This window comes from Solanum stenotomum, chromosome 6 (assembly GCF_019186545.1).
Source record: "Solanum stenotomum isolate F172 chromosome 6, ASM1918654v1, whole genome shotgun sequence".
In the NCBI taxonomy this organism is placed as follows: domain Eukaryota; kingdom Viridiplantae; phylum Streptophyta; class Magnoliopsida; order Solanales; family Solanaceae; genus Solanum; species Solanum stenotomum.
In genome coordinates, this window is record NC_064287.1 from 56,863,892 (window position 1) to 56,934,760 (window position 70,869).

At 32.8% G+C, this 70,869-nt stretch overlaps 7 protein-coding genes and 1 long non-coding RNA gene across 11 annotated transcripts; 3 read left to right on the forward strand and 5 right to left on the reverse strand.

The window, feature by feature from the left end:
* Positions 1-847: 847 nt before the first annotated feature.
* On the reverse strand, positions 848-2,115 carry LOC125868041 (interactor of constitutive active ROPs 1-like). The gene has a single exon (XM_049548635.1). It carries the CDS (start codon positions 2,094-2,096, stop codon positions 1,101-1,103), a length of 996 nt encoding a protein of 331 aa, XP_049404592.1. The 5' UTR covers positions 2,097-2,115; the 3' UTR covers positions 848-1,100.
* A 23,215-nt stretch (positions 2,116-25,330) lies between these two features.
* Positions 25,331-26,954, forward strand: LOC125867630 (uncharacterized). Of its 2 annotated transcripts, none has more exons than XR_007446659.1 (2): positions 25,331-25,636; positions 25,945-26,954. It is a non-coding gene; the product is annotated as an uncharacterized LOC125867630 (long non-coding RNA). The 2 variants fall into 2 exon arrangements; XR_007446658.1 differs by having other exon boundaries at positions 25,957-26,954.
* Positions 26,955-29,177: 2,223 nt separating this feature from the next.
* On the reverse strand, positions 29,178-36,931 carry LOC125867671 (polyadenylate-binding protein-interacting protein 8-like). Its single transcript, XM_049548231.1, has 10 exons — positions 36,232-36,931; positions 34,412-34,522; positions 34,281-34,325; positions 32,137-32,209; positions 31,946-32,058; positions 31,709-31,768; positions 31,468-31,515; positions 31,329-31,397; positions 30,394-30,455; positions 29,178-29,499 (listed from the first exon to the last, which is right to left on the reverse strand). Exons 1-10 carry the CDS (start codon positions 36,562-36,564, stop codon positions 29,442-29,444), a joined length of 972 nt encoding a protein of 323 aa, XP_049404188.1. The 5' UTR covers positions 36,565-36,931; the 3' UTR covers positions 29,178-29,441.
* An 8,642-nt stretch (positions 36,932-45,573) lies between these two features.
* LOC125867223 (ethylene receptor 1) lies at positions 45,574-55,176 on the reverse strand. Of its 2 annotated transcripts, none has more exons than XM_049547648.1 (7): positions 54,990-55,176; positions 49,978-50,895; positions 48,200-48,568; positions 47,791-48,057; positions 47,531-47,658; positions 47,191-47,388; positions 45,574-46,208 (listed from the first exon to the last, which is right to left on the reverse strand). In XM_049547648.1, the coding sequence occupies exons 1-7, from the start codon at positions 55,017-55,019 to the stop codon at positions 45,863-45,865; spliced, it is 2,256 nt and encodes a 751-aa protein (XP_049403605.1). In that variant the 5' UTR covers positions 55,020-55,176; the 3' UTR covers positions 45,574-45,862. The 2 variants fall into 2 exon arrangements, with proteins under 2 accessions (XP_049403605.1, XP_049403604.1); XM_049547647.1 differs by having other exon boundaries at positions 45,574-46,217; positions 54,990-55,173.
* Positions 55,177-56,955: 1,779 nt separating this feature from the next.
* On the forward strand, positions 56,956-58,278 carry LOC125867387 (glutathione S-transferase U25-like). The gene is made up of 2 exons (XM_049547868.1): positions 56,956-57,381; positions 57,738-58,278. Exons 1-2 carry the CDS (start codon positions 57,061-57,063, stop codon positions 58,074-58,076), a joined length of 660 nt encoding a protein of 219 aa, XP_049403825.1. The 5' UTR covers positions 56,956-57,060; the 3' UTR covers positions 58,077-58,278.
* Positions 58,279-59,230: 952 nt separating this feature from the next.
* Positions 59,231-60,339, forward strand: LOC125867686 (probable glutathione S-transferase). Its single transcript, XM_049548249.1, has 2 exons — positions 59,231-59,545; positions 59,899-60,339. Exons 1-2 carry the CDS (start codon positions 59,231-59,233, stop codon positions 60,241-60,243), a joined length of 660 nt encoding a protein of 219 aa, XP_049404206.1. The 3' UTR covers positions 60,244-60,339.
* A 552-nt stretch (positions 60,340-60,891) lies between these two features.
* On the reverse strand, positions 60,892-62,352 carry LOC125867702 (probable glutathione S-transferase). Its single transcript, XM_049548269.1, has 2 exons — positions 62,024-62,352; positions 60,892-61,418 (listed from the first exon to the last, which is right to left on the reverse strand). The coding sequence occupies exons 1-2, from the start codon at positions 62,339-62,341 to the stop codon at positions 61,074-61,076; spliced, it is 663 nt and encodes a 220-aa protein (XP_049404226.1). The 5' UTR covers positions 62,342-62,352; the 3' UTR covers positions 60,892-61,073.
* A 1,796-nt stretch (positions 62,353-64,148) lies between these two features.
* Positions 64,149-70,164, reverse strand: LOC125868310 (kinesin-like protein KIN-14Q). 2 transcript variants are annotated; one of them, XM_049548958.1, is made up of 18 exons: positions 69,850-70,164; positions 69,694-69,771; positions 69,541-69,591; positions 68,884-69,452; positions 68,621-68,789; positions 68,441-68,502; positions 68,144-68,345; positions 67,991-68,067; positions 67,807-67,909; positions 67,615-67,713; positions 67,355-67,531; positions 66,541-66,820; positions 66,135-66,296; positions 65,838-66,053; positions 65,716-65,753; positions 65,470-65,633; positions 65,247-65,372; positions 64,149-65,157 (listed from the first exon to the last, which is right to left on the reverse strand). In XM_049548958.1, exons 1-18 carry the CDS (start codon positions 69,935-69,937, stop codon positions 64,336-64,338), a joined length of 3,483 nt encoding a protein of 1,160 aa, XP_049404915.1. In that variant the 5' UTR covers positions 69,938-70,164; the 3' UTR covers positions 64,149-64,335. The 2 variants fall into 2 exon arrangements, with proteins under 2 accessions (XP_049404915.1, XP_049404914.1); XM_049548957.1 differs by having other exon boundaries at positions 69,541-69,594; positions 69,850-70,163.
* Positions 70,165-70,869: the final 705 nt, after the last annotated feature.

A 70,869-nucleotide genomic window follows, 5' to 3' on the forward strand; every position in this document is an offset into this window, starting at 1 on the left:
TTTATCATTTGTGCAGCACCATATGCATTACAAGATTCTCCATTTTCATTGTCGTTGTCATAGAATTCTATTTGCTGCTAACCTTTGATACAAAATTTGACCATGGCTCATGAAACTTTTTGGCTGATTCGAAGTTACAGTAAAGCAAATGAAAATGCTATAGGAAAAAGAAGGTACTAGAATAGCTTGTCTCTTTATCTATTAAAAATTTATCTGGTTTAGTATATTCCATTAAAACAGTTGCAGCACAGTTCCTCTCCTATTTGATGACTGGTAGTATACTCATTTATGAGTACTAAGAAACAAGATAAGCACATGTAATTCTAGGTGATTCCTCCCAATTTGCCTCAGTCCTGATGGGGCAAGGTTATCATGAGACCGGTACTTGTAGTAGTGCAGGTAACAGATACTCATTTGAGTAGTTAAGGCGGGCACTAGCAGGTCCAACTTATTCGAAAAGAAAAAGGAAACAAGATAAGCAATACATGAAGCTCTAATGTGGCTCAAAACAGATACTTTTGCTCATTCATTTTGGTGGAGTAAATTCACGATTGGAACTTCAAGATATCTTTGTTAGAAACTTTCAGGAGTATGGCTATCTTCCTTTGTAGTATGTGTTATGCCTCCTCTTCGGTTGAAAGGTTTGAAACTCCCATATGACGTTCCATATTCCATTTTAACTGTTACTTGATTGTTTTGTGAGGATATTTTCTACTAGACAATAACTGTTCATCCATGATTTTGTTGTAGAATCGTAGGTTATCAATTCATCTACTACATTTGTAACAATGATGAATGAGTAAGCGAGATCTAACACAAATTTGTCAATAGGAATGACTGCTGAACCTCAAGAATAGTTTCCAACAGAAGCTACTAAGCATCAACATATCAGATTTTGGATCCAATTACTCCTAAATGACAGGTCTTTACTCTCTTGCATCAAGCTAGACTAGGATACAAGAAAAACTAACCTAGAAATCTAAATGCAGCATATTATATTTGGTTAGATGTCATGAAGAAGATTCAAAAAGTTAGCCAAGAAAATTGAAATGGTGAGCCACCATTACTGACATAAGTCTTTGTAAGTGTTAAGAAATCGCTTATTTCTGTCCCTTCTTTCTCCACAGGTCTCCAAGCTTCTTAATACCAGAACCCTTTCTCTTCACACGACCAAAACCATCATCAGAGTCATCGATAAGTCCTGGTGAACCCATATAACAACCATATCCTCCAACTGTTGGTTCAAATACATTACCATAGCGCTTATAATCCATTGATCCACTCCTCTCAGAGAGCCTTCTCTCATTCAACTCCACTTCCCCAGCTAGCACAGCTGCAGCAGCATCTGCAGCTTTCTTCCATTGTTCTGTTTGGACTCTGAATTTCTTCATCTCACTTTCTAATTCCTCCTTTGCCTTTTCGGTGGCTTCAAGTTTCTCATTTAGTGTAGAAGCATCGTTCTTAGTTGTTTCCAGTTCTTGAGTAATTTGGTTAAACTTGAGATTCATTTCCTCTGTTTTCGCCTTAGTGGATAAAATTTCCTGAGTCGTTTCATTCAGTTCCTTCTTCAGGTTTTCATTTTCTTGGGAAAATGCTTGGAATTCTTGATCTTTCACTGCTAACTTGTCTTTCAGCAAGCTTATTTCTTCATTCTTCAAAGCCAGCTCCTCAGGTGATGGTTTATCAGGTTCAGCAACTGATAAAGTTGTGATTTTTTCATTTGTTGGCTGGCTATTTTCAACATATGGGACTTCAAAAACATCAATTTCTTGAATTTTTAATTTGCTCTTAGATTCTTGGATTTCCTCAGGCTCTAGGACAGTTGATTTCTTGGTTTTCTCAAGCTGTTCTTGAACTGCTTTCTTTGCTGCTTCAACTGAAGCTAAATGATCCTTAAGATCTTTCAGCTCTTCTTGTGCTTGCCCAAGTTGAGTATCCAAATCTGCAATTCTTGTACCAAGTTTCTTTTGTTTTACTGGATCAGATTGAGCGCCTCGTGGGGATTTACGATCTCCTAACTTAGGACTTCTCTGATCAGAATCAGAATTTGATGTTCTGAGTTGCGACGGGACTCGAGGTGATTGCCTTTGAAGCATATCTGATCCCCTATTTGACATGAAATGGATAAACTTTGTTGTCAAAACAATGAGTTGGAATTGGAAAAGAGACTATTACTCAGGGAGATTTAAATGATGCCAAGAACTCACCTTAATCTTGGCATTTCAACTTCTTAATAAAAGTGTTTGACCAAAGGTTCCAAAAGCTTTAGTCTTGATCTCTGTAAACAAGTTGTTTGATAGCTGATTAGAATTATTTAGGTATTAGTTATGCCGACTTCTACCTCACATAAGATAATAGACTAATTCCCTCATAACTTATATGATTTCTAAAGTGCAAACCAAATATCGTATTAATTTTATACATGAATAACCTATTTCCTAACTAGCTACCGAACGTTGTATAACTTATAAATAGACTAATACATGTATAAGTTGATTCTTTACTAGCTACCTAAAAAGTTGGAAATGTTTTGTTTGTTAATGATAAAGGAAAGAGTTTTCTGCTTAAAGAAGACGCATAAACAATCCATAGATACTGGTGAAGCATGCTTATAGAGCAGAGCAAAAGTAGATTTTCTTGTCCACTTTTCCCTCATGCATATGTCAATATCATTAAAATATACCTCCAATATTATAGTAAGTGATTTTTTTTTCATCTGTTTAAGTCTTGGTGAACAAATACCTAGTGAAATAATTGATGTGCAAGATAGCCTGACACTATAATTAGCAATTTATTTGTGAAAGTTAAAGAAGAAAATGCAAACATTAGGAGATATTATTGAATCAAGAAAATGAAAACATATATAGTGAACTTACTTGTTTGTTTACTTAGATGCTCCTCTCCAAAGCCCTTAAAATTTAAATACTATAGTACATATAATTAAAAGAAACATCTACCTTAAAAGAAAAAAAGAACCAACAAAAGTGGATTTTTGAGAATTGAATGTTATAGGACACATTTTTAAGATTTGAAATTGAATATTTGAAGTTTTGAATTAATGATGGTGGCCTTGCAATATTTTGAAGTTGCAAGTGTATGTGTGTAGGACAAGGACTTTTTGAACGTTGAAGGCAGGGAACACTATAAAATATGTTCTTGGGGAAACAAAGGTAATAATGTCTTCCTTACGCGTTTCGTCTCAGATTATTTGTCGTGATTCCTGTGATTTAAAAGGGTTTTAACTAGTATTTGAACAGTCATATCAACGTATCCATAATTGAGGTGTTTCTAGTTTTTACAATTGATACGCTTTCCGTCTTATATTATGTGTTCACTATTCTCCTGTTTACAAGTTTTTTAATCATAAATAAGAAGATAATTTTACTCTTTCGGATCATTTTGTATTTCTCTGTTCCTGTGTCTCAGAGCTTATGGATTGTAGTGCAGGCATTTAACCTTCGAACTTCTCCCAAGTAATATAAAGTAAGAAACACCTTGAACTTTGAATCAGTGACCAAATGTGTCATATTCTATGCTTTTTAATTTGACGAGACATCAAATTTTTTTATTTTTTTTAAAAAAGATTTTTAAAAAAAAATCATGATATTAAATTAAAAATATGTACTCTAATTTATCAAAATGTTTCTTGAATTTTGCGGTATTAAATTGTCAAGTGGAGTGTGTGGATTATTAAAGTTACTAAATCTAAAAAATAACATTCTTTTTTTTAAAATCATATTAAGAAGGAAAGTAAGACATGGAGTTAGTTGGTCCCGAGGAGCAAATAGCCGCATTTTCAAGTTCAAAAGAGCCCCAATGTGGGAAAGATCGAATTTACTTTTTTTTTCGTATGCTATAATCCATGAATTTTTGGTGATACGTGATCCCGACTTGTTTTTTATCGAAATTTTTTATAAACATTCATTACGACCTTATTAATGGAGTTAGTTGGTCCCGGGTGGCAAACAGACGCATTTTAAAGTTCAAAAGAGCCCCAATGCGGGAAAGACTGAATTTACCATTTTTTGTGTGTTATAGTACATAGATTTTTGGTAATACTTGATCCCAACTTTTTTTTTGCCGAATTTTTTTGTTGACGTCGTTACGACCTTATTAATGGAGTCAATTGGTCCCGAGGGGCGAATAGACGCATTTTATAGTTCAAAAGATCCCAAATGCAGGAAAAATTGAATTTACTGTTTTTCGTGTGCTATAGTCCATTGATTTTTGGTGATACGTGATCTTGACTTGTCTTTGCCGAAACTTTTTCTGGACAGTCGTTACGACCTTATTAATGGATTCAATTGGTCCCTAGGGACAAACATATGCATTTTCAAGTTCACCATTTTTTTGCTGAAATTTTCCATGGACGTCCACTAAGACATTAGCAATGGAGTCAGTTGGTCATGACGGGCAAACAGATCCATTTTCAAGTACAAATGAACCCAGAGCAAGTAAACCCAGATTTTATCGATTTTCATGTGCTATAGTCCATGAATTTTTTGTGATCTGGGATTCTGGCTATTTTTTGCCAAGATTTTTCATGGACGTCCGTTAAGACCTTAGTAATGGATCTAGTTGGTCCCGACGGGCAAACGGTCTCATTTTCAAGTTCAAACGAGCCCCAAAGTAGGTAAACCCAGTTTTTATCCATTTTCGTGTGTTTTAGTCCATGGATTTTTGGTGATCCGGGATTTCGACCACTTTTTACCGAAATTTTTCATGGACGTCCATTAAGACCTTAATAATGGATCCAGTTAGTCCCGACGGGTAAACGGAACCATTTGTAAGTTCAAACGATCCCCAGAGCAGGTAAATCCAGATTTTATCGATTTTCGTGTGTTATAGTCCATGGATTTTTGCTGATTCAAGAATCCGGCCATTTTTTTGCCAAAATTTCTCATGGACGTCTGTTAAGACCTTAGTAATGGAGCCAGTTGGTCTCGACGGGCAACCATGCCCTTTTTCAAGTTCAAACGAGCCCCAAAGCAGGTAAACCCAGATTTTACCAATTTTCGTGTGGTATAGTCTATGCATTTTTGGTTATCCAAATTTTCGGCCATTTTTTACCGAAATATTTCATGGACGTCTTTTAAGACCTTAGTAATGGAGCCAGTTGGTCCCGACGGGCAAACGAGTCCATTTTCAAGTTCAAACGAGCTCCTGAGCAGGTAAACCCATATTTTACTGATTTTCGCGTGCTATAGACCATGAATTTTTGGTGATTCAGGATTCCTGTAATTTTTTGCTGAAATTTTTCATGGACGTCCGTTAAGACCTTAGTAATTGAGCCAGTTGGTCCCGATGGGCAAACGGGGCTATTTTCAAGTACAAACAAGCCTCAAAGAAGGTAAACTCAGATTTTATCGATTTTCGTGTGCTATAGTTTATGGATTTTTGGTCATTCGAGATTTCGGCCATTTTTTGCCGAAATTTTTCATGGACGTCGGTTAAGACCTTAGTAATGGAAACAGTTGGTCACAACAGTCAAATGGGCCCATCTTCAAGTTCAAAAAAGCCACAGAGCAGGTAAACCCAGATTTTACCAATTTTCATGTGCTATAGTCCATGAATTTTGGGTGATTTGGGATTTCGGCCACTTTTTTGCCAAAATTTTTCATGGACATTCGTTAAGACCTTAGTAATGGAGCCAGTTGATCTCGATGGGCAAACATACCCATTTTCAAGTTCAAACGAGCTCTTGAGCAGGTAAATCTAGATTTTACCAATTTTTATGTGCTATACAGTCCATGAATTTTTATTCGGGATTTCGACCAATTTTTTACCGAAAATTTTAACGGACGTCAGTTAAGAGTAGTGGAACCAGTTGGTCCCGACAGCCAAACGGGCTCATTTTCAAGTTCAAACTAGCCCTAGAACAAGTAGACCCAGATTTTACTGATTTTTGTGTGCTATAATCCATGGAGTTTTTGTGATCCGAGATTTCGGCCATTTTTTTGCCGAAAACTTTGATGGACGCCGTTAAGATCTTAGTAATGGAGCCTGTTGCTCCTGTTTGAACTTGAAAAGGACAAGTTTGCTCCTCGAGACCAACTGACGACATTAATAAGGTCATAACGAACGTCCATAAAAAATTTTGGCAAAAAAAATTACGGAATCTAGAATCACCAAAAATGTATGGACTATATGCACAAAAAAATCGGTAAAATATGGTTTTTCCTTCTTTGGGGCTCTTTTGAACTTGAAAAAGGGCATGTTTGCCCTTCAAGACCAATTGATGGCATTAATAAGGTCGTAACAGATATCTATGAAAAAGTTCAGCAAAAAAAGTTTGGGAATCTCGAATCACCAAATATTCTTGGCCCACATGAAAATCGGTAAAATCTGGTTTTACCGGCTCTGGGATTCGTTTAAACTTGAAAATGGGCCCGTTTTCCCCTCTGGACCAACTATTTCCATTAATAAGTTCGTAACGGACGTCATGAAAACTTTCGGTAAAAAATATTTGGGAATCCTATCACCAAAAATCTGTGAACTATAACACACAAAAATTGGTAAAATCTGGTTTTTCCTTCTTTGGGGGTTGTTTGAACTTGAAAAAGAGCAACTTTACCCCTCGGGACCAACTGACAACATCAATAAGGTTGTAACGGGCGTCCATTAAAAATTTTGGCAAAAAAAGTTATGGAATACTGAATCACCAAAACTTTGTGGACTATACCACACGAAAATCAGTAAAATCTAGTTGTTCCTGCTTTGAGGCTCGTTTGAACTTGAAAAAGGGCTTGTTTTCCCCTCGAGGCCAACTAACAACATTAATAAGGTCGTAACGGACGTCCATCAATAAGTTCTGCAAAAAAAGTTCTAGAATCCCGAATCATCAAAAATCTGTGGAATGTAGCGTACAAAAATGGGTAAAATTTGGTTTTTCCTTCATTGGGGCTCGTTTAAACTTGAAAATGGACATGTTTGCCCCTCGGGATCATCTGGCTCTATTAATAACGTCGTAACGAATGTCCATAAAAAATTTCGGCAATTTTTTTTTGGAATCCTATCACCAAAAATCTGTGGACTATAATACAAACATTGGTAAAATTTGGTTTTTCCTACTTTGGGGCTCGTTTAAACTTGAAAAAGTGCATGTATGCCCATCGGGACCAACTGACGGTATTAATTAGGTTGTAATGGATGTCCATTAAAAAATTCAGCAAAAAGAGTTCCAGAATCTCGAATCACTAAAAATCCATTGACTATAACATACGAAAAAATCAGTAAGATCTACTTTTTCCTGCTTTGGACTCGTTTGAACTTGAAAATAGGCCTGTTTGCCCCTCGGGACCAACTAGCTCTATTAATAAGGTCGTAATGGACATCCATGAAAAATATCAGCAAAAAAAATTCTCGAATCCTAACACCAACAATTCGTGGACTATAGCACACAAAAATTGGTAAATTTTGGTTTTTCCCTGCTTTGGGGCTCGTTTGAACCTGACAATAAGTCCGTTTGACCCTCGGGACAAACTGGCTTCATAAAAAAGATCGTAACGAATGTTCATGAAAAATTTCAGATTTTTTTTTTGAAATCCTATCACCAAAAATCAATAGACTATAGCACACGAAAATCGGTAAAATATGGTTTGTTCGATTTTGAGGCTCGTTTGATTATGAAGATGGACTTGTTTACCCCTCGGAACCAACTGACTCCATTAATAAGGTCGTAACAAACGTATATGAAAAAAATTTGACAAAAAAAGTTCCAGAATTCCGAATCACCAAAAATTTGTGGACTAGCACACGAAAATTGGTAAAATCTGGTTTTTTCCTGCTTTAGGGCTCGTTTAAATTTGAAAATGGTTTTGTTTGCCCTTCGGGACCAACTGGCTCCATTAATAAGGTCTTAACAGACGTCCATGAATATTTTCAACAAAAAAAATTCCATAATCCCGAATCACCAAAAATATGTGGATTATAGCACACGAAAATCAATAAAATCTATTTTATACTGCTTTGGGGCTTGTTTGAACTTTAAAATGGGCTTGTTTGCCCCTCGAGACAAACTAACTCCATTTATAAGGTCGTAACTGATGTCCATGAAAAATTTCAGCAAAAAAATTTCGGAACCCTATCACCAAAAATATATGGATTATAGCGCACGAGAATTGGTAAAATATAGTTTTTCTTGCTTTGGGCTCGTTTGAACTTGAAAAAGGGTCTTTTTGCCACTCGGGACCAACTGACGGCATTAATGAGGTCGTAACGGACGTCTATGAAAATTTTGGCAAAAAAAGTTCCGAAATCCTAAATCACCAAAAATTTGTAGACTATAGCACATGAAAATCGGTGAAATCTTGTTATTCCTGCTTTGGGTTCGTTTAAACTTTGAAATGGGCTTGTTTGCCCCTTGGGACTAACTGGCTCCATTAATAAGGTTGTAACAGGTGTCTATGAAAAATTTCGGAATCCTATAACCAATCCGTGTATAGCACACGAAAATATATAAAATATGATTTTTCCTATTTTGGGGCTCGTTTGAAATTGAAAAATGGCATGTTTTCACCTCGGGACCAACTAACGGCATTACTAAGATCGTAACGGTTGTCCATGAAAAATTTCTGCAAAAAAAGTTTCAAAATATCGAATCACCAAAATTTTGTGGACTAGCACACGAAAATTGATATAATCTGATTTTTCCTACTTTGGAGCTCGTTTGAACTTTAAAAAGGATTTGTTTGCCCTCGGGACCAACTGACGACATTAATAAAGTAGTAACGGACGTCCATGAAAACTTTTTGCAAAAAAAGTTTTAGAATCCCTAATCACTAAAAACACGTGGATTATAGCATACGAAAATTGGTAAAATCTGGTTTTTCCTACTTTGGGCTCGTTTAAACTTAAAAATGGGTCAATTTGCCCCTCAGGACCAACTGCCGACTTTAAAAAGGTTTTAACGGACGTCCTTACAAAATTTCGATAAAAAAAATTTGAATCCCGAATCACCAAAAATATATGGACTATAAAACTCGAAAAATTGATAAATTCTGGTTTTTCTTGCTTTGGGGCACGTTTGATCTTGATAAATGGCTTGTTTGTCCTTGGGGACCTAGTGACTCCATTTATAAGGTCGTAACGGACGTCCATAAAAATTTTTTGACAAAAAGAAATTTAGAATCTTATCAACAAAAATTTTTGGACTATAATATACGAAAATTGGTAAAATATGGGTTTTCCTGCTTCTGGGCTCATTTGAACTTCAAAAAGAGCATGTTTGCCTCTCGGGACCAATTGATACATATATAAGGTCGTAACGGACGTCCATAAAAATTTCGGCAAAAATATTCCGAAATATCGAATCACCAAAAATTCATAAACTATTACCCATGAAAATCAATAAAAATTATGTTTTTTATGCTTTGGGGCTCGCTTGAATATAAAAATGGCCCGTTTGCCCCTCGGGTCCAACAGGCTCCATTAATAAGTTCGTTACGGACGTTCATGAAAAATTTCGGCAAAAAGAGTTACGAAATTCTATCACCAAAAATTTATACACTATAGCATACAAAAGTCGGTAAAAATATGATTTTTCCTACTTTGGGCTCTTTTGAACTTGAAAAAGCGTTTGTTTACCCCTTGGGGCGTAGTGATGACATTAATAAGGCCATAAAAGACGCCTATGAAAGAATTCGGCAAAAAATGTTTTGGAATACTAAATCACCAAAAATATGTGACTATAGCGCACAAAAATCGACAAAATCTAATTTTTACTACTTTTGGCTCGTTTGAACTTGAAAATGGGCTCTTTTGCCCCTGGGACCAACTGACTCCATTAATAAGGTCGTAACGGACGTTCATGAAATTTTTTAGCAAAACCTAATTTGGACCCTATCACTAAATATTGGAGGTCTATAGCACACGAAAATCAAGGTTTTCCTGATTTGAGGCTCGTTTGAACTTGAAAAAAAGCATGTTTGCCCGTCGGGATCAACTGACATTAATAAGGTCGTAGCGGACGTCAATGAAACATTTCAGATTTTTTTTATTGAAATCCCGAATCACCAAAAATTCGTGAACTATAGCGCAGGAAAATCCATAGAATCTGGGTTTTTCTTCTTTGGGGATCGTTTGAACTTTAAAAAGGGCTTGTTTTTCCCTCGGGACCAATTGAAAGCAATAATAAGAGCGTAATACGAAAATTAGTGAAATTTAGTTTTTCTTTCTTTGGGGTTCGTTTGAACTTGAAAATGGACCAGTTTGACCCTCGGGACCAACTAACTCAATTAATAAGATCGTAACGGACGTCCATGAAAAATTTCGGCAAATAAAATTTCTTAATCTTATCACAAAATATTTGTGGACAATGGCCCACGAAAATCGGTAAAAAAAAATTTTTCCTGCTTTGGGGCTCGTTTGAACTTGAAAAAGGGCATGTTTACCCCTCGGAATAAACTGACGGTATTAATAAGGTCGTTATGAACGTCCATGAAAAATTTTATGCAAAAATAGTTCTGAATCCCGAATCCCAAAAAATCTGTGAACTATAGCAGACGAAATTCGGTAAAATCTGGTTTATCCTGCTTTGAAGCTCATTTGAACTTGAAAATGGATCCGTTTTTCCTTCGGGACCAACTGGCTCCATTAAATAGGTCATAATGGAAGTCCAAGAAACATTTTGGCAAAAAATATTCTGGAATCCTATCAGCAAAAATCAGTGGACTATAGGACATGAAAATCAGTAAAATCAAATTTTTCTTGCTTTGAGGCTCGTTTGAACTTAAAAAGGGGCATGTTTGCCCTTCGATACCAACTAAAACATTAATAAGGTGTTAACCGACGTTTATAAAAAATTTTGGCAGAAAGAGTTTCGGGATCCCGAATCACCAAAAATTCATGGACTATATCACACGAAAATCAGTAAAATATTTTTTTCCATCTTTGGTGCTCGTTTGAACTTCAAAATGGGCCCGTTTACCCCTCAGAACCAACTTGCTCCATTTATAAGGTCATAACGGAAATTAATGAAAAATTTTGGTAAATTTTATTTGGAATCCTATCACTAAAAATATGTGGACTATAACACACAAAATAGATAATATTTGGTTTTTCCTGCTGTGGGGTTTGTTTGAACATGAAAAAGGGCATGTTTTCCACTCGGGACCAACTGACGGCATTAGTAAGGTCGTAACGGACGTCTATGTAAAAGTTCAGTGAAAAAAGTTCTAAAATCCCGAATCAACAAAAATCCATGGACTATAGCACACGAAAATTAGTAAAATTTAGTTTTTCTTGCTTTGGGGCTCGTTTAAACTTAAAAACTGGCCTTTTGGTTCCTCGGGACCAATTAACGGAATTAATAAGGTCGTAACGGACATCCATGAAAGAATTTGGCAAAAAAAGTTCCGAAATCCCAAATGACCAAAAATTCGTGGACTATAACTCACAAAAATCAGTAAAATCTAGTTGTTCCTACTTTGGGACTAGTTTGAACTTGAAAATGGGTTCGTTTGACCCTCGGGACCAACTGACTCCATTAATAAGGTCGTAATGGACGTCCATGAAAACTTTTGGCAAAAAACATTTCGAAATTCTATCACCAAAATTTTGTGGACTTAAAGCACACAAAAAATGGTAAAATCTGATTTTTGCTGCTTTGTGGCTCGATTAAACTTGAAAAAGGGTTTGATTGCCCTCAAGACAAACTAGTGACATTATCAAGGTCGAAACAAACGTCCATAAAATTTTTTGGCAAAAAACGTTCTGGAATGCCGAATCACCAAAAATATGTGGAATATAGCATACGAAAATAGGTAAAATCTGGTTTATCCTGCTTTGGTGCTCGTTTGAACTTCAAAATAGCCTCGTTTACCCTCGGGACCAATTGGCTCCATTAATAAGGTCATAACGGACGTCCATAAAAAGTTTCGGCATCATTTTTTTGGAATCCTATCACCAAAAATTTGTGGACTATAGCACACGAAAATCAATAAAATCTGGTTTTTCCTACTTTGGGCTTGTTTGAACTTGAAAAATGGTCTGTTTGCCTCTCAGGACAAACTGACGGCAATAATAAGGTCGTAACGGATGTCCATGAAAAAATCGATAAAAAATTTCTAGAATCCTAAATCTCCAAAAATTCGTGGAATATGTATGCACATGATAACTGCTAAAATATGGTTTTTTCTGCTTCAGGGATCGTTTGAACTTGAAAATAGGTTCGTTTGTTGCTCAGGACCAACTGGGTCCATTAATAAGATCATAAATTACGTCCATAAAAAAATTCGGCAAAAATAATTCTGCAATTCTATCACCAAAAATATGTGGACTATAGCACATCAATATCGGTAAAATTTTGTTTTTCCTCCTTTGGGGCTTGTTTGAACTTGAAAAATGGCATGTTTGTCTCTCTGGACCAACTGACGACATTAAAAAGGTCGTAACAGACATCCATGAAAAATTTTGGTAAAATAAGTTCCAGAATCCCGAATCACCAAAAATATGTGGACTATAGCACACAAAATTGTTAAAATATGGTTTTTTCTACTTTGGGGATCGTTTCAACTTGAAAATGGGCTTGCTTTCCCCTCATGACCAACTGGCTCCATTAATAAGGTCGTAACGTACGTCCATGAAAAATTTTGACAAAATTTTTTTTGAAATCCTATCACCAAAAATCAGTGGACTATAGCACATGAAAATCGGTAAAATCTGGTTTTTCCTATTTTGGAGCTCGTTTGAACTTGAAAAAAGGGTTTTTTTATCCCTCAGGACAAACTGACGACAATAATAAGGTCAAAACGGACATCCATTAATAATTTGGCAAAAAATATTCTGGAATCTTAAATCACTAAACATCTGAGGACTATTACACACGAATATCGATAAAATTTGGATTTTCTTCTTTGGAGCTCGTTTGAACTTGAAAATGGGCTTGTTTGACCTTCGGGACCAATTGGCTCCATTTATGAGGTCGTAACGTGCGTCTATTAAAAAAATTTGGCAAAAAAATTTACAGAATACTCTCACCAAAAATCAGTGGACTATAACATATGAAAATTGTTAAAATCTGGGTTTTCCTACATTATAGCTCATTTGAACTTGAAAAAGGGCCTTGTTTGCCCCTTGGAACTTACTAACAGCATTAATAAGGTCGTAACGGACGTTCATGAAATATTTTGGTAAAAAAAGTTTCCTAATAACCAAAAATTTGTTGACTAGCACAAGAAAATCGATAAAATCTAGTTTTTCCTACTTTGGGGCTCATTTGAACTTGAAAATGGACATGTTTTCCTCTTAGGACCAATTGACTCCATTAATAAGGTCGTAATTGACGTTTATAAAAAAATTTAGGAAAAAATTATGTGTTAATATCACCAAAAGTACATGTAATATAGCACACAAAAATTGGTAAAATCTGGTTTTTCCTGCTTTAAGGCTCGTTTGAACTTGAAAAAGGGATTATTTGCCCCTCGAGACCAACTGACAATTTTAATAAGGTCGTAACAGACGTCCATGAAAAATTTTGGCTAAAAAAATGCAAGAATCCCGAATCGCCAAAAATTTGTGAACTATCACGAAAATTGGTAAAATCTAGTGTTTCCTACTTTGATCTCGTTTGAACTTGAAAATGAGCTTGTTTGCTCTTCGGGATCAATTGGCTCCTTTAATAAGATCGTAACGGACGTCCATGAAAAAATTTTGACAAAAAAAATTGAAAACCTGTCACCAATAATTTGTGGACCATAGCATACGAAATTCGATAACATCTAGTTTTTCCTGCTTTGGGGCTCCTTTGAACTTGAAAATGGGCCCCTTTTCCACTCGGGACCAACTGGCTCCATTACTAAAATCGTAACGAACGTCCATGAAAAACTTTGACAAAAAAAATTTCGATATCTTAACACCAAAAATCCATGGACTATAGGATACGAGAATCGAAAAAATCTGATTTTTCTTGCTATGGGTCTAGTTTGAACTTGAAAAAAGCCATGTTTTCCCCTCGGGGCCAAATGACGATATTAATAAGGTCGTAATGGACATCCATCAAAAATATCAGCAAAAAAAGTTCCGGAATCCTGAATCACCAAAAATTTGTGGACTATAATACACGAAAATTGGTAATATTTGGTTTATCCTGCTTTAGGGCTCATTTAAAATTGAAAAAGGGGTTGTTTGCCCGTAGGGTCCAATTGACACCATTAATACAATCGTAATAGACGTTAATGAAAAAGTTTTGCAAAAAAAATTAAGAAATTCCGAATCACTAAAAATCCGTGGACTAGCACACTAAAATCGGTAAAAATCAATTTTTCCTACTTTGGATATAGTTTGAACTTGGAAAAGGGCATATTTTCCCTGCGGGACCAAATGATGGCATTAAGAAAGTCGTAATAGACATCCATCAAATATATCGGCAAAAAAAGTTCTGAAATCCCGAATCACCAAAAATCTGTGGACTATAACACACAAAAAATTGGTAAAATCTAATTTTTTCTACTTTGGGATTGTTTGAACTTTAAAATGGTCCTGGTTTGCCCTTTGGGACCAACTAGCTCCATAAATAAGGTCGTAACGGACGTCCATAAAAATTTCGATCAAGAAAATTTTGGAATTCTATCACCAAAAATCTGTGAACTATAAGACGCAAAAATTGGTAACATCTAGTTTTTTCTGCTCTAGGCTCGTTTGAACTTGAAAAAGGACATGTTTGCCCCTCGGGACCAAAAATCTGTCGACTATAGCTCACAAAAATCGGTAAAATCTGGTTTTTCCTGCTTTTAGGTTCGTTTGAATTTGAAAATGGGTTGTTTTGCCCCTTGGGACTAACAACTCCATCAATAAGGTCGTAACGGACGTTCATGAAAAAGTTTGGAATCCTGTCACCAAAAATATGAGGACTATAACACACGAAAACTGGTAAAATCTGGTTTTTACTGCTTTGGGGCTCGTCTGAACTTGAAAAAAGATATGTTTGCCCCTCGGGACCAACCAACGACATTAACAAGGTCGTAACGGACGTCCATAAAAAATGTCGGTAAGAAAAGTTGCAGAATCTCGAATCACCAAAAATCTATGGACTATAGTACACAAAAATTGGTAAAATCTAGTTTTCCTGCTGTGGTGCTCGCTTGAACTTGAGAATGGGCATGTTTGCCCCTCTGGACCAATTGGCTTCATTTACGAAATCGTAAAGGATGTCTATGAAAATTTTTGGCAAAACAAATTCTGGAATCCTACGACCAAAAATCTGTAGACTATAGCACACGAAAATCGATAAAATCTGACTTTTCTATCTTTGGGGATCGTTTGAACTTGAAAAAGGGCCTATTTGCTTTTCGGGACCAACTAACGGCATTAATAAGGTCGTAACGGACATCCATGAAAAATTTTGGCAAAAAAAGTTTCAAAATCCTGAATCACTAAAAATCCGTGAATTATAGCACACGAAAATCATTAAAATGTTGTTTTTCCTGCGTTAGGACTCGTTTGGACTTGAAAATGGGTATGTTTGTCTCTTGGAACCAATTGGCTTTATCAATAAGGTTGTAACAGTCATCCATTAAATATTGCGCCAAAAAAGTTCAGAATCCTATCACCAAAACTTCGTGGATTATAGCGCATGAAAATTGGTAAAATCTAATTTTTCCTACTTTGTGGCTCGTTTGAACTTGAAAATGGACTCGTTTACCTCTCAGGACCAACTGCTCCATTATTAAGGTCGTAACGGACGTTCATGAAAAACTTTAGCAACAAAAATTATGGACTCCTAGCACCAAAAAATTGTGTACTATAGCACACGAAAATCAGTAAAATTTGGTTTTTCTTGCATTGGGGCTCATTTGAACTTGAAAACGAGCATGTTTGCCCCTTGGGACCAACTGACTACATTAACAAGGGCATAACGGGAGTCCATGAAAGATTTTGGCAAAAAAAAGCTTCGAAATCCTAAATCACCAAAAATCTGTGGACTATAGAATACAAAAATTGGTAAAATCTAGATTTTTTGGCTTTGGGCTTGTTTGATATTGAAAATGGGCATGTTTACCCGTTGAAACTAACTGTCTCCATTAATAAGGTCATAACGAACGTCGATGAAATTTTTTGGCAAAACAAATTCTGAAATCCTATCATAAAAAATGAGTGGACTATAGCACAAGAAAATCGGTGAAATCTGGTTATTCCTTCTTTGGGGCTTGTTTGAACTTGAAAAAGGGAATGTTTGACCCTCGGGACTGACTGACGACATTGACAATATCGTAACGTACGTCTATGAAAAATTTTGGAAAAAAAAAGTTTCGAAATCTTGAATCTCCAAAAATTCGTGGACTATAGCACACAAAAATTGGAAAAACCTGGTTTTTTCTGCTTTGGGGATCGTTTGAACTTGAAAATTGGACCATTTTTCCCTCGGGATCAACTGGCTCCATTAATAAGGTTGTAACGGATGTCCATGAAAATATGTCGGCAAAAAAAAATCTGGAATCCTATCACCAAAAATATGTGCACTATAGCAAATGAAAATTGGTAATGTCTAGTTTTTTCTACTTTGGGGCTCGTTTAAACTTGAAAAAGGGCTTGTTTTCCTCTAGGGACCAACTGACGACATTAACAAGGTCGTAACGGACGTCCATGAAAAGTTTTGGCAAAAAAAATTCTGAAATACTGAATCACCAAAAATTCATTCACTATAGCACACGAAAATCGTTAAAATCTGGCTTTTTCTGCTTTGAGGCTCGTTTGAACTTGAAAATAGGCATGTTTGCCCCTCGGAACCAACTAACGACATTAATAAGGTCGTAATGGACGTCCATGAGAAATTTTAGCAAAAAAAGTTCAGAAATCTCGGATCACCAAAAATCTGTAGATTATAGCACATAAAAATCGGTAAAATTTGACTTTTACTGATTTTGGGCTCATTTGAACTTGAAAATAGCCTGTTTGCACCTTCGCACCAACTGACTTCATTAATAAGGTCGGAACGAACATATATGAAAAGTTTTAGCAGTAAATGTAGACACGTATTTTTGACCGAGCTTAAAATTTTATACCATTTTTAGAGCTGAAATATTTTTATAAATATAAATTAAATATTTTGACTTTTATCTTATTTTATTAAGCTTCTTTTTAAAAGATTTGCAAACAACAAAATAGAATCACTTTTTAAGGTAAGTTTTATTGTCAATTGTTTAAAAAGAAATGAAAGATTACAAAAAATCTATATTTGAAATTAAGTTTTTATAAATAAGCTAGTATTATTTAATTGATCTTATCTTATAGCTAGTTGACTTTTTCTTAGATTTTTATTAATTTTAAATAATTAGTTGATATGCTATTATTTTAAGAGTAAAATAAAACTAAAACTAAAGTAAATAAAAAATAACCTAATTAATCTAACAAACCTACCCCACTCCTATACCTACCCAAAAACATACTACACGTAAGGAAAGGAAGAGCAAAAACAGTTTGCTGCTTTTTTAAATAAATAAATAAATAAACAACAACAATACCATACACCCCCACACTCCCACTTTCCCACAATTCTCTACACTCCCACTTCACATGACTAAAGGAAGAAAAAGTCAATAACAAAAGGAGACCCACACACACACGTACCAAGAAAAATCTGCAAAAAAGCAAAAAAACCTATCCTATATATATAGAACACAAACGTACAAAAAAGGGATATACATCACCATCATCAGTTATATGAAATAGAGTGCACACAAAAAAAAAAAAGCAATACACTTTAAGTCAGATAGATTTTTGTTCGTGGATTCAAGTTCGTGGCTCCTTAAAGTTAATTATAATTAACTTTGGAAATCAGTAGATTGTAGCGGTTTCTTTTGTTGGAATTAAGTTTTACGAAAAGGTAATTCTAATTCCTTATATAGTTCAATGAAATAATTGTTCTAAATTCGATTATGATGTTATGTAGTCCTTAAAATTACATGTATTGTTATATGTCACTATATTATGAAGCATATCATATTGTTGATTGCATGAATTGCTACTGTTTAAATTTGCTCATCGAGTTATTTTTTACACCTGACGTTAATTTAATCAACTAATTTGATCCAAAGATGGTTGTCGTTTATTCCTAGTTTTGTTTCAACATGTTTATGTACATTTATTTGATGGTACAAATTGACAACTTCGTTTATGACTTTAATTTATTTACATGTAAATTGGTTAGAGATTCTGTATTAGTTATCATTTAGAGTTTCGGGAGTTTAATAAATAAATAATATTGCCATACTTATGGAGACAATTAATTATTAAAATAATTTTTATCGTACCCGAAATATTAAAAATGGAGGAGATGAACATTAGTTCATTTGAGTGAGTCATTAATTCATCAACGTGAGATAGTTCTTTTATTAGTAATTTCACACTATCATCATTTGGTGAAGAAAAATTATTATATCACTACGTATATTATTTTCTCTCAATTAGTTTAAAGGAAAAAATTAATTAAAAAATAATATATAGAATTAAAAAGAAAACGTGAGCAGAGAAAAGTATAATAATAAAACAAAAATAGTGCAGAATAGAAAGATGAAGATAATAAAAAAAACGGAATAGATCATTAAAAAGAAAGTAAGAATAAAATAAATAAACATCTAAAACAAAAACAGAAGAAACAAAAGATGAAAAGTGATAAAAAGCAAAAAAAAAAAAAATAATAATAAAGAAAAGGTAAAACTAAAAAAGGGGAAATCAAAACTTAGTCAAAAAATTATTTAAATCAAAAAAGAAGAGAAACATTTTTGTTAGATAAGAACAAAAAAAAAATAATAACGGTAAGAAGAAGAAGAAACTGAATGTTTTAATAAATAAATAAATAAATAAAATAAAAACTATAAAAAATAACGTGCAAGAAAAAATAGAATAAAAATAAAAGAAATTTCTAAGAAATTGGTCTTAACCTCTTTAATATTTTCTTTTCCTAAAATTAATCCTAAATCCCATAGAAGTTTACCTCCTATTATAATTCAAATATCTATTCTCACTAAAATGACAATACTAAAATTTCTCGGATTTTCAAAGAAAAATTTAAATAAGACAGATACAATAAATCAAAGAAGGTGGGACATAAGTAAATGTATAGCTGATAAGTATACTATATCCAAAAACTAAGTCAAGCCAAGATATAAGTCAATGAAGCAACTGTGCTAGAAACACGGGACTCGAGGGGTGCCTTACACCTTCCCCTCGGTCAATAGAATTTCTTATCCAGATTTCTAGTTCGCAGACCATTAAAAATTAGAGTCAGCTTCCTTTTGATTAGGGGTAAAAATTAGGTGACTTGGAACACCAAAACTCGATTCCAAGTGACGACTCTGAAATAAAAATAATCCCTTTTCAAAATGTCACTTTAATTGGAGAAACTCTATGTTCAAACATTTCGTTTGGAAAAAATAGGGGTGTGACAGTAAAATAATTTGGAATCCTATCACAAAAAATTTATGGAATATAGCACACGAATATCAGTAAAATCTGGTTTTTCTTGCTTTGACGATATTAATAAGGTCGTAACGAACCTTCATGAAAATTTTTGACAAAAAGAGTTCTGAAATCCTTAATCACCAAAAATTTATGGTTTATAGCACACGAAAATCGGTAAAATCTTGTTTTTCCTATTTTGGAGCTCGTTTGAACTTGAAATTGGGCTAGTTTGCCCCTCGGGACCAATTGGCTCCATTAATAAATCCGTAACGGACGTTCAAGAAAAAATTTGGCAAAAAAAATTCTGGAATCCTATCACAAAAAATCTGTGGACTATAGAACAAAAAAATCGGTAAAATATGATTTTTCCTGCTTTAGGGCTCGTTTGAACTAGAATAAGGGCCTATTTGCTTCTTGGGACCAATTGACTGTATTAATAAGTTAATAACGGACGTCCATGAAAAATGTCAACAAATTATTTTTAGGAATCTCGAATCATAAAAGATATGTGGACTATAGTATGCGAAAATTGGTAAAATCTTGTTTTTCCTTCTTTGGGACTCGTTTGAATTTGAAAAAGGGATTGTTTGCCCCTCGCGATCAATTGACGACGTTAATATAGTCGTCATGGGCGTTAATGAAAAATTTTGACAAAAAAAGTTTCGAAATCCTGAATCACCAAAAATTTGTGGCTATAGCACATGAAAAGCAATAAAATCTTGTTTTTCCTGCTTTGGGGCTTGTTTGAACTTTAAAATGGGTCTGTTTTCCCCTCGAAACCAATTGACTCCATTACTAAGGCCATAACAGAGGTCCATGTTAAATTTCGGCAAAACAAATTTCGAAATATTATCATAAAAAATATGTGGACTTTAGCACTCGAAAATTGGAAAAATCTAGTTTTTCTTGCTTTGGGGTTCGTTTGAACTTGAAAAAGAGCATGTTTGCCCCTCAGGACCAACTGACGACATTAATAAGGTCGTAACGGATGTCCATGAAAAATTTTGTCAAAAAAAAGTTTCGAAATCCTGAATCTCCAAAAATCTGTAGACTATAGCACACGAAAATCGATAAAACTTGGTTTTTTCTACTTTGTGGCTCCTTTGAGCTTGAAAATTGGCCCCCTTTTTCCTCGGGACCAACTGGCTCCATTAAAGAGGTCGTAACGAACGTCCATGAAAAATTTTGGCAAAAAAAAAATTCTGAAATTCTATCACCAAAAATTAGTGGACTATAGCACACAAAAATTGGTAAATTTTTTGTTATTACGGCTTTAAGACTCATTTAAACTTGAAAAAGGTTTTGTTTGCCCCTTGGAACCAACTGTCGGCATTAAATAAGGTCGTTACGGACGTCTATGAAAAATTTTGGCAAAAAAAATTTTGAAATCCTAAATCACCAAAAATATGTGGACTATAGCACACAAAAAATGGTAAAGTCTGGTTTTTCCTGCGTTGGGGCTTGTTTGAATTTGAAAATGTAAGGTTGTAACGGATGTCAATGAAAAATTTCGGCAAAAAAAATTCTGAAATTCTATCACCAGAACTGTGTGGACTATTGTACACGAAAATGGTAAAATCTGGTTTTTCCTTCTTTGGGGCTCTTTTAAACTTCAAAATGGGCTTGTTTGCCCCTCGGGATCAACTGACGGTATAAATAAGATCGTAACGGACGTCTATGAAATTTTTTGGTAAAAATAGTTTCAAAAACCCGAATCACAAAAAATCTGTGGATATAGCACTCCCAAATCAGTAAAATTTGGTGTTTCTTGTTTTAGGGCTAGTTTGAACTTGAAATAGGCCCGTTTATCCCTTAGGACCAACTGATTTCATTAATAAAGTCATAACGAATGTCCATGAAAAATTTCGACAAAAAAAATTCTGAAATCCTATCACCAATAATCCAAGGACAATAGCATACGAAAATTGGTAAAATTTGGTTTTTCCTGCTTTGGGCTCGTTTGAACTTGAAAAAGGACATGTTTTCCTCTCGGGACCAACTAGCGACATTAATAAGGTCGTAACGGACGTCCATGAAAAATTTTGGCAAAAAAAGTTTCGAAATCCCGAATCACTAAAAATTTATGGATTATAGCACATGAAAATTGATAAAATCTGGTTATTCCTGCTTTGAGGCTCGTTTGTACTTGAAAATGGGCCCTCTCGAGATCAGCTAGCTCCATTAATAAGGTCGTAATGGATATCCACTAAAAGTTTCGGCAAAAGAATTATGAATTCCTATCAACAAAAAATTGTGGACTATAACACACGAAAATCAAAAAAATCTATTTATTCCCTCTTTGGGACTCATTTGAACTTGACAAATGGCGTTTTTGCCCCTCGGGACTACCTGATGGCAATAATAAGGTCGCAACAGACGTTCATGAAAAATTTCGACACAAAAAGTTCCGAAATCCTGAATCACCAAAAATATGTGGATTATATAGCACACGAAAATTGGTAAAATCTGATTTTTCCTGCTTTGGGATCGTTTGAACTCAAAAATAGGTCAGTTTGCCCCTCGGGACCCACTGGCTCCTTTAATAAGGTCGTAACGGCCGTTTATTAAAAATTTCGGCAAAAAATATTTCAAAGTCCTATCACGAAAAATTTGTGGACTATAGCACACAAAAATCGATAAAATTTTATTTTTCTTGCTTTGGAGCTCGTTTGAACTTGAAAAAGGGCATGTTTGTCCTCGGGACCAACTGACGGTATTAATAAGGTCGTAACGTACGTCAATGAACAATTTTGACAGAAAAAGTTTCGAAATCCCGAATCACCAAAAAATTGAAAATCAATAAAATTTGGATTTTCTTCCTTTGGGGATCGTTTGAATTGAAAATGGCCCGTTTGTCCCTCGGGACCGATTGGCTCCACTAATAAGATTGTAACGGATGTCCACGAAAAATTTCAGGAAAAAAAATTCTAAAATTCTATCACCAAAAATCTGTGGATTATAGCACACGAAAATCGGTAAAATTTAGTTTTTGCCTGCTTTGGGGCTCGTTTGAACTTGAAAAAGGGAATGTTTGCCCCTCGGGACCAACTGACGGCATTAATAAGGTCGTAACGAACGTCCATGAAAAATTTCAGCAAAAATAATTTCGGAATCCCGATTCACCAAAAATTTGTGGACTATAGCACACGAAAATCGATAAAATCTGGTTTTTCTTGCTTTGGGGCTCGTTTGAATTTGAAAAATGGGCATGTTTACCTCTCGAGACCAATTGGCTCAATTAATAAGGTTATAACGAACGTCTATGAAAAATTTTGACAAAACAATTTTGGAATCTTATCACCAAAAATCTATGGATTATAGCACACGAAAATCGATAAAATTTGGTTTTTATTGCTTTGAAGCTCGTTTGAACTTGAAAAAGGGTATGATTGTCCCTCGGGACCAGCTGACGACATTAATAAGGACTTAACAAATGTCCATGAAAAATTTCGACATAACAAGTTCCGGAATCCCAAATCACCAAAAGTCGATGAACTACATAGCACACGAAAATCAGTAAAATCTAGTATTTCCTGCTTTGGGGCTCGTTTGAACTTGAAAATGGGTCTGTTTGCCCCTCGGGACCAACTGACCTCATTAATAAGGTCGTAACGGACATTTATGAAAAAATTCGGCAAAAAAATTTTGGAATCCTATCACCAAAAATCTGTAGACTATAGCACATGAAAATCGGTAAAATCTGGTTATTCCTGCTTTGGGGCTCGTTTGAACTTGAAAAAGGGCCGGTTTTTCCCTCGGGTCCAACTGATGACATTAATAAGGTCGTAACAGGCGTCGATGAAAAAATTTGGCAAGAAATGTTGCGGAATCCCGAATCACAAAAAATTTGTGGACTATAGCACACGAAAATCGATAAAATTTGGTTTTTCCTATTGTGGGGCTCGTTGAAATCTTGTTTTTCCTGCTGCGGAATCCCCAGAGCAGGTAAACCCAGATTTTACTGATTTTCGTGTGCTATAGTCCATGAATTTTTGGTGATCTGAGATTCCGGCCATTTTTTTGCTGAAATTTTTCATGGACGTCTGTTAAGACCTTAGTAATAGAGCAATTGGTCCAGACGGGCAGACTGACCCATTTTCAAGTTCAAACGAGCCTAGAGCAAGTAAACGCAGATTTTACCTATTTTCGTGTGCTATAGTCCATGGAGTTTTGGTGATCCGGTATTTCGACCATTTTTTTGCCAAAATTTTTCATGGATGTCCGTTAAGATCTTAGTAATGGAGCCAGTTGGTCCTGACGGGCAAACATACCTATTTTCAAGTTCAAACAAGCCCTAAAACAGGTAAACCCAAATTTTACCAATTTTTTTGTGTTATAGTCCATGGATTTTTGGTGATTCAGGATTTCGGCCATATTTTTGCCAAAAAATTTCATGTAAGACCTTAGTAATGGAGCCAGTTGGTCTTTGATACGCTCAAATTACACCTCCCTAAAGAAGTATAAGCGATTGTTATCAAGTAAAGAACCCAACTTGTAGGTTGGGGTCAATCCCACGAGGAATATGGTTCAGACTTAAACTTAACTAACAATTATATCAGTTTAGTCAAATTATTTCTGAGGAAAGTAAATAGAGGGAATTTTGTAAGTAAGTAACATATTTGAATGCTTAAGTAACAAGTAAACAAAATTCAACCTTTGAGTTATCAATATGAGAAATGTACTGCTATTTTATAATTTAACCAAGCACTTGAATATAACTGTCATTTGCAACAGAAAAAAAATTGACTTGTATTCGACACACATTGCATATGAGTATGAAGTGGGTGAAAAGTATATATATATATATATATATATATAATTCCTAAATTGTGACATGATACCATATCCTTATTAATTATTGGGCTTGGGGTATCAATTTTGTAATATTAGATAGGATGGAAAATATAATTAGGGCTGGTTTGGCATGAGGTATATATAAGAAATTATTAATTTTATGATAAGTTTATCTTAATTTTTTATTGGGATAAAAGTATAAAATAATTTATTTGAAATTATAATAGTATTTCTATCTCATATTAAAAATGAAATATAAAAAACTCGGAATAAGTTTTCCCAACCAAACCTGGACATATAAAGAATTTTTGGCATTGTGAGAGATTTGAGATTTCGTAAGTAGGGATGGGCATAAATATCAGAAAATCAAAAATTGGACCGAACCAAGGCATTTTCATCCTTATTTTTCTTGGGAAGCAGTTGGAGGCCACAATGTTCTTGATGAAGACAAATATAGTCTTTTAAGCATAATAAGTGTTCAATGGTGAGATACATCATCACTTAACATGGCTTTAAATTTTTAAATATCTTATACTTGATATCCTCATTTTATCTTTTATTTGTACCAAAAAAACATTTTAAAAATACCTAATTGATCAAACCAAACTAGTTCGACTCGATATTCAATTCACACTTTTTTAAAAACAAAAAACTAAATCAAAATTTGATATAACCGAACTGAAGAACCGAACATCTATCCCTAAGTAACTCAGTGGAGCCCTTAGTACTACACTAGGTGATGACTAATAATATTTGATAGTACTATTTGTAGTAGTACAATGAGTGTGTGTAACCAAACAAGAAAAAAAATTGGCCTTACCTTAGTAGTACGTCAACGTCACCAAGAAGAAATTACAATGCCTTGAAATTTTTACTTGATTTTTTTGGAAAATAACCTTTTGAATGTATTTTTTCTTCACGTGCTTAATTAGGTTAGTTATTTAATCTAAGAATTATTATTCTTAATCCACCAATCAAACTCCGTTAATAACATAAAAATTCATTTTTAAAATGATTTATTAATTTTCTAAAAACTTGTCTATTCCAAAGGGTAATAGTACACTAGTAGTACAATTATAAAAAAAAAAATTGTACGTTCTATTTTAAAAGTGTGTGTCTCTAACATTTTTGTGTTCTATAAAAGGAATCAAAATTGCATTTACACAAATCAAAGTTGAAGCACAAGAAGAAGAAGATGGTAGTTTGTTGGTGATTGTGGTTCCAAAATTGTTGTTGATTATCTCTTTCTATTAGCCTGATATTTCATCTATTTTAATTTGTTTGTTATACTTTTTTTTATAGTCTGTTTCGTCATTTATCAATTTAAATTTTGAATTCGCCTCTACGTTACATAGATATATTAGACACAACATTCCAATCTTGGAACCACAGTTACCACCATACTATCAAATTTCTCAGCCAGGATTCATTAATCAATTGGGAGGTTTGAACACATTTCTCTCTCTATCATACTTTATAACAATTCTTCTCTTTTGTCTAGTCAAGGCTAGTATGGTCAGTTTCTATAATATTCATCCTCTATAATAACATTTTAATTTAATAATCTAAAATTTTGTATTATGTTAAATTATATATTCTTTATAATTAACAATATCTCACTGTAACAGTAAAATTATATCTAGACAAATTGTGTCATTATAGTGAAGTTTGATTATATTATATTATGTGTAATGGTAATAGTTTTTTTTTATTATTCATTGTTCGATATTTGCATTAAAATTATTCAAATAGTGTGTTTAACAGGTTTGGCTATAAAAGGAGCGGTCATTTTTTTCCTTTAAATAAAATAGAGTTATCCTATTATTTGCCTTCCTCAGATGAGACCCTCATTACTAGGGATGAATCAAATTGACATATTGCACGTTGTTGGACCTTCTTTAGCACCAATTGGCAGGCCCATTCCGAAGAAAACATGCCCAACATAATTTTTATTCAAATCACGTATTGTAGGACTCATTCTGAAGACAACGCTTTGAATAGATTTTTTTCTATACCAAGACTCAATTTTGATGTTCCCTACTTTATGTACTGTGAGTCACTGGACATTTGGAAGTCTGACCAAGTTCCTTCAAAGGTTGACCAAATCTAAACTCAACTTTTTTTTTCATACATATTATATGTTTATCGGCTATTTTTAATTTAAACGATTGAATCGACAATTATCATAAATAAATTAAATTAAGTAACAAAACTAAGAGATAGATTTCACTAACAATACTCAACTATGTATAAATTTCTTACATTAACGATATATATAACTCAAACTCGCTAAACATGTACTTAATCTCCATAGTTAGGGCAAAATAGGTTGTCCAAAGAAGGCAACTCTAATTTCATTAAGTTATCAAGATTAGTACTAGGATTATTAGACTTAAACTTTGACATTTTCACATGATCAGACTCCACTGATCCTGCATCCTTGCCTGTTAGTTTCTGAACTATTGATTTGAAATTCCTTGCATCTGTCTCGATATACTCCGTGTTGATTATCACCACCTTCACCTTATCCTTGTCATTTCTGTCTGTTGACATGTTCTCTGTACTTCTGAATTAGTCGAGACAGTAAATTTTGAATATCACTCTAGATACAAACTCAAGCTAAGATTCTGCTTATAAACGTAATGATATAATTAAACTTTATCTGACTGTGAAATCGAATAAATACTAAAGTCAATCACACATCTACGATTATCTCAAAATATAGAAATATCGAAAACGAAGAATTCAATCTAGGATTCTTGGAAATATGGTTATGAGGAAAGAAAAGGAGTGGTTGGTGTTAGTTGTAATTGAGGATAAGTGATTTATATGTACATATATTTATAGTAGGAGCACTAGTACTTTGAAATTAAAAAGATTTGAGATAGGTGAATATGTTAAAAGGAAGAGTTGACTGTCTAAATAAATTGAAGCAGTCAACAAGGACCAAAGATAAAGTCAAAGAATGCAATTGAGAAATAAAGTTGCGATCCACCGAATTCGGAATTTAAAATTTATAAATTAATATCAAATTAATATTATAATAACAATTAAATTCGTAATCAAACTTATTGATACTTGATACATTTTTATAAATATACATAAATAGATAAAAATGATTTGGACAAAAATTACTGAGTTGACGTGAACCCGTAGAACTTACGCACATAGCAGGAAATTGCGTTTGGTTTGATTGAACAAGTTGCCAACATGCATGGAGCTAAACAAATAGGAGTACTTTGATCTTTTTTTTTCCCTCTTCCGTTCGAATTTACATGATATTATTTAATTTAATATGAAATTTAAAAGAATTATTTTTTTGAAATTTGTGGTTAAAACAAGTCATAGATGTCAATGTGATTATAAATTATTCTATTAAGGATAACATTAATATTTTAAAATCAAATTATTACTAAAAAAAAAATGTGTCATATTTTTTTAGATTTGAACAAGAAAATTAGAACAATTTTTTTTCTCAAACCTAAACTAGAACGGAAATATGACTCATACATAGTCAAAACAAATTACATTTGAGTAATCCAAATAGAAATAGTATAAAATTAATCATCCTTTTGTCATTATACTACATAGTACACAAATGTTCAAACCTTTTTTGGAGTTTGAAGATAATTTTATTTAAATAACCTAACAATTTTGACTATTAGATCCTTGACCATAACCCAATATAAAAGAATTTTGGTTCACGTTTGATATTTAGTATTCATTTTAAGCTCTGATTAATTTAAATTCATATCAGAAAATTTAACTTTAATGAATGAAGTGCTTTCTATCAATTTTATATTCAAATTTCAACCCGAAATCTCTAATATAAATTGAAGAATTACATATCACTCAACCACGATTTATAAAACAAAACATGACACACTACCTCGTTTGAATTAAGACCACAAAATATATGTGGTGTGAATAGGTACACATCACTCCATCGTAAACATTAAAATGCTCCCTTATTCAAATGTCTAGATATTAACTCTAAAAATTTTCAAATGTGTTACATTAATTGAAATAAAAAAATAATTTAAAAGTAGAAGTATGATAAGAAAAGGATTAAGTATGATAGAAAAGGATTACTCGAATGATCAGCACCCTCCACGTCTAATCTCAATTAGTTGAAATTTTTGTATAGTAAAGTGCAATTAATTGACAAGAGGGGTCAACAACAAGGACAATATTCAATACTTCCACCTTTTAGATAATTCAATAATGTTGACTATGTTAGCTTCCTGGTTCCAAGTTCATCAACGTATTCATATTTTAATGAAAACAATATTAACCTTATTAAAAATAGGTATACTTTTGAACAAATAGCTATCAAGAAATATATTAAATAAACCACAATCTTTTGGGCTACCATTTCTTGGAATGTTCCATCTACTATCTATTGTGACCAACCCATTTTTAAGCTTTAGGGTGTGTTTGATGCCAATAAAAATCTACTTTTTCCAAAAAATGAAAAAAAAAAATTCAATTTTTACAAAATTAAGTAAAAAAATTACCCTTTTTTTTTGTGTCAAATACAAAAACAAAATTTTTATTTTTATTCATCACCAAAATAGTATAATGACTTGGGCCAAAGTTTGGTACTCTTTCTGTCTCAAAATATTTATCGTCCTTACTAAAAATATTTATTGTGATTGTGAATCTTAAAACTTAGGTTAGCAGTAGGAGCTTGGACCTAAACTGCCTATTTAATAACCCTGAAATGATCCAAGACTTCTTTGTGGGGTTATTGCAGATATGCAATCACATTTGATCACTCGAGATCATTATATCAAATCAATAAATACATGATATACGTCTTCTACATACACTTGCATCACTTACCTCACGTCAATATCGCACTCAACCATGGTTGAGTTCTTATAGTTAAAGACCGGGTGCGGAAATGATGCACTCTGAGCAATAAGAAACATGTAAAGCACATCCAGAGACAGATGATCAAATTGTGAACTGGTGGTTCTAACCAGCAAGAGATTCATAGAGGAACGATCGATCAAGGTAAAAGTACTAAAAGTGCGGAAATTCCAATTAAAAAAGTTCGTTGGCTCGATGGCTACGTTGTTTTTGGTAGCAATAAGTTACTGTAGGCAGGAAAGAAAGGAACATGTAAAGAAAGAACATGGAGATTACTGAAACAGAATTTTGTTTCGATTTCCCATGGTGGCCTCAAGTCTTCCGAAGGGGGTTGTCTCTGAACTCTTTCCAGGTCCATGAGCACACACATTGGCTTACTGCATCATGGCACGCGGAAATCGGGGCCTCACTGGTGTTTTTGAGGGACTCACCCTACAACATATAAATAAAGTTGCAAAGTTAGAAAAAGACCAATGGATAGAATGAACTCTCTGAAGCTCCAAGGCCCTGTAGTTCTCAAAATTGTCATAACTGCATGAGGCTCAGTATTGAGATGGCTCTTATTAAAAAGTGTTCTGTTTATAGAAATGTACTATTGAAAATTGATAACAATGATCTGCATAAAAGGGCTGCATATCGCGATTTCATCATACCTACGTGCATCATTAACCCACTCAGGTTGAAGGTAAATGCTATTGAACACAGACAAACTAAAAGAATGTTTTGAGAAAAAGAAAATGAAGTTTTTTCAATTTCAAGTGTGTTTGACATTTTAATCATTAGAATTTTACAAAAGTTAGTGATCTTCCATAACTGTAAAAGACAACTCCTGCATTTTCAAATACTTAGGCGATGAAAGAGGACCTGGATTCATATTCTAGTCGCACCAAGTTAAACACAAGTTATATCCATTTATTTAATGAGAACTCAGGTTGATGTCTATTAGCATTTTCTTTTTTCCTGGATAAGCAACAGAAACAATTAAGAGACTTAATAACGACTAACCTCCCATCTCAACTATCGAGCATGCAACAGTCAGTCTTTAGGTCGTAATCATTATTTCACTATTCGACTTTCAGATATCAGAAAGGTAGAAAGAATGTAATGGTGCAATAATAATTTGGACATGGAAAAAAAAAGAAGGAAAAGTTTTGGCAGGTCTGGAATGAGTTAAGAGGGCATGATCTGATGGTGCCTCCTAGAAAACAACTAAGAGAATATACCAATCTCAGAAAGATGCAATACTACACGAACAATGAAATACACTTCGCAGAAAAGAATTAGCGGGGATCAGCTGAGGCCATAGCCATTTGTAAATAAGCTTACCTGATGCGTTGGGATCCCAATACCTCACCGCAACAGTCTAAAGCCAAAATTGCACTCTCAGCCTGCGCAGTTTGCAACCATAAGATTTTTTTCAAATGTCATTCCATATTAATAGACTGTTCTAAAACGCCAGTAAGCATTCAAAACACATAGTTTCTTAAGGGGCATCTAAATAAAAAATGGGACAAGTAAAGTGGTCCAGAGGGAATATGTGTTTTGCCTAACATACCCTTATTATTATCCGTAATATTTAGAATGTTAATCGCTCTTCAAAAAATGTTCTCTCATTTAATCTCTCCTCAATAAATAAAAAGATTGTTGCTGTAAATGATAAGTACCTAAACAGCCTCATTATTGTTAAAAAAATAAATGAAGAGATTGAAATCACAATATTGGAGTATGTGTACATGCTCTTTACTTACATTTTTTATGCTAATTTAGTCAATGTTTTGTACACTTCAAATAATATTTATTACTAAGGGCAAAATGAGAAGATTGTACTCAATTATATCTTGGTTTTCTAAAATGACAACTATTTTGGACCATCTAGTTTTAGTAAGGACGACAAGTAAAGTGGACCGGAAGGGGTAATATATTAAACTTTCCTTTCTTCACTAGCACTCACATGGACAAAAGGGTGGCCAAAGAATAATGCAGGCAAGAAGAGAGGTACATTCAGAGGCAACTAAATGGAAGCTGAGTTATACATCATTCAATAATCACATTACACAAGTAACCAGCCAAAAAAAAAAAAAAGTAAAAAGGAGAGAGTTGTTGTATCATGACATTTAAATCCATAGGAACATGCAAAATATCTAATCCTCTGACACAAATACAGCATGGGAACAAACACAAAATGCATGTGTGAAGGAATAAAAGGGTAATTAATGCAAAAGGCTAACACCTACATTTCCATCAAAGATAAGAAAACATACCATTACAAACTCAACAAAAGCAATGCGGGTCGAGTGCACGTGATCTCCCAAAAGCCTCAGGCGAGAAACCTGCAAAGTAAGAGTGTTGTTCAATAACACTTCTTAAGCCAACATTCAAACTTTAAAATTTCATACTGACCTCGCCACATCTTGTTTCAAAAAAATTCTTCACATCAGCCTGAGTAACCTGTTCAGAATAGAGTAATTGGTTGTCAATAATTATAATAAATGGAAACTACAAGAAAAATATTTATTAACAAACAACTGAGTATGAGCCAGAGCATAATAACTACTACAGTGTGCATCAGAACAAGCGCCCGACAGAACGATGCATACAAGGAAAGAAAAATTTAATAGATCTCAATGATGAAAATGTCTACCTTCTTATCAATATTTGTACAATAGACTGTCCTGGCACACATCTCACGCTCATCCTCTGACTGCACAAAACATCAACATTGAATTGAGAATAAGCATTTAGATCCATGACCTCAATTCTACAAGGATGAGATAGAACATAAAACTATTTCTCAAGATCATCCACATACTAGCAAAACAAAATGTACAAGTTCTTTTTTTTTTGGACAAAGAACATAGTGCAAAATATTTATCCGTACCCTTGGAAGGAATGTAGGATTCACCGGTAGAATAGCAGTTTTTGAAGGTAGGACCTTCAATTGAGAGAAACCTAAAATTGTCCCACAAAGGCAAAGTGCTGCTCTTGCAGAGTCTGCTAGGATCGATTCCATGTTAGCTTTTGAATATTCAGCTGTCTTAAGAACATTTCAAGCCAAAACATCCAACTTACACTCATCAGCGAACTCCACGAAAGCAAAACGAAGACGGGAATGTGGATCACCACAAATTCGGCAGTCAACAACCTAGAAAGGAAGCAGCAAAAATGAGAAAAGAGGAAACGTTCACATTGAGCATAACAAGTAAACAAGTAAGTAAGCAAATGCTGGCGGCGCTTGAGGTTTAGTCGGTTGATTGACTGATTAGATTAACAAATCTGCTGTAGCTATGAGGCAAACTTTGTAATTTTGAAAGTAAATGAATTACGACATAAAATTTAGATATTAGGCTGACAAAATAGATATAAGCATCATGAACTTTCATGGCAACACAATCACAGTCCCAAGACAAGCAGCTCAATCTATGCCCTCCCACACATTCAGAACTTCATGGCAGATTTTGGTCCCACAATGAATAGTTGAACAGGTGGATGCAAACATAACTGCTCACAAGAAGCGCCTTTCGAAAGACACCATGAAGCCAGTTGAAATGCATCTTATATGATAAAAGAACTAAGTGCATAATAAAACATTTATATTGGTGCCTAAATCACAGACCAAACTGTACACTAGCTCTTAAGTCGGTTGACACAAGTTAGCATACCACATGAACCAATGACATAAATGTTCTTGATAGGAGGCAATTGGGGATTTTTCTGATCAAATGTTACACGTCTTATATTAAATATTAATTAAAGCCTTAGCCTCACTAAACATCAGGGCAAGATTCCTCCTTTAGAAAAGGCAACAAAGCTTCCTATTTGGCAAGAGTTTACGCCCAATGATATTCTGGAATTAACAAATTTTAAGTGTAATTGCTGGCTGAAGAAAGCTATGTACAATATTGTACACACTACGACCCATGTGATAACTCACCAAAAACCATAGTCATGCAGTAAACCACAACAAATCCCAGCCCCTTCCTTAATATGGTCAGCAACATTCACTTTAGGTGTCTTCATGCATATGTGTACACTGGGTACGATGAGGAAAACTGAAAACGTATGCACCATTATATAGTGTTTTACGAATGTCGTATTCTTATTAGGTAAGAATATTACAAATGTCATTTTCTTCTTATGTCACATTGTTATCATGAATGCCATCTTCTTATTGGTTCACATTTAGATGTTTTTCCAATCAGTAAACTGCTAATCAGGTTTAGGTTTTTTTTTTGAAACTGTGCTAATCAGGTTTAGGTTATCTGATGTATTTCTAGGTCAAGGGTACATGGGGAAAGTCTGCTTGATAGGTCCTTAGTAAGTCAATTTCATGATTTTTCTTTAATTTTTTTAAAAATACTTTTAAGTCTCAAATATCCTAGAACTCAAGCTATAAAAGTTTCACTGTTGTTCAGAGTAAGCATGCAGGAGTAAGAAAGTTGGCAGCTATTAAGTACTTTCTATTTTTCAGCTTAATAGAGATATCTATCACATTGAGTTCAATGTGTTCATCTTGAAGCTTTTTTTGTTTCATTATGCTCTAAGCACTTTTACTTTGGAGTCTTTGTTTTCATTGTTTTGATCATCTGTCTCTCTTTATGTTCAAGGCAGGAATTTATGAGTTCATATCTACCATTTGTTGCAATTTTCGTGGATTTTTACATATAAACTTATACTCTACGTCGAAAGTACTAGGTTTAGATGAACATGGTATCGGTATGCCACATCCACCTCTGCCAGCATTAATATGTTGTTGATATAACTTATGAAAGATATAATATTTTGTCAATGATATTATCTTAACAGATCAGATAACTAATGCATATATGATGTCATCAATTTCATTAGCAGGTTATTAATTATCTGATAGTCAAGTATTATGAGACTCTATAATGCACAATTATGATAAATAAAAATCAAATCAAAGCCGAAAAAGGAAGTAAAGTTATATGGTAATCAGATTCCCAAGAAAAATATTTTGTTCTGCTAAAGTATGATAGTAAGTAGCGCACAAATGTATACTTATGTATCACACTACCACTCCACAAGCAGATGAGAAAAGGAATTCATTGTTTCTAGTTTAGTTACGCCAAATTACTGAAACCATATGCACTTAAGAGCATCAAATATATAATATAGCGAATCACATCAATGTTCAGAAGAAGAAAGTGACTTTTCCAATGAAGTAGAAGAAGAAGAAGAAGAAAGTGACTTACTTGTCCATAAGCACTAAACAAAGCAGCAAGCTGCTCCTCAGTGACCTAGATATTGAGAAGGCAAAACCAAAGATACCATATGAGTACTAATATGAAACTATCACAAAACATAAGTGAGAATCTATCCTTACATTGTTATCTATCTCAGAAACATATACTGTTCGCCTGATGCTATCTTCTCTTTGAGCCTTATAAGCTCTATTGTTCATTCTCCTTTTGCCCTGGTTAAAGTTGTTGCCTCTCTGTGGAAACACAGAAAAGAAAGTTTAGGAGATACTAAAAGGAAAACAAGATTATGGATATGGTTGTCCATGATTCAAATATTCTGGTTAGCATATAAAATAAGACCAAATTGATCCAGCCAAAGATACAACTGAAATGTCAAAGGAGATGGTTGTCGATGATTCAACTATTCTAGTTAGCATATAAAATATGACCAAATTGATCCAGGCAAAGATATAACTGAAATGTCAAGTATGTCATTGACAAGTTGATGAGGCTAGGGCCTCATCAACTTGATGTGAACAACAACCAACTCTAACATGAATACATATAAGCATTCCCAATTAGGAAACTACCATTAACCAAAGAGAAGTAAAAATCAAAGAGTAACAATATCACTGGTTTAACAAGTAATGTATAGAGATGACAACTCTATGACTCAAACAAACAAAACTGACATTTAAACTAACCAACTAAAACCCGTTAACCCCATACTGATATGAAAAACATAAATATGGCACTGAATGTGATGGAATGCTACAAGTACAGAAGTCAAGTTCCAACAGGATGATGTAAGCTTCATTTTCAGTGGGATGAGTTCACTGTTGTATATTACTTTCTGGTAACTGATTGTGCCAGTTTATTCTAGAACTTTGTTCCCAGATTGAGGGATGCAATTTCAAGGTGCCATTAGCTTCCCGCAAGCAATCTCTTTATATGAAAACTGAAGCCAATCACAATGCAAAACTTTCTTCCAACCAAATTGGCAGAGAACAGTCAAACTTAGTGAAGAACTATTTAAATTCTTCGCAATTTAAACAATGAAAGAAAAGTAGCAGCTACTACTAGTGCCTGACTTCACAAAATTGATTTTACTGTCTTCATAAGTTATATACTATGAATGAAAAGGGAAAAGATGCATTACTCTAACATATGCTCAGTTAAACATTTCTCCAAACTTGATTACTTCCTTTTTTACAGCTTATTAAACAAACTAACAAAAACTGGGCTACAAGTATAAGAAAGCAACAAAATATCCCCTATTTCATCCACATACAGCAAAAGGTTCTATTTATTTATGTATCATCGAAAAACCAAAGCAATTGAAAGGTCCAAATCACACTAGTACGACAAATTCTCACGTCATGCATTACACCAATTATACTCATCTGCATCTTACCATCCAAGTATCAGTAACGACCAAAATATCAATGATCCCATTCAACTAACTGAATGTCAGATTCCCACTTTTAGTGAATGGAATGCCAGGAATCCCCAATTAATAAACCAGGTGTAAAAATCCATTTTTGACCATAAAACCTTCATTTCCTTGATAACTGCAAACTCCGGTTAATACATTCAGCAATAATTATATTCCTTTAAATGATCATTACCTAAACAAATTACTGAAAAGCTCCAAAGATCAGTTCTTATCAAGGAAATGTTAAAGTTTCCTTGCTATAATATTTCAGAAATCACAGCAAATTCAACCAAAAGACAAAATGCTTAAAAAGGAAAACTTGCACACACAAAAAACACACACACAGAGATTAACACACTAAAAACCAAATACGCACTCCATCACAATTAGTCAAGTATAGCAAAATTACTGCTAATTATTATATCATCAACCGACCCACAATAACAAAACAGCCAAAAGCATCAAAATTTTCAACGATCATACAAAAAAATCCACAATTTTAATGAAAATTAAGAAACGAATCTATACCCTTCTGTTATTTTGAAAACCATCAACACCCATAGTCTTGTTAGCTGGTACAAAGTTACTGAGAATCATCTGATCACCACCAGCGGCACGATTATAAGAAGAAGGAAAAAACTCCTTAGCCTGTGGATTCAGCTTAAGTTTCTTCAACATATCAGCAATATCATGCATATGAAACTCCGATTTCGCATTTGCGATTGAATCGGCTGAATCCTTAACACCATTAGATTCAGAATTATTGCTGGTGTTATCAGTGTTTGGTGATGATAAAGACTGAACAGCAGGAGCTTCAACCACTGTTGTCTCACCAGACACTTCTTTAGCACCAGCAGCCATTGATGAAATACTCAAAACCCAGAAAAAATAGAACACACCCAGAACAGAAAAAGCTTCAAAAATACCAAGAAAACACTAAAATTCTACAATTTCAATAAATTAAAGCAACCCCTTTTTACCAATTTGATTATTCTTTATGAAAAATTGATCAAATGGGAATTCACAGAGTATAATGGGTTTATTGATAAATACTCATTTAGGAAGAAGGTGATGAGAGAGAAAAGAAGAGAGGAGAGAGAAAGGAAAAGGCAATAGGGTTTTTGTTATATATAGCAACAAAGTTCAATAACAGAAGGCAGAGGAATTTGGTGGTATTCTTGTTTTTGTTTGTAGAGAGAAGTGAAGTTTAGGTGGTGTTGTATGTATTATGTGAAAAAAACAGAGGGAGAAAGAAGGAAATGCAGTAGAGAGAGAAAATTGAGGTGGAAGGTGGGATTATGAAAAAAATTAATAAAAATATCCTTCGTTATAGTTTGGTTCGAATTATTATTATTATTAATTTATTTTTATTTATTTTGATGATGAATGAATTGACTCGGTAAATCAAGAAGAGGTGTCTTGATGTATTATTATATTTATGGATGACATAGTTCAAATTGTTGAAACTCGTGGCGAAATAATAGCTAAAGTGAATGTTTGGAGATATATTTCAGAGTCTATATGGTCCAAAGTTGAGTAATACTGAGGTTGGCGTAATACATGAGGTTGGTGTGGAAGTGAGGTTTGATACATAGGTCATCTCAAAGAGAGAGTATTTTAGATTTATTATTCAAGTAAAACGAGAGATTGATAATAATGTCACATACTGTATTGGTGCAGAGTGGGTGAAATGGAGGCTTGTATCTGAGTCTTGTGTGATAAGAAATAACCATTAAAACTTAAAGTCGAGTTCGACATTATGGTTATAATTAGACCATCTATATTGTAGGCAGAGTATTTGCCAGTCAAGAACTTTCACGTTCAGAAGATGAAAGTTGCAAAAATGAGGATCTTGAGATGGATGTATGAAAGTACTAAAACGATATTTGAGACAAGGCAAGAATTGCTTCAATAGATGACAAGATAAAAAAATGAGAATAAAATAGTTCAAATATGAGAGGTTGATCATAACAAAACAAATTGGGCAAACAATTGAAATTGAATGCTATCTCTACAAGTTCATATCAAATACAGCTGCTAATTTTATTATTTTAGGCAACTTCATAATTATAGGTTAAAACTAACAAATATAATATAATTATAACATATATTAGATAGAAAGACTCATTTATTCTTTTTATCATACCATCTATAGATTAGATTACATATAATTTTTATACGTTAAACTTAATTGATAAATATTATGTATTGTGCATTTAATTATCGAACGTCTTCGAATGACTATTGATTTAATGTGTACATCAAGTGTAATTTTATTTGCGTATTAAAGTAAGATTCTTTTAATGTGTATATTGAGTGTAATTTTATTTTCATATTAAAGTAAGAAATTGTTGAGGTTTTTTTTATGATACATTACAATTATTATTTTAATTATATAAAAGTTTCATAAAAAATAATAAGTACTAATAATAATTAAATTAATTATTTTTTTATAAAATTATATTCTAAATTTAAATTGTAAGCCGGCGAGTTGAAAGCAACTAATGTGAAAAGTTTTATAGTTAACTAATTAGCTATTTAAACTCTCATGTTGTTTATGAAGATTCAATTTTATCACCTTGTAATTTTCTCCGACTCCATTTCTCCTCTAGAATATAATATAATGTATGGGCTCATAAGAGTACAATAATTTTTTCATAGATTATTATACATTAAAATACTTATTAAATATTTAACTATACATTCAATTATTATTGTTATATAATATTAATTTAAAATTATTGTATAAAAATCATTAATTTTAAAATTTTAAATCCGCCTATTTTAATCTTTGTTTTTGTCACCTTGTGTAAAACGTGGATATTGCAATTCATATGTTTATCACATGATGTTTGTTGGTATTTTTATAAGATTTGTTTGATTATGAAATTTTTTATTTTTTTATTTTTATTTTAAAATCAATGTTTGATTATAAAATTCAAATACAATTTGAAGTTATTTGAAATTTGAAAATACTAAAATCTTTTTCTTTTCTTTTTCACTTTTACTATATATTTTTTTCAAATTTTATCCTAAAATGTTTATTTTGATAAAAATAACTCTATTTAAATTATATTTCATGCTTCAATTATGTTTTATATTTTTAGGAAGAGTATATTCAAACAATCAAATATTATTTACAAAAATTATAATCAAATATTATAACTCCATATTTCAAAATTCAAAATAAAGTAAAATCTTTGCAATAGTATGTACTAGCTCATATATGGAATCTAATCTATAACATTTTATAATTAGTATTTATTTTGAGAAGATTTGATTGTATAATTCAGTACATTAGTTGAGTTACAGATTTTACTAGTTTTTAGAAGTTTGACGTAAAACATATTTAGAAAAATATATATTTAAAATCTAATTTTTTTTTATTATATAAAAAGTATGAGCAAACACAATTTCAACTCTAATCTCAATAATTTTAAATATATTTTTTATTTTCATAAAATCAAAGGCTCCTATATATTTTCCCTATTTTTTTCTATTATAATTTATATTATAGTATTAAAAAAGTTGTTTGTCTTTTCTCTGCGCACAATGGAGTGCGTGATGATTGGTGAATATATGATTATTTTATATTGTTCTATCGAATCGAATAAAATTACTAAGTTATTGATAATGAATTATTGGTTTAGTCGTTTTGATAATAATTTTGATTTTTAAATTATTAGGTTATCCGTTCTTAACTGTTTGAGATTTTTTCTCAACGGATTAACCAATAACCAATAGTGAATTAAATAATTATATTTATAACATTTGGTATATGAAGTCCTTGACTTAGAATTAATTTCATACTTTCATTTTTGTCTATCTCAAACTTTCAGTTATTCTATAATGTGACAATGTTTGTTTTTGAGCAAGATGTAATCTATCAACCTATGTGCATGGTTCATTTGGTTTGTCACCTTGTTTCCGAATGAATTTTCATGATTCATATATATATATATATATATTGGAGGGAGGTATTATATTTTAGGGGAATTGTTGGTGGGGAAAATGAAAGTGATTGTACGTACTATTATAATGGTTCTTCTTGTGACAGCAATGGTGCATTCACTATTCCTTTTTCTAGATTCTTTCAATTTTTATAGATATTTTGTTTTAAACACCAATATTTAATTTGTGATCATTTTTAAAAAGATTTTTTTTTTTTACAGATATCCATTTGATTTCGAAATATTATTAAATATATAATAGTTCTCTTTCTGTTTGTTTTCATAAAATTTTGTACTCTTTCTTTAAAGTATTAAAAAAAATTAATGTTAAAAAGTATTTAATATCAACTAAGACATTTAGTCTGATATTGACATCAAATAAATATATTAAATTACTTCAGAATATTCCCATAGGAATTAGAATAAAAAGTTGGTCATAAATTGAAAGGAACATTATGGTTGTTAAGTATCTCTCTATAAAAATTCTGACAGTCAAATAAGTCACAATTTAGGGTGAAATTATAATATTGCAAGTTTGAAATTAATCATAAGAGAATATTTTTGACCAATTGAGTAATTTCAATATACATATTAAGATTATTATTATTTTTTAAAAAAGTTGCCACTCAAAATTGTTCCACTTCGATTTCTACTTTCCTTAAATGAGAACGAGTTTTTTCGAGTTGTGCAATAGCACTTCCATGCTAGGCAACCTGATATAACATGGTTTTAATTGGTATTTTTTCTTTCGCCCCTATTTTCTATATATAGGGTAAAATTAAAAGTTTATAGTCAAAAGTACAATTAAAATATTTTGATTTTTTTGAGTTTTTATACTGAACTACTAGGTGTGCGTTTGAACTATGATCAACTATTTATCAAAACATATATCATTGATCAATTGTTTCCTTTCTTATCTGAAATATCATTGTCATTCATATGAAAAAAGTGAACAATTGATAGTTAAGATATATTTTGATTATAGTTGATGATAGTTCAATCGCACACCTAATAATTTAGATAGATAACTCCAAAAATCAAAATAAAATTTTGGTATGTTTTGACTCTTCATCCTAAAATTAAAGTTATGAGATCACATGATTTTCCTAAATTATACTACTACTAGTTAGTTTTGATTTAATACTCTAATTTACATTTTTTGAGGAAAAGTAGTTACATTTATTTCATATCACATCATGGTAAGATAATTGGCACAAAATAATATAAAATCCTCTAATGAGGCCACAATGTCTAAATTTCATGCCATCTAGGCTAATAGGCACGTTTTCCAAAGTCATAATATTTCTAGATCAAGGAGGAGGAATAAAGATACTTTTTTCTTAATTAAAAGTTCAAAAAGTTCTTTTTTTTTCTAGTTAGACAAATTAATTTTGTTTTATACGTTCAATATTAAATAAAAAATAATTTGAATAACTTGTTGCTTGATCTCGAGTTACTATGACCTTTTTACTATCACAAAAAGGCCAATTGGATGGTTATTGTTACATAATATATTGTATTGAATTATATTGTTTCATACTATATTGCTTTAATAAATACAGTGTTTGGATAAATTGTATCGTTCTTCGCCGTTACATAATGTCACATATCCATAATTTGAATGATAAACCTACAAAAAAAGTAGGGTATATAGAAGGTAGAACTACTATGAAAAAAGAATTATTAAATATAAATAAAGATAAAATGAAAAGAATATTAAGGTAATCAATCGCACCAAATCGATCATTACATAAAATATGTCATTTCATTGTTACCTAACAATGAATATAAACAATATTACAATAGAATACACCGGGTAACAACTATCCAAACAAGGTGATAAGAGTAAAATAAAAGAAAAAACTAACTAATTTATGAGAATTTTACACAAATCTCATAGTGTTAAGAGTTAATTACATCTTATCCCAACTCTTTTCCAAAGTACAAAAATTTCTTAAATTTGGTGGAATCCGAATACATCTCAAAATGTTCCGATACATCGCGTCCCAATTTCGGATACATCCCTCAACGTCCCGATACATTGCGTCTGGGTTCAAATACATCACTCAATGTCCCGATACATCGTGTAAAGAGATGTATCCAACTGATACATCGTGTAAAGTGATGTATATAAGAGAGAGTAGGGTGTTTTGTATTTTTTTCAAATAATAAGTATGATAAAATAAGTTGTGTATTTAGGTAACTTTCCCTAATTTATCTCTTATTTTTTCCAAAATTATAATTATTTTAAATAGTTATTTTTAGTAATTGTGACTAGTAAAATAGAATATAAAAGTATTATTGATTCAAATTAATGGAAATCTTGATTTATATCCACTTGCTGAAAGATAAAAGAGAAAATTCTGTGTGCCATTTTCACTTTTTTCTAAGTCTCTTTACTCTTTTCTTGATTCTCCCAACCTATATACCCATGTAAAATTAAAAATGCCTAATTTTCTATATATAATATGTTGATTTTTAAAAAAAAATCGTATATGATAATTATTTTGTTATATTTTGACACCTTCCGACAAAAATGACGTCTTCGCTACCAATATAATATAGTTCTGTGAATCGGGATAAATCAGGTCGTTAGTGATCTTATATATTACGATAACAACTATATAAATTTAAATTAATCGAATTCATAAATAAATTTCGAATACCAGATGAGTGACCAAAGAAATAAAAAGTGGGTAATAAATAAAGATGGTATGGTGTGTCGTTCTCTTTAGTGTGGTCCAAAGTAGATGCCTTGTGACACAAAATATAATTGCAAATAAATATGAGTTGTTTTTTTCTATAATGACCATTTGATCACATGAATAATGCATTTGACGTTAATTCCTATATATATATATACTAAATTAAAAATGACAGTTCAATGTACAAAACATCTTGCATTCACACAAAATTCATGAAAGTATATTAATGATTGCTTTCACAATTTAAACTCGTAACTCATAAATAGTCTGACAGAAGACAATTTTAGTGTTGCTACAACCCTCTCCTTTAACTATATTATATACTCAACATCTAAATTTCATATTAAATTCTTATTTTTTTATTTTCTCAAATGTACAAAAAGATGTGTCACTACTCTTGAACGGCCAAATATAGAAATAAGGATTTTGGTTTAGTGATAAATATTTTATCATATTGATACGAAGATGTTTTAATTAGTTGGGGAGCGTTTTACTTTTTAATATAGGATTTTTAACATAAATTTAAATTTAATCGGACTGAATATGTACCAAAAGAAAGTGTTGACAATGAAGAATCTAATTCTCTGCATTTTTCATGAGCATCCTTTGAGATTCAATTCTCTTCTCTTTTCATACTAATAATTATTATATATTTTGACCTGTGCCCTAATATTAAAGTAGCAATATTATTACTTAAAGAGTGATTGTGGGGGATTTTATTTATTTTATTTTTGTACTTTGAGTTTTTTCTTCTCATTTTCAATTTTCATGATTACGGAAGGAAAATATATAAAGAGTGGTAATTTCAGAGACTTTTTTAAATTTTTGGTTCATAACTATCATATTCTTTGGTAGGATAAGTTATGCATGTATTAAATTTTATACATGTAATAACATATTTGGTAATTTGTTAGGAGGTACGTTTTTAATGTATAAAATTAATATGGTATTTAGTTTGCAATTTAGAAATCTACATAACTATACATGCAATGGCGAATTTAGAGGCAAAATATAGGGTATCGAAACTCGTGATTGGTCTCTTCGTAAAATTAGATATTTTATGTATATATTTTTATAAATTTGTATAATATTATATTCTGGCACTTGTACTATATGAAGTCTAACTGATCTACATGATTAAATTTATTTTTTTACTAGCTACTAAACAATCTCGATTATTAAACTTCATATTTTCTCTCTTTTCCACTTTGATTGAGAGATTTTTCTAATTGTTCATGTGCAATTTCAATTAGTCCAATGATAAAAATGACATAAAATCTTATGTTAGATGAATCGAATCATACAACATAATAGTAATATTTTTTTGAAGGAAGTTCGATAGTGCATAGCTCTGCCTTGATTAAATTAACAAGGATCAGATCATATGAAATGAAAAAAAATAAAGTACACCTTAATTTTTTAAAAAATAATTAATATATCATATTAATATGAATCAAATAATATAAAACGGAAAAAATATATACATTTTCAAGTCAAACATAAAACAATTGATGTAACAAACTCCTAAAGGTGGGCATGATCATCGTATGGATAGCTGAGTTACGTGATAATGATTGATACTCCATACCTTCTAATTTAATACTATTTAATTATACACGTAATTTAAGAAAATTTAAAAATAGAACTTTTAAAACTTGTGATAGATCATTTATTAAGGACAACATATGATTTTTTTTTTTAAATCTTTTTTTTTTGGAATCTCGTAGCCGCTATAACTTCTATCACAACTTTTTAGGTGAGCATGTTATGTGTACCGAGTAAATTCTTCACTTTGAAATAGCCGGTAAACCATACTAGAGATGTAAACTGCATTAGCAAGCCATATCCGACATGGAAGGGGACCAACTCATCATTGTGAATAACCACCCTTCAAATCAACTGAACCATCCCGAAGGATAAATTAATTAAATTATTTAAACAAACATACTACCACATAAATTGAAAGGCAGTACTACTTTTCCTTGATCGCAGTTTCGATTGTGTTTTAATTTTTTAGGCTTGTTTCAAAAAGAATATTCTTAATTTTAACTTTCTATTTGACATGTTTAAAATCACAAAATTAAAAAGTATTTTAATATATTATTCTACACATCTCTTATTTAAAATTATGTATCAAATCAAAATCCAACAGACAAATCGAAACGAATAGAATATATTCTACTTTGGCGGTGTTGTTCATGCATTTTAATACTACACCATATACCTTCCAACCAATTTGATATTGAATGGCGAGCCTCAACAATAGTTTGTAACTACGTCTTACATCACTTATATGCAATGTTTATGCCTTGTTACATCACAAAAAAAAGAGTCTTGACCTTATCTAGAAACATTTTAGGACCCATTTGGTTATAAAAAATATTCATTTATTACAAAATATTTTCACTTTATTTGAAAATCGATGTTTTATGATTGAAGTTCGATTAAATTTCTATTCGGTATTTGATATCCACATTGGAGCACAACTAAATTCAACTTCGCGCCGGGAAGTTCCATATTGTAGGTAAAACGCTCTCTAACAAAGATGACTCCATATCCAGAGAGACTAAAACCCAAGACAACTGATTAAGGATGAAGAAATACTTACTACTCCAACACAACCTTTGTTGGTAACTTCAATTTGTATTTCAAATTTGAAAAAGAACAAATTATATCTTGTTTGCCCCATTCACTTTTCACTTTTAAAGTTGTATTTAATTACAAAATATTATTTCAATATTCTTTGTTAAAAGTACAATCAAACACAACTCCGACTTCATAAATTCCAAACAAAGTGAAAAAAATTCAAATATACAGTCAGACACCTACTTAGTAGTCCAATTAGCTAAGTTGGTCGACTATTTGAACTTTTACTTTATTGAAAAATTTAATATTCCACCTTGTAATCCACTCCTCGTTCCGCGTTCCCATTCCCCCATTTATAATAATGATTAAAAAAATAGAAGTCTACCTTAATTCCAGAAGAATATATTTTGATAACTTTCAACTAGAGAACCCCAACCCCTCCTCCTTTTGAAAGACCAGTTAGTTTTGTTATTTGCTGTTGCTTCTGTGATGCAGAGAGTCAAAACACCCCTTCAGTTCAAGCTCTTTGCTATTTAGTAAGGTCAGAAAACACTATGGATATTAAAAGGCAATAGAAAAAACAGAAAAATAAAACACAATCTATTGGCCAAACATGTTTTTGCCCCAAATGTTAAGCCAAGGCAATAAAGTTTCTAATGTTTCAAGTAAATGAAGGGATGTGTCAAATATCAGATCTTATACAAAGTTCCATGGAATATGAACACTTCTGCTTAGTGGAAAAATCAACTCCTTTCTACAAATTAGTTGAATGTCTCGAGCAACGTCGCGTTACATACACCTTCTTCAAGTGGCATATTGTGTTATCACCAAGAACCCAAAGACGAGAACTATATACAACGCCTCGTGCATTTGGGTGAATTTTTCATATGGTTGCTGCACATTTTCCGCCTACATTCACTAAGATTCAAGTACAACTCCATGTTCTAAGAGCTCAGATAAAACACTTCTCATTTTATCCACTGACACAGGTTTTAGGATAACTCCATCCATACCAACTCTCATGCAGTTTTCTTTAGTAACTCTGTCTGTGTTCCCAGTCAGTGCCACAATAAGTGGCCTACCGTGACGTTTCCCAAACCTTTCATGTATCACTACAGCGACTTCATAACAGTTTATACCTTGCATGCTGACATCCATGAAAACTACCTTGTGTTCATGTGTAACAACTCTCAAGCACTCATCACGTGACCCAACAGTAGTTACATCACATCCAAGGTGTGTAAGCAGACCCTTGGTTACCATCCTGCTAACCCTGCATGAAGGAGTATAAGAAACAGAAACAATTCTGATAACTAATGTCAACTAATCATATAATCAGGTAGGATAAATAATAATAATAATAATGAGGTAAAATCAAAGAGAAAAGAAAAGCAACGATCACACAGAGTCGTAGGATTACCAATCGTACAAATTCGTATCCGACAATAAAACAACTACCTTCAATTTATAACTACCTCAGATTAAAGATATCAATAGCAGTCATCAGAGAGAAAAAGTGGAAGGCAGGGGTGGGGTGTGTGAGCGGGTGTGTGTGAGGGGGGGGGGAGGGTAAAAGAATAAGAGAAAAGGGAATCTGTAACTGGCTCTAGTCTAAGAAGTCTCAGGAAAAAAACATATATGTATTAAGGTGAACCAGATTGACTGTGACATCCTTTAATTCGATGCATATATACCAAAGACTTGTATTTTTTTTTTGAAACTGAATATACCAAAGACTTGTATTAAGACATTTATGAAGTCACTTCTTCTTCCATCGTCATGTCTTGAAGAGCAGTATACCCTTTTATTGGATTTGAAAGCACTACTTCCAGTTGGTCACTCCCTTCTTCCAACTAGAGATAACGATGTGAGCTCCTAGGGTCAGGCTGGTCATCTCTCCTTCCCTTCTCTCGATCCTGATACGGTAAATCCTTAACTTTTCCACCACTTTTCCTTCTTTTCATTAGAAAAAGGCATATACTCCTAAGTACATGTCACCAGCACATCCACATATAGTTGTGAAGATTCTAATTTCAGTAATCTTATGTAGACTTAGCAGAAGCAATGGTCTTCTTCAAAATGTGGCATGCCATTATTACCTCTTGTTAAGTATTTACATGTTCAGTCTCATGTGAGAATGAGTAAGACAGCTCAATACATATAAGATGAGAAACTCATGAACTAGATGCATCATTAAACAGCATGACAAGACGAGCTGGGGATAAAGGGGTCCAGATAGTACTCACCCATTCTCATCCATCACCAAAACCTTTAATCCTTGAAAACTCATCTGCATGTGATTTGCTGGCAATTTGGTCACAAAGGGGAGCTTAGATTCATTTGCACGTCCAGGAATGCCAAGTTTAATGATAAATATAGCAGTAGACCCCTTGCCAAGACCTTCACTTTCAATCCAAATATGTCCTTCCATAAGATTCACAAACCTGTTTTGTGGCCCATTAGAAGATGTGTCAATATTAAATACAGTATGAGGAAAGAAATTGAATATGAAGCAGTTACCAAGTTCACATAGCAAAATGAAAATCAGAGTCGGAAAAGAACACCTAGGAACTGGGTACCCCGTACCTCTTACAAATTGCAAGGCCAAGCCCAGTGCCGCCGGAATTTGTAGTTGCTAGCGCTTGGCTTTGTGTAAACTTGCTAAACAGGTTGGGAATATCCTGCGGTGTAATTCCTATCCCCGTATCTTTTATCTACAGAAATTATTACTTAGAATATTAGAAATATCAAGAACAAAACATCTGACAGTTTTAAGTCTAAAATGTCAAATTTGTAACTATCCTTAACCTATCAAACAAAGTATATCAAGCTTGTAAAAATTATACCTGCACCCGTAAATAGAAGTGATTTTCACTAGGCACAACAAAAAATTCAGGGGCTCTAGGATCTCTTAAAGAATCTGATTTTGCAACAAAAGCGGAGATTGACACGCTGCCTTCCTTTGAGAACTTTACAGCATTGCCAACAATGTTTAAGAGAATTTGCATTAACCGTTTTTCATCCCCAATTACATATTCCGGTAAATCTGACGACAAACTAAGTGTGACGAACAGCTTTTTCACAGATGCAATAGGCTTGATTAAGCTAAGGACCTACAGCAACAAGCAGACACATAAATCAGTCAGTAGGTCCAGCAAAACATAGTGAAGTGCAAAATATCAGTAATGACACTTTTTTTCCTGACGGTAATCTAGAATTTGCAAGTAAAAAAGAAAAGAGGGTGATGAAGGGCACCTCTCTAAATAGAGCATGGAGATTAAAAGTGCCAATATCAAGTTGAAGACTTCCATCCTCTAGCCTTGAAAGATCCAAGACATCATTGATGAGCGTTGCTAAAAGGTTGCTGCTTTTGAGGATTGTTTCAACCATCAGACGTTGCTCTGGAGTTAGATCAGTTTCTTGTAGTAAGGAAGAAAGTGCAATTATCGCATGCATGGGAGTTCTCATTTCATGATTCATAACAGCCAAGAAATCATTACGTGCACGAACAGCCATTTCTGCTTCTCTTCTCGCCAGATCAAGAGCCACATTCTGCTCCATAAGAAGATCCCTAGCCCTCATTGATTCTTCTAAAATAGCAGCATGTGAAAGAGCAACAGCAACCTGAAATGCCGACGAGTAGATTAAATCACTCTGGGCACTCAAGGATAGCTCTTATTAAATCAAATAAGACATATAAACACCTAAAACTAGTTGCGACCAGACACTGACCACTAGAATAGAGTATTTCCCTATATGTCTAGAAATAGAACATCCAAAATTAGGAGAAAGGAGGCGGATTCCAATATTCAGAGTTTTCTCAAAGAAACTTTTTTTGTCTTATTCAGGGCAAGGGTTGGGGAGAGGAAGCTGACATGGATGTCTTTTCTTCAGTTGTTCCTTTCTTTAATTAATTGTCAATTTTTCCCATAATGAAAGCATAATAGCTGGTGGCCTGCCTGGACAAATGAGAATTACTGTCGGTTAACAGCAAGCCTATAGTTGAGTTATGATGAATTTCTTTGAAATCTGATTTCTGGATCTGAGTTGGAGTGGTTAGATACAGAGGTTTCATATTGAAGACCCTAACTAATTGATTGAGGCATAGTTGATTGAGTTGAATTTTCCATTGATAAAGAGGAGAAATCCAGGAAAAACTGAATTTTTTTTAAGACTCTGCAATGCAAATAACAAAAAGCAGTAAAACTTGGACACTTCACTGTAACTGATGATACATCATGATTTTTAAACAAGTCAAACAAAGTCTAGGTGTGCTACTTGCTAGTGAGCTAATTACATTCATCAGAGAACAGTACACTACCAGAGACAGGATGAAAAAGTTAACGTTCTCTAAAGTCTCTGATGGAGAAGTAAGATGCCAGATATGTAATAAAATTAAATGGCTTCCGTTGAATTATTTTTGTAAAACTCAGTAGTATTTACTTTTTACACACCTAAATACATTATCGCAAACGTTATTTTCACTTCATATGATAAAAGTACTTAGAAAACTACATACACTACAAGAAGTTCTATGTTCCATGAAAGGAATATTCAAATAATTCAGAAAGGCTGTTCCTAATATTTCTATATACCATCGATCCTATTCCCCGTGCTTCTAATATAAGGGATCATCTATAAAAACAAAAGCCAAGGAGTTAAGGTCCTATCAGGAAATATACTATGATACACTCATCCGCAACCCGGCCTAACTATTCAATCACCAAAAAACAATCAGCAGACGAAGTATGCAAAAAAGATCATTATAGTTCAGCTTTTGATTTATCTTTGAAAAAATTAACAGTAATAACAATTCAGCTGTGCAATTCCAATGGATAAAACCAATAATACTACGAACAACTAAGCCATATGATTCTGCTTGCAGATTCTCAGATTTTTGTAATTGGTTTTCTCCATGTCTAATTTTACACCCAACACTCAGTATGTCAACATGGTTGTGTTCAATCCATAAATATATAAAAGAGAAACTCTAAAACATTATGTTAAGAAATTTTCAATAACAAAAATCTAACCTGATCAGCTACCACTTCAACAAGCTCCAGCTCATGAACATGCCATTGTCTTGCACTGTCCGAAGGAAGCATCAGAACCATTAAAGCATAGCGCTTTGTTGAAAGTTCAGGCCAATCATTAATCTGAAAGTTTGACAGATGCAGAAGCGGAACCCTGACAGCAACCACCTCACCAGGCATGTATTTCCCAGCAGGTCGAAGTTTTGCGACAGGAGAATTTGGTGATATTTTCACGACATGATTTGTACCGAAAACTTGATTGATTACAGGAAGTTGAATGGGTACAGTTAATCCAACTGGATTTTGGTGACGTAAAGTGTAAGAAAGCTGAAGCTCAAGTCCAGTACGTGTTGGCATCCATAATGCACACTCTTCCAATGCCAATGTTCTTCCTAGCTCAACAAGTGTAGTCTTTAAAATAGTATGTCTATCAAGAGTGCTTCGGATTTCATGAGTTAGCATTCTAACATGTCTACCTGTCTCCTCTTGAGTCCGAATAATACCCATTTCACGGTCAAGCTGTGCAGCTTTCTTTTTCAAGAACAGTTCCCTAGTTTTGACACTTAATAAATCAGGAATGATGTGGACAAGCATGAGAGCAGTTACACATGACACCAGCGCAGTCAAGGCCTTTGCAGTAGTCATTACTATTGCCACATTTCTTGTATGCATATTAAATGTCCATAAGTTGATAAGATGAGTTGCTCCACAAAGAACTATGAAAGCACCGAACTGCACAAGAACCCATCTATATGGAAAGACAGCAGACTTCTTAACGAAGTATATCAACTCCACTGGAATGGAGAAATAAGCAAGTGCTATGAAAAAATCAGAAATGTACTGATACTTCATTAGCAAGTCGTCGGCAGGCAACTGTGGGTCGATGATGCAGTTACATGACTCCACGATGGAAGATAACTGCAGCATACGTTAGCAAATAAGGAAAAGGAAATATGCCTCAGAAGAATAACAAGCTGAACAAGAGTTAAACAACCTGAATATAGTTAATTGCAGCATAAGTTATGACATATGTTTGTGAAAAAGGAATTATACCCAAGAACAACAAGGTGAAGAAGAAGCAAAAATTGAAATTAACAGCTAACTTATAGTGTAAAAAATAGTTCCCTTGCACCAAAAGAACAGCAAATTGTGAATTTCATCTTTATGTTATGCACTTTATATATGTCACAACTTTGCTGATTTAATATGTTAAAACCTCTAAAGAACTAAAAGCATAACATGTAGGATGAAATCGTAGGTCTAAATGTTTCTGATGTCTTTGCCCCAACTCCTTTTATACACTGGTACATTCCTTTGTTCCTTTCTATTTTCTTTTTATTAAACTCCTCTAGTCAAGAATACAGTAAAAGATAAGACGCTCCTTCAACAATCTTGTCGAAAATTATAAGAACTGTTTTCAAACATGATATAGTTCTTATAGCAAATTCCAAATGCTACCCACAAATACAAGAAACTAGGGATCTTCACTATATCTTGGAAAAAAGTAGCACCAAATACTCTGTGTAATTAGTTTTATATTTAAGGGAATAAAGATAGATAGAATAGTTCGACAATTAGTTGTGGAGGTTGAAAGAACAATTATTTCCTACAGGTATTGTAAGTGGAGGCCATGCATGGATTAATTGGATACCTTTTGGCAGTTCCAGATCTATGGTGCCACTTGCATCTAAGAATATACATCTTAATTTTGGTCACATAATGCATCCCTCTGTCCCAATTAATGTGACGCTCTTTCCTTTAAATTAAGTCCCAAAAACAGACATATTTCTATATTTAGTAACAATTTAACTTTAAACTTCACATTTTACCCTTAACAATGGCTTACTTTGAACAACAAGTCTCAAAAGTCTTTCTTTCATTCTTAAACTTCGAGCACAGTCAAACACCTTCACATAGATTAGAACAGAGGAGTAGTAAAGTTCCTCTTTTCTTCCTCTCCCAGTTTCTCTCCTTTCACCTTCCTGCAGGAGTGGAGCGATTGTTGACATTGTAGACATCCCTGTTTCCTCGATTCATTCTGGCATGAAATTGATCATTGGGTAAACAACACTCAATTGATGGAGTTACCTCTTAATCCCTTTCTCTTGTATCATCTCCCTTTTGATTCATTGTACTGAGAGCTTTACACAATTTCGCCAATTAAATGAACTTTTCCTTTTGCTCTCTATAGATTGCAAGTTTAGTTTATTGCAGTTAATATTAGAGCTCCTTTCTGAGCCTTGCAAGTTTAGTTTATTGCAGTTAATATTAGAGCTCCTTTCTGAGCCCATTATTGATCATAGCAGAGAGAATATGATCACAGTAGCCTGTCTAGTATATAAAGATAGTGCTGCCAGTCCAAAATGATCAAAGTCGAAACGTGAAAAATGGTTTTCAATGTAGGTATCCAGTTACAGATGCAATTTTATAGGCTTTCACTTAAGTGTTTCTCTAAAGTAGCAGTCATGGTAAATCTTGTTGTATTTAACCATCAGGGACTCCCAAGAACATAAATTTTCTATGAATAAAAATATAAAATGAACAGCTTGTTATACAAAATTATTTATCATTATCATTTTTATCATCTATTTCTTTTCTTATCGGTATCTATGGCTTGATCACAAGTCAAAATATTGTTAGAGCCCGATCTATATTCTATTGAAAGCAGGAACTCAAAAACTTAAAAGTTATTACCTAAATACTCTATAAAATTTAAATTACCTAAATAACCTACTTTAAAAGACACCTAATGCAGCCAACGGAAGAAAAGAAACCGCTTTGACAATAATTTCTCCCAATGAATAGTTGCCACCTTACAGTATCCTAAACATGGTATTATTAACAATGCCAATTTCACCTTCATTTTCAGGATATTTCTCACAAAAAACAATGGAAGCCCCACACTAAGTCCTTCAAGAAGAAGAAAAAATTTAAACTTGTAAGTCTAGGTAATGTTTTCCTACTTCTAATGATTTATTTTAAAAACTTGAACTGAGTACTTGATTTTTATGGCATGTATGGAGGATAAGCATAATGAGAAAGAAAGAAACATATTTACATCTATTTCGTAGTTCTGCTGCATCTGTTTAATAGTTTCGCATCTATAATCTGATTTTCATTATCTATAATTTGATTTTCACATGTGGTGAATGACAAACAACAAGAATTTTTGTCTTATGCGTCACTAATGGCTAAATACACTAGAACGTACGAATCGTGTTCACAAAATAAATTATGAGGTCTCTTCATCAAAAATAAATTATGAGGTTTTGACCATCTATCCTAACATTTATTATTATTGAATGTCATAAAATATATACAAAATATAGAGAAAGAAGAAAGAAACTATTTAGGGCCCGATTTGGTCACTTTTTTCTTCTTGATATCTTGGTTTGATGTGTTCCCTCTTCTAAACATCTATTGTTACTAGATCTGCCTATGGTGAATGAGGAGCATATTTCTCCACATCTTTCATAGCTTTTCATAGGAAAAGCATTGTGATGAGGTCAGCAAATAGAGCATATCATTCACGTGTATTTGTCCATTTTTTGTACTAATAATGAAGAAGCTCATGACCTCTTTAAAAAGAAAAAAAAAGGCAAAATGTATAGGTTACCAAACATATGACATGCACATGCTTGGTCTGAATGTTCATTATTTTGTGGGACAAAATAAATACAAATTCTGAAAATAGGTTATGTGGTTAGAACTGTGAAATAAATTTGATTAATATAATGATGCTATAGCAACCAACATTGCAATAGAAAAGAACATATGATGTAAGAAAGCATGAATCTACTTAGATCCTCCAAATTTCAATGATGTCATATTCACTTTCAGTGATAGTGCATTTCAGAACAATTTGTTCCCTCAGAGTTATAGCCAGACAATCATTATTCAGCACTTAAAAGATATTATTTCATCATCCAAATATTATGCTCATTTTATTAGTACGTAACATCCTCGATATTATTCATTTAAATGTTCACTTCCGCATTTTTTGAAGGTTTGAGTTAGTTTGAGTTATATTTTACTAGTATTAGATTTTCTTAACTTGGGAAAACTGTGGCATATGCGGTTAGTGCAAAGTTTTCACCGTATGTGACATATTTTCCTTGTGCATACTTTACACATGAAATTATTTCTCAATTTGCACTCTTCTCCATTAGCAGCTTTTGGTTTGTTTTATCACTCTCGCACGCCTTTAATCTTCATTTATTTCTTCTTTGATACCATCCTGAGTTATGTTTAGCGAATGTGTTTACTATAGTCTTCTTCCAGGAATTATTCCTCAAATAGTGAGCCACTAGAGATGAGGGATACACATCTTATCCCAAATCTCATTTGAGGTAAGGTAGGTATAAGGCCTGCTTACACTCTACCCTCCCCAAATCCCATTTGTCGGATTACAGTTGGCATGTTGTTGTAGACTAACTGATTTGAGCTAGTTAAACACCGAAATCAGTCTTTCGGGGATAAATAAAACGAACATGCAAAAATGAGCTGAACTTCACATTCATCCTGCAAACTCAAACCATAAGAACATATTCCGAAAAAATGATCAAAGCACCATCACAATTATGAAGACATTATCACAACAAAAGCAATTAAACTCTAAAAATCATTAATCGATTGCAATTTCAGTTCATTTACATATTATTCATTCTTAAAAATCATTCCAAACCCCACTCTCCACTAATAACCTTGCTCCATGAAAAATCAAACTTCAGTAACTGCCTGGAAACTTCAATTATTCAGTTTAGGTTATTCTAAATTAATCAATTTGAGCTAGTTAAACACCCAAATCAATCGTTATTATAAACAACACAATCTGCAAAAATGAGCTGAAATTCAACATTTGAACGATTCATCACGAACTTTGAATACATTATTACAAGTGAAGCTAATTAACAACAAGTAAACCTAAGAAAAACACTTCAATAAGACTATTTTTCAGCAATTAAAAGTCAAAATTGGCAAAAAAAAAAGTAGTTAGGGTTTATGAGACTTACAAGGCGATTCATCCGGAGAAGAGATCCCATCGTGGCAAAAAAAAAAATGGAGCGAAAAAAAAGTGATGAAGATTGATGATGAAGATGATGATCAAAAGGGAAAGTGAAACAATGGAGTTGGCTAGAAAAGGAAATGACCCAATTTGTAATTTCACGGGTCAAACAGTTGGGTTTTTTTTGTCAAGTTGACTGAATTGGACTCCAATGGCAGACATAATTGAATTATTTTCATCTAAAATTTGATATATTATTAAAAATTTAAGAACTTTTTCACATGGAAATGTTTTTTTGGAAAAAAAAGAAAAGGAAAAGAGATTACCTTGTAGATGGGGTATCAACAATACTAGTCATATTATAAATTTAGCATAATATACAAACAAGCTTTTTAATTTGACTTCAGTTAATATTTATGTCCTCCGACTTTGGATATATATAAATAGACACTTTAACTTATATAAAATTGAACAAATAGACATATACGTTTTACATGACGTCCTACATGGCAATCTGTATCCTAAATGGAGTCCTACAGGCACACTACAAAAATAACCATAAACTCTCATATTCTATCCTCTTTTTCTTACAAATCTTTTGATTGTGTGTGATGGTGGAAGTGATTGATGGTTAAGACTGACCGTAATGGTAATAATGGTTGATAGTAATAGTGGAGGTGATGGTGATGGTGACAATGGTATATAACTATAAATAAAGGTGATAGTGTGATAGCGATTGAAAGTAGTAGTTGTCAGTTCATGATATTCATCAAAAGCAAGTACGAAATGATATACTCCCTCTGTCCCATTTTATGTGGCAATATTTGACCGGACACGGAGTTTAAGAAATAAATGAAGACTTTGAAATGTTTACCAAATTGCCTTTTAAAAAGTAGACTTTTTTTCTCTCTCCTCATAAATGTATTGGAGTACTCCCTCCGTCCCTTTTTAGTTGTCCACTTTAGAAATGACACACAGATTAAGGCAACAATGATTAGCACAGTGAAGTTACAATTTTACCCTTATGACAACTTTTCACTTCAAAATTACAACCACTTATTTGAATTAAAATGAAATAAATTGGAGGGAAACAACATACACTTTTACAATTTTCAAGAAGTGTAAATAAGGGTATAATAGGAAAAAATTTGTTGTCCTTTCTTGATTTGTCAAAATGGACAACTAAATAGGGACAACCAAAAAAGGATATATGGACAAGTAAATAGGGACGGAGGAAGTATTATTTTAAGATTAAGTGGGACCAATAAGGATAAAAGAGGAATTGTACTTTTATAAACTTGCCATATAAGGAAATGTGACATTCTTTTTGGGACTGACCAAAAAGGAAATGTTGCCACATAAAATGGGACAGAGGGAGTATTATTTATATCGCTTTTCAATGTGTTATGTCCACTCCTATATTTATATACAACTATGGTGGTATAGGTTATATATGACCTAGGAAATCTAATCTTACTAAAACTACGCTATCCTTGTCCGTAGGATTATTAGTTAATATAGGAGTCAAACTCTTTAAAGGAGTCCTAAGAGTAGTTTCAATAGTGGTTGACATCAATATATAATGATTTTAATGATAGAGATGATTGATGATGGTAGTTGATAGTTATCGATGATAATAATAGTTATGAGGATAAAAATAATTAGTAATAGTATCTAGTGAATATAAATAGAGTGATAGTGAAAATTATCCACATAAATTATCTAGTAAACGTAAATAGAGTGTTAGACTAAATAAGCTTTCAAATCTTAATATAAATGAATACACCATTATATATTCAGATTCAGATTTTCAAGCACAAACAAATAACCCTCTGATTAGTATAACACAAGGAATGGTAACAATTATTTTTTTTAAAAAAAGACTCAATTAGTAAAAAATTCAATTGATTACATAATTGTCCCTTTCTTGTCTCAATCAAATTGTAAATCTCTCCTTAATGACTCCTACACCACAAAAAAGAACCACACAAACCCTCACACTCTTAATTACCTCTTCTTCTTACAAGTCTTCTACTAATAGTACTATTCCTTTGATATTTCCCAAACTTTCAAAAAACATGACACAAGAAGAAGAAGTTGTACTTTTAGATTATTGGCCTAGTCCTTTTGGAACAATGGCAAGAATTGCCCTAGTTGAAAAAGGAGTCAACTACATCCACAAGTTTGAGGATTTGTCTAATAAAAGTCCTTTGCTTTTGGAAATGAACCCGGTTCATCACAAAATACCGGTTCTTGTTCATAAGGGTAAATCTATTTGTGAATCAAATATCATAATTCAATATATTGATGAGATTTGGAAAAACAATTTTCCCTTATTGCCCTCTGAACCTTATCAAAGAGCAAAAGCTAGGTTCTTGGTTGACTTCATCAACAAGAAGGTAAAGGACTTTTTAACTCTTCCTTAATTCATTTCATATGTAAAGTTGTATGTTTGTGTGATTTGATTAACTGGGGGTTGTTTGAACGGTAGTTAGAGTTATGCATGTATTAGTATCATAGGAATTAGTTATGTAGTTATGCAGAATTTAGTTATAGTCAGGTATATATTCTGCATAAAGTAATATTCTCTTTGTTTTAATTCGTTTGTTTTTTGACTTGACATAAAGTTTAAGAAAATAAAAAAGACTTTTGAATTTTACGATCTTAAATTAAAGATACGTGAAATGTATGGAAATAGTTTTTAATCTTATCATCATATAAATAACCCAAATAACCCTACAAGCATTAATTTTAGGTACATGGGTCAAGTGTAAAGGTATGGGTGGGGCAAAATGAAGAACAAGAAGATGGTAAGAAAGAACTTGTAGAATGGTCAAAGTTTTTGGAAGAAGAACTTGGAGACAAACTTTATTTTGGAGGAGATGTATTTGGATTTGTAGACATTGCACTTGTTCCTTTCTACAATTGGTTTATTGTCTTCAAGACCTTTGCAAATTTCAACACAATTGAAATAGAATGTCCCAAGTTAGTGATGTGGGGAGAAAGGTGTTTGAAAAGAGACGCAGTATCCAAGTCACTTCCTACTTCAGATCAAGTCTATCAAGCTTATTTGGAATTCAAGAAAGGTTGGTGATCACATGGTTAATTAGTAAACACAAAGACGGATTCAGAATTTTATGTTTTAATGATCGAACATGTCATCTTGTTTGAGGTGGGACCATCATGAGTTAGATGGTCTAATGATTTAACTTCTTCTTCATCAGTCGATATGTTTGGATGTTGGAATCACGTAATTATAAGTATGAGTATTATATTGATAAAAAGTGTATCTATATGAAAGAACACGAATTCACCTATGTATTCACATATTCCTTGTAATTGGAGTCACGTAAACAATAAGTACGAGTATTATCAATAAAGAGTGTATCTATATGAAAGACTATGAGTTCACCTATGTATTCATATTCCTCCCAATAATACTATGTATTGATAGTGCTATATATATATTCTTAAGGCTACTTAATATATGTGTGTCCACACTCAAAAAGTTTTATAATGTAACGATAATTGAGGGTAAATTTATAATACACTTTTGAAATTTAAATTCTGCATCCATATATATTTTATTTTTCATTTGATATTCACATTAAAGTTCGATTAAATTTAAATTTGCGCTGAAAAATTTCTCATTAAAGAATAAATTGATCCTTAACAAAAGCAACTCCGTATTCAAGATAAATTTAGAGTTAATACTATTTCAAAACTGTCTTATTATTGAGGATTGTGCTGCTGCATATCAGACTTTGATGACTCAACACACACACATATGTATATATCTTATGATAATGATGATCCAATTTATTTATTTTCCAGATTGAAAGAGAAGGTCCAGAAAGATGTGGGGCATTCTTGATAATGCAATAAATTAAATTAAAGCCTCACCAACCTATGACTAATCATATTTTCTATTTATAGTCATTCATCACCTAGGTCCTAAATTATTTTAACTCCACCCAAAAAGGACAACACATATCTTTAAGATAATGATGATCAATTAAATTTGTTTTTTTAATTTTAATTTGTGTTATGAAGCGTTTTATCTTTTTCGATGTAAAATTAAATTAAAATCCTTCTAGGTTATAAGAGAAGTTCCTAGAAATATGTAGTCATTCTTGATAGTACAACCAACAAACTCTATTTATAGACATAATTTTCTATTTAAATGTTCATCACATATATTTTAGTTCCCATTTTAATTTCATCTAGTACATCTTTTAATTAGCAAAAATGAGTAACGAAGTTGTTCTTTTGAGTGCTTATGTGAGTATGTTTGGTATGAGGGCAAGAATTGCATTAGATGAAAAAGGGATTCAATATGAATACAAAGAGGAAGATTTGAGTAATAAAAGTTCACTTTTACTACAAATGAATCCAATTCATAAGAAAATTCCAGTGTTAATTCATAATGGAAAACCAATTTGTGAGTCACTCATAATTGTTGAGTATATAGATGAGGTTTGGAAGGACAAATCTCCTTTGATGCCATCTGATCCTTATAAGAGGGCTCAAGCTAGGTTTTGGGCTGATTTTATTGACAAAAAGGTATACAATTACATCTATATATTATATATTTTCTTTAATTACTAAAATAGTTGGTGTATATGTAAAGATTTTAATATTTTACTTTAACAGGTTAGTAGGTAGTCGAGGGATGGTTTCACTAATTTTAATTAGTTAAACAAAAAGTTTACGTTCAATTTTGAGATCACCATCTAAGTCATATTGACATCAGTATATAGAGTTTTGAAATTTCATATAACTGAAGTTTAAGTACATATTATTGAAATTTAGTCAATTTTGCATGAAATTTAAAATTGAGATCAGAGAAAAATACAAATTTACTTTCAAAATTGAAAATGAAGAAGTTCTTAATAGAGAGCATTTTCTCGTTACAGGTTTACGAGAGTGGAAGGAGAATATGGACTACCAAAGGGGAAGATCAAGAAGCAGCCAAGAAAGAATTCATAGAGTGCCTAAAGTTATTGGAAGGGGAGTTAGGAGATAAGCCATATTTCAATGGAGAAAATTTTGGGTTTGTGGATTTGGCTTTAATTCCTTTCTATAGTTGGTTCCCAACTTTTGAGAAATTTGGGAATTTTAACATAGAAAAAGAGTGTCCAAAGTTTGTGGCATGGGCCAACAAATGTATACATAAAGATAGTGTCTCCAAATCTCTAGCGGAGCCAAATAAAGTTTATGAGTACGTGTTAAAATTGAAACAACAACTTGGCCTTCCATAGGTCTTTTCGTTGTATTCGTACAAACAGACTTGATGGAGTTAAGCTGTGAGGACGTTATGTGTGTGTTAGTTATTATGTTTTTTCTTTTTGAAAACTTCCGAGGTAGTTATAAAATAAATGTTGTTTATCTATATTTATGTATATATAAAGAATAAATAAATGTTTTTATTATGCTATTAATGGGTGGATTTCTAGTAAGTCTTGGTGTAATAAAACTACTTTAGGTAGGAAATTGTAGTAGGAGATTTTATGAAATTGTTGAATGCTAAGCTAGCCAATAATGAATCTTTGTGTAAATTTGGGGTTTATGGACCTTCTAAATGCTATTGTTGTCCCCTGTTCCCGTCTCCAAGTGTGTGATTCACCGATTCACTGAGTGATTTTTTCTTACCGCTGTGCTGGAGTCCCTATCTCTTAAAGGGTTGGTGTGACAGACTTCCCCTTGTTTGCCGAATCAATTTGACGATAATTTTTACGAACAATTTTTTATCACCCTTTTTTAAATCGAGTGTCTATTAAAAATCGTTCCTCTATCTAAGTACACTTTATCTTCACAGCCGGAACAAGAAATTGCTAAAAGAAGAGTGTAACTCACTTCCAAAGTAATAGATTTCCACTACATTCTACTTGTTAGCAATGAAATCAAGAAAGCCAAAAGATCCATTCTTTCATCATAAAAGGAGAACATTTATTACATAAGTGAAATCCACAAAAAACACTAAAAACAGAATCCAACAAGAGACATGTCCATGTCTTCTTTTTATTTTTTCTCCATTCGATACATGAAGCCTGACTAAATACTCCTTAACAAAGACGACTCTCGTGTCTTATCATTCCAATCCAAACTTGTTCCTAAGGTGAAGGACAAACTCACAAACTTTCTTAGAATCAGGAAGTGCCTTAGAAACACTATCCCTTTCCAAACACCTTTTCACCCATGAAATCAATTTGGGACATTCTAATTCAACATTAAATTTTCCAAATGTTTCATAGGCAAGAAACCAACTATAGTAACCAATCAAAGATACATCAAGAAACCCAAAATTATCACCTCCAAAATATGGTTTGTCACCAAGTACTCCTTCTAGCAATTTAAGTCCATCTAAAAAGTCTTTGATTGCTTGCTCTTGTTCTTCTCCTTTTGTTGCCCATGTCTTTCTTGCATATTCATGTACCTTCATTATTTTGCACAATTGAAATTATTCAATCCAACACACTTTTCTTTTTTTGTCTACACAAAATATATTACTCCTTCTGTTCCTATTTAGTTGTCGTTTTAGTTTTTTCTTCTTTTTTCTTGAATGAAAAAACATTAATCATAAGAGACAAGTGAGACTTGCTCAAGTGGTTGAGCATCTCTACCATCGATCAGTAGATTGAGTGTTCAAGTCGAGCTAAAGGGTGAGTGAAAACATTATTAATCCTCTTTGAATTAAAAGAAGAACATTATCTATCCTCATTTACCGCTCCTTAATTATATCACAATTTATATTATTGTTCAAATCTCAAGAGTCAAACTAGTAATTTTGACCGTAAATTCAGATGAAACTTTTAAGCTTTTAAAATGAATAGTACAAATTAGTAATTTCAAAATCAATAACTTTAAAAGACTAAAATCCTAATTTCTCATTGCCTTCAAATCCTGATTTTCACCTCTAAGAAAAATCATATTATAACTAGTACTATATTATTTATAACGACTATAAAATCAAATCTCTCCTTTCGAGCGCGAATAAAATTAAAGCAAAAAAGGAAATAAAATTATTATTTTTTTACTTACAGTATTGTCCATATAATCAGACCAAAACCAAGCTTGAGCTTTCTCATAAGGATCTTTAGGAATTAACAAAGGACCAATTCCCTTCCAAACATCATCAATATATTGAATTATAACAAGTGATTCACAAATTGATTTTCCATTATGAATTAATACTGGAATTTTCTTGTGAATTGGATTCATTTGTAAAAGCAAAGGGCTTTTATTCTTCAAATCTTCTTCTTTGTATTCATATTTTATACCTTTTTCTTCAAGTGCAATTCTTGCCCTCATACCATACATACTACACCAAAAATCTAATAAAATCACTTCTTCTTCCATTCTATTTTAGAGCAAAAGTATTGAATACTAATGTTATTGATGAGTATTGACTATTGATATGAAGCACTATATAAAGAGTTTTTTTAGAGTAACGTGCATCATCAGTGTAAATAATTTTTATATAATATTATAATCACCTTTTCAAATTGTATTAAATAACATATTTTATTTTCAAATGTCGAAGGACATATTTTATGAAGGTTTATTTATAGAAATTATTTTAATGATATGATAGTATAAAAAATATTTATATAGATTGTGTACAAAATATAAAGTCATATATCATTGAGTCCTACATCGATGAGATATTGTGGATTTTGTAACCTTTTATATGGTTTTGATAAATTTCACTTTATAAGCTAGTGTTTAATATTGTATCAGATTTAATGTACAATTTTTATCATGTATCAAAACTAAGCACATTTCAATATTCTCTTCATCTCATATTAGTTATTCACTTTTTTTTCTATACATACTTTAATAAATCAAAACTTGTAAAGATTATATTCACTCATAAAAATTTCCTATGATATATTATTATAATCTTTGGTCACTAATTGATCTTGGCATTCTTTATTCGTTTTTTTCTTTTTTTTTTGCTTTTACATTTGTTTAATGCAATTAGTGACTTGTTATAATTAATATGATTTATATGTTTTGCTTTTACAATATTCTTTATTGAAGAATCCCAAATATTTTCTTAAGAGGTCAAGAAACATCATTAGCGTCACAAAGATTTGATGAGATCCAATTACATCTAGCTACAGTTTCACTCAGTGTTTAATATTTATATTACATTTTTTATTTATATAACCCTTGAAATTTGAAACTTCAATATGCTAAGTTTGTCTTCATCCAAAGAAACAAAGTGGCAGGTAATATAATTTGATCTCAAATTAGTATATTTGTTTTTGTCTTAATTTACGTGATATTATTTGTTTAAATATAAAAATTAAGAATGAGCAATTTTTTCTAATATTTATAATCTAAAATAAGTCTTAAATATTTATATAATTTAAATTATTTATTAAAAGTAAAATAAAAATATTAAAATATTTGTAAATATAAAAAAATATTTTTAATAAATATAGACATTTGATACTGTTTCTATAATATTGAATATTGAAACTTTTTCTTGACGTTAGTGGTGTCGGCAAGTTGGGCTATAATTGAGTGAAATAAAATAAATTGAATATTAAATAAATAAAATCATACCCCACTCAATATTTAATCCAATTTAGGAGTGTTAAATAGGTGAGTTGAACTGAATTTAAGTGGATTATTCGCCCAAATATCTCTATATTTGGTAGGGTCTTTAATTTTTGCGCCTCAAAATCATAATCCATTCGCCTCTCTCCATCTCTCGCTCCTTTTTCGCTCTTATACGAGTGAAATTAGAGCGAATGAATACACTCCCTTGCATTTTTTTGTGTTTATATCTTTGTATACTCATGTATTGTATTTGATGATCTAGTCTAAATGTGTGCATGAATACAATATAACATAAATGTTTAGATAGATTATATCATTCTTCGTCGTTGTATAATGTCACACATCCATAATTTGAATAATAAACCTATAAGAAAGTAGGATACGAGGTAAAGCAACTATGAAAATGTACGGCAAAAGATTAAAAATAATTATTAAATAACAAATAAAGACAAAATGAGAAGAAAATATTAAGGTAACGACGTGATCACAACAAATCGGTCGTTACGTAAAATGAGTCTTTTCGTCGTTGTCTAACCATTGATTTAAACGATATGATACAATAGAATTTAAGTAACAATCAAAACAAACGTTGTATTTAAACTGACAATACAATACAACGGGGAACAACCATCCACAAACAAGGTGTAAAGTGGCTTTAGGTTGAGCAATCAACAAACCATTTTTTCCTTTTTTTCAGTTTCTGTGTTGCTGCACAATGCATGCAAGAAGCATCTTCAATTAGTTAGTTCAGAATAAACAAGTAGTAAAATAAAGAATCAGAATCATAGAGTAGCTTTGTTGGCTGTTCCAATATTCCATCTTTGCTTCAGCTGATTTTCTTTTGGAACTCTTCTAGCATTACCAAGCATCACTCTTTGAGCCATTCTTCCCCTGCTACCAATAGAGATCCTAACTTTCTCCATTCCCACGTTTACGCCAACTCTTCTGATGTTCTGCTGCATAGGAGACTTGAACTGCATTTTCTTCTGAAGACTTCTTCTCAAGACACTGTTGAGCTTCTTACTGGCTGTCTTAAGCTCTTTAGGACTATCCTGTGGAGTTGGTTCAGGTAAGCATTTTGAATCAACTCCATCAGCATCTTCCATCTCCTCTGATTGAATTGATCTCAATGGAAAAAGTGGAGGAGGCAACTTAGGTACAGCTGACAGAGTGCGTATAGGAATTAGAGAGTTACGACGTGGAGCAGGTGTAGGAAGAATCCTGTGTGCAATCGGGCACATAGAAGCTCTCCCCAACCTCTTTAGAACAACTGGTTGTTCATCAATATCTGGATTGTTTTCCTTGTTTTCTTTTTCAGTCAGGTCATTGTGCTTCAAAGGCCAATCTACAGTAGCAGAAGGCACCGAGAGTTTGTAGGAATTGTTCTCAGTAAGTGGTCGAGGTATATTAAGTGGAAACTTGTTTTCATCACAAGTCTTTAGAGCAGATATTTTGCTGGCAAGTGGTAGCCTCGTAGGTGCTGCATCTTCCTCCTCATTCTGTTGTCTCATATGCTGTTGCTGAAACTGTTCAGCAATTTTAGAGTCAACGTGCTGTCGAGCAAGCTTTCTCTCTACAAGAAGTTGTGATTCTAGTTCTTTAATCTGCACATCATATTAACAGTCTAATCAGCTAAAATGTGATATGTAATAATTTCAAACTTAACATGTCTGAATAAAGTTTGAATTCAAACCTTGTCCTGAAGGCTTTTGTTTTTCATATCCTTTTCTTTCAACTTAATATCCAAGCCATGAACTGTATCCTCCATCTTTTTCATCTGAAAATCTTTGTTCTTCATATCTTGTTTGCCCTTTTCGACCTGACAAGGTAAATAAAATTTTCGAAAGGCAGGGAGATTAGTTTAGAGTAAACTTTAAAAAAAAGTATGTAAATTTCGAAACAGAAATTTATGCTACCATCTGTTTGTATTTCAGAAGCTCTATACTATCCACTTGCTTCTTTGCTGGACCTAGCTCTATACCTCGAACTCGACTTGCAAAATTTAATGAGCAAAGAGTCTCACTCAAGTCATTCTCATTTGGACTGATCTGTACAAACATCAATGTTTTTGAATCTCCTCCTGTAAAATAAAAAGCTTATCAGGTCCTAGTTGTTTATAGTTTCTTCTGAAGTTCATGAATCAAGCAAATCAAAGATAATACCTAGTGAGTCTTGGAGCAAATGAGTAAGTTTCGAGTTCCTATTAGATGATGAAAAAAACAAACATCAGAAAGGAAGATATTACCAAATATATTGAGAATGTGCGCAAGAATATTGCAAGTACCGGAATGGAATATGTGCGCTTTTTGTTGCAAGTGAAGATATCACATCTCCAAGGGCAGAAAGAGATCTGTTTATATTTTGGGTTTCTTTTAACCTTTCACCCTGTACTTCTGTCTTAGCTATCCTCTCACTTCCTGCTAGATCAATTAGCCACAGTTTGCTTCTTGTGCATTCCCCATTTAGTAAATTCTCCCCCTTTACCATGACACAATGTATGCTACATACAATGCATCGGATTAGTAATAGTGACATAATGTGTACACAAAAGAAAAGCTACCATAAATTATGATGCACAAACCAATGCGATCGGCTGCTGTGCTCATTTGCATTGGTTGATCCAACTGCCCTCGCATTGCTACCAGTTCGTAAGGCTTCCCAAACCTCGTTCATATTATTCACATGGGCCTCAACTAGCCCCGGAACATGATGCATTCCTTCTCCATCTTGCTTTATTTCAAGCCTAAAATGAAATCATGGAACAACATGAAATTGTCATATGGTAGTTTACTATTAGACTCAAATTTTCTGTAGTCCACCATAAAGAAATACTTAGTTGATCATTCTTAGCCATACAAGTATTGTAAACTGACATACAATCATATTTTACTAGCTACATTGTTCTCTTGTTCTTAACAGCTTGGCAAGTCTCTGAAGTATTATTCCACTAGCTTGTAAACAAAGTGAGCAAATTATTTTGTAATTACCTTTTCACGCCTTGTTGGGATCCTGAAACTAGCAAATCTCGAATCTGCTCATTGTATACTTCCAAGACGCTCACTGATATTTCGTAACGAACTGTGTTCTTTCGCTCCTCAATAATGCGGAATAGCTCCTCAAGAGTCCGGTAATTGACCCCACGAGACTCTTCTGTGCCCTCCATTGTAAATGTCTTGCCAGTTCCTGTCTGGCCATAGGCAAATATGCAGGCATTGTACCCATCTAGAACTGAGGTTGCCAGGGGAGCAGTGTCCTCAAAAACTTCAGCTATTGTAATAACAAGTAAGAGGAAATCGTGTAAATAGGGAGAAAATGATTTTTCATCAAAATAATTGGTTCCTACAGTATCTTAGATAAGTTGGCGACAACTTGTTTATCTTTGTTTGGTGCTTACACTTATCCAGAGCAAAATAATGAATCCTTTTCTGTAAATGCTATTTAGACGCAATAACTTCAGATATGTTTTAAATCAAGGACTTCTTTCCTGCTAATGCCTCCAAATTGGATGGTTTTCTAACCCCGTGAACTTTTTTTTTCTTGAGAACGGATTACATTCCTTGGATTCAAAATCACTTGTTGACAACAATCATAAATTTAGTTTAAGTGAAAGTCTAGCATTATTCTTAAATTAGTCCCATAGAGGGTCTTTTAGTACCATTGAAGATGCTCCCTTAGATCATGAAGTACTCTTTCTAGCACTACTCTTTCAGCAGTATGCTTAACTTAGCACTATGCTCCTTAGCTAAAGTGATTGCTTGCACTAGTCTCAACTTACATCAAGACTGATTGCGGTGTAGTTACCTTGGTTGGCTTGGGGGCTAAAAATAGCATCAAATTTGAAGGTCTTTTTAGATGTGCCGTTGGACTTCACATTGAGTTCCCCATCCTTTGCAGCTTCAAAGTCAATCGTCATTGAAGCTCCTGCAGCTGTCTCTTCGGCGTTCAAAGGCCTACACCGGCAAAAGACCTTAATGTTCCCTGAAGCAATCCAATAGAGTTAAACAAGTATATGATAATGAACTAATTGCTCTTATAAGTGTTATAACATACTGATCCCCTACCTTTTAAATCCAAAACCTTGTTATAAAGTTCCTTCTGTTCCTTAGCACCCTTGATGAACTTGATCTTGAGATCTTCATGCAATTCAACTTGTTCCTTTACTGTGATCATAAGAAGAGGAATGACAAACTCATAACTTCACTTCCAACGACGCTATTAACATAAGTGAACTCCAGTGGCTAAAACATATTTACATTTGGACTGAATGGTAGAGCTCATATCTGCAAAATCTGCTAGGAATTGCTGCTTATATGTTGAAGCTTCCTCAGATACTTTAATCTGATCCATTTTCAAAATCTGCAGAAAAATACGAATAAAATCAATAAATTTCCTTATAGGGTACGAGAAACATATGAAACAAGCCTAAAAATTAGTTACCTTCAAATTCCTTGTCAGATCTCTCAAGGATGAAAACCATTTGCTCTTTTCTTTCACTTGGCCCTCAATTGCAAAAGCTACAGGCCAGCAATACTAACATATTAGTTTTGGAAAAGTTTAAGCAGTTCTATTGAAGAGAAGATATTTCTGTACCGAGTGATCCAACGTGCATTGACTTGCGCATGAGCTCATTCTGAAGATCCTTTAAGGACTTACAAGCTTCAGCACATTCTTTGCATTTCAGTTCATTCTCCCTTTTAAGTTCCTCCACCTGCCTCTTTACTTCTTCAAGTTCCTTTTCCTGAGATACATTTGCTAATTGAAGCTCACCATCTGCCTTAATATCACCATTTACCTAGATAATAGCAAAACAAGAATATAAATTCGAGCTTCTAACGATTCTTAACCACACTCCTCTTTTATAATAAATAGGCCATTAAAGACTCAAACCTCTAGTGAGTTTCTTTGTGGAGAATTTTCAGAAAATTCAAGTAATTCACACTCTCCGGTACCTGATATACAAGCATACAAGTTACTCTAGTTTATCAGTATGTCAAGAAAAAGATGGCATGGAATCAAATCACAAGATGTTAAAAAATAGTTACATATTCTAATAATTTCTCAACTTACATTTTGAATAATGTTTCCTTATAGAAATGCCACAAACAATTGGCATTCCTATTACCCCTTCAAATCTTATGGAAATCCCTTCTTCACCATCAACATGAGCTTCAAGGTCAGATATCAGCAGGGGTTTATTTGCTCCCACACGAGCAAAGATGTCTAATGACGAAATAGCCTACACAAAATTTCAGCTCAAATCCAACATTAAAACTGCAGCATTTGCATAACATGAAAGGACAATAATTGGACTAAAGGTCACTGATTCTCACCTTGTGCTCTTGAATGTAAACATCAAAAACTCTATCTCCAGTAGAATCATCAGTCAAGACTACCTCCACAAAATGCAGATCAACTAGATAAAATCCAGCACTTATATTGTTAAAGTGGTACGAAAAATTCCCAACGCGTGCAGTCTGATATACACTAGCACATATACTCTCCTCAATTCTGGTGTCAGTACTCAGAACATTGCCTCCACAGAAATATTTATCCTCCGAAAATTGAATGCCACTCTCAGAACTGATACAATCTGTTGATCCAACATTAATGCTAACTATAGGCACTGAAAGTTCAGATGAGTTCTCTTCAACCCCTGGTGGAGAAGGAAGCTCAAAATGAGCTGGTAGACACAAATCTTCATCATTTGATCCCTGCCAATCTGTTAACAACTTTGTAGCAGCTTGAACCTCTTCAGAACCCTTAATTCCATTTTCTAGAGAAATGGAGCAACCCTTCAAAAACTCAGGTGAATCTCCATAGCTTCGAGCAGGAATATCCGGTGATCCAGTACAAATCACCAAATCAGGAGATGTTAATGAAAACCCCAACACATCTCTACCTAGTAAAAATTTCAAGAAACAATCAATAATTCAAAATCTTGAAGAAAAAAACCAAGAAAAAAATCAATTCTTTTTTAAATATCCCACCATTAATCACACTTTCTGCAACTGGGTCCTTGAAATCTCCAGCATTACACCCTTCGAACAACCAAATCAATACACATAAACCACAATCAATCAACAAAAAAAATCCCATTTTCAAGAATTAAGTAATACTCCAAAAAGGGGTTGCATAATTACCTTCAATCTTGATTGGGGTACAACAATCAGAATCTTCCATCACTGTATTTCCTAAATCACACGACGACGAAAAGGGGTCTGCCAAAATAAACAGAGTAAGACAATAAGCTACAAAAATTAACACCAATTTGTGTGTAAACAAATCAAATAGCTTACAGTATTTGTTAAAGCTAAGCGATAGTTGTTGTTGTTGGGAAGAAGCGTCAGTAATAAGAAGTGGATCATGCCAGTCATTAACATCCATTGATAAAAAGGGGGGAAATCTGAGAGTTTTGAAATGAAAAAAAAAGGGTAATGGGTAATCAAGAAAAAGGGAAAAAAGGGATTTTGATGCTTTTTTCAATCTTCACAGAGAGAGAGAGAGAGATGAAGAAAAAAAAAGTTGCCTTTGAAAGGCCGGTGATTTCTCCAGTTTCAGTGTTATGATGAAAAACGAACGTTGCTCTGTTTTTTGAAATTTGAAAAATAGTAGACCGGGACAATAATAAAATTCTAAATGGGGTTAGCAACCTAGGATTCTAATTAAACTTCCATCGGGATCTCGGAGATTTGATTTTGTAGTCTTTTATCGATTTTAGTTTTATATTTTTTTATAAGAGATGTGTAATTTTTGGTGTAACTCGTAAGAAGTTTTTATTTTCTATATATAATATAAAAGATCTGAAAATAATATTTACTTCTATATAATTTTTGATAAGAGATTATTTCCTTCAAACTATATCATAGGTAAGTTTTAAGTTAAGGTGAAAATGTTTATTAATTAATTATGATTTATAGTCAGTTTGACCAAGATTTTGAAAAGTTAAAAGTGTTCTTGTTGGAGTTTTTATTTAGAGAATCAAGGTGTTTGACTATATTTTTAGAAATAAAATAAGTGTTTTTGAATAGTAGGAGAAACTATAATTCATAAGTTTCCATTGAAGCGTTTTTAAAATCTTGGTCAAGCACAAATTGTTGTATTGATTAACGTAATTTTCAAATTAATTAGTTTAATATCGATTGTTTTCTTCAAAAAAAAAAATTTTCTTTGGATAACCACTTGTAATAAAAAGCACTTTTCAAGATACATCGATTTTAAAAGTTTTTGCAAAATAAGCTACATTTGTGATAATCTTTTACCTTGACAAAATTTATATATCCAGGTACATGTACTATATAAACCAATGAAGATAAACT

Excerpts from the sequence above, each read along its gene's own strand:
- LOC125867387 (XM_049547868.1), top strand. The coding sequence starts at position 57,061 with ATGACACAAGAAGAAGAAGTTGTACTTTTAGATTATTGGCCTAGTCCT. Across the intron at positions 57,382-57,737 it reads TTGACTTCATCAACAAGAAG|GTACATGGGTCAAGTGTAAA; the intron begins GTAAAGGACTTT and ends CATTAATTTTAG.
- LOC125868041 (XM_049548635.1), bottom strand. The coding sequence starts at position 2,096 with ATGCTTCAAAGGCAATCACCTCGAGTCCCGTCGCAACTCAGAACATCA.
- LOC125867686 (XM_049548249.1), top strand. The coding sequence starts at position 59,231 with ATGAGTAACGAAGTTGTTCTTTTGAGTGCTTATGTGAGTATGTTTGGT. Across the intron at positions 59,546-59,898 it reads CTGATTTTATTGACAAAAAG|GTTTACGAGAGTGGAAGGAG; the intron begins GTATACAATTAC and ends TTCTCGTTACAG.
- LOC125867671 (XM_049548231.1), bottom strand. The coding sequence starts at position 36,564 with ATGGCTGCTGGTGCTAAAGAAGTGTCTGGTGAGACAACAGTGGTTGAA. Across the intron at positions 32,210-34,280 it reads TGTTTAGTGCTTATGGACAA|GTTGTTGACTGCCGAATTTG; the intron begins GTAAGTCACTTT and ends CTTCCTTTCTAG. Across the intron at positions 31,398-31,467 it reads TTGAAACAAGATGTGGCGAG|GTTTCTCGCCTGAGGCTTTT; the intron begins GTCAGTATGAAA and ends CTTACTTTGCAG.
- LOC125868310 (XM_049548957.1), bottom strand. The coding sequence starts at position 69,937 with ATGGATGTTAATGACTGGCATGATCCACTTCTTATTACTGACGCTTCT. Across the intron at positions 69,595-69,693 it reads TACCCCAATCAAGATTGAAG|AAGGGTGTAATGCTGGAGAT; the intron begins GTAATTATGCAA and ends TTTGGTTGTTCG. Across the intron at positions 66,821-67,354 it reads TAGCCCCCAAGCCAACCAAG|CTGAAGTTTTTGAGGACACT; the intron begins GTAACTACACCG and ends TTATTACAATAG.
- LOC125867223 (XM_049547647.1), bottom strand. The coding sequence starts at position 55,019 with ATGGGATCTCTTCTCCGGATGAATCGCCTT. Across the intron at positions 50,896-54,989 it reads TTCTCCGGATGAATCGCCTT|TTATCTTCCATCGTGGAGTC; the intron begins GTAAGTCTCATA and ends CGTATGCTGCAG. Across the intron at positions 47,659-47,790 it reads ACTTCTATTTACGGGTGCAG|ATAAAAGATACGGGGATAGG; the intron begins GTATAATTTTTA and ends TAATTTCTGTAG.
- LOC125867702 (XM_049548269.1), bottom strand. The coding sequence starts at position 62,341 with ATGGAAGAAGAAGTGATTTTATTAGATTTTTGGTGTAGTATGTATGGT. Across the intron at positions 61,419-62,023 it reads CTGATTATATGGACAATACT|GTACATGAATATGCAAGAAA; the intron begins GTAAGTAAAAAA and ends AAAATAATGAAG.